At 36.7% G+C, this 72,089-nt stretch overlaps 2 protein-coding genes and 1 pseudogene across 2 annotated transcripts in view; 1 reads left to right on the top strand and 2 right to left on the bottom strand.

Moving 5' to 3' along the window:
• Positions 1-22,724: 22,724 nt before the first annotated feature.
• On the top strand, positions 22,725-40,507 carry KLRF1 (killer cell lectin like receptor F1). The gene is made up of 6 exons (XM_002822889.3): positions 22,725-23,034; positions 27,696-27,794; positions 28,656-28,805; positions 37,052-37,191; positions 37,572-37,684; positions 39,682-40,507. Exons 1-6 carry the CDS (start codon positions 22,950-22,952, stop codon positions 39,788-39,790), a joined length of 696 nt encoding a protein of 231 aa, XP_002822935.1. The 5' UTR covers positions 22,725-22,949; the 3' UTR covers positions 39,791-40,507.
• A 12,447-nt stretch (positions 40,508-52,954) lies between these two features.
• Positions 52,955-53,054, bottom strand: LOC112135925 (U6 spliceosomal RNA; annotated as a pseudogene).
• An 8,699-nt stretch (positions 53,055-61,753) lies between these two features.
• The window catches only part of CLEC2B (C-type lectin domain family 2 member B), a 16,377-nt gene continuing 6,041 nt past the window's right edge, over positions 61,754-72,089 (bottom strand). Inside the window, exons 2-5 of the mRNA XM_002822891.6 lie at positions 71,055-71,129; positions 66,041-66,204; positions 62,931-63,034; positions 61,754-61,954 (exon numbers count right to left, since the gene is read on the bottom strand). Of these exons, the coding sequence (XP_002822937.1) occupies positions 61,846-61,954; positions 62,931-63,034; positions 66,041-66,204; positions 71,055-71,127 (450 nt within the window). The 5' untranslated portion in view covers positions 71,128-71,129 and the 3' untranslated portion in view covers positions 61,754-61,845. The remainder of the gene's footprint in view (positions 61,955-62,930; positions 63,035-66,040; positions 66,205-71,054; positions 71,130-72,089) is intronic.

Genomic DNA, 72,089 nt, shown 5'->3' on the forward strand with positions numbered 1-72,089 from the left:
GTTTTATTGTTTTTTCTGTTACTTTAGGTTGTTGATTTATTTGATTTAATTTGTATATGGTGTAGCAAGAGGTTTAACTTTATGTTTTGTATATGAATATCCAGTTGTTCAAGAATCATTTGTTCAAATACTTCTCTGAGAGTAGATATCCTTGTCTTGTTCCTGATCTTATAGGGAAAGCCTCAAGTCTGTTATACCAAGTATAACACCAAATGTGTTTTTTTGTAGATGTTCTGTATCAGATTGAAAAAGTTCCCTTACGTTAATTATTTGTTGACTGTTTTTAGCATAGAAGAGTGTTTTTTATGTCAGTTGGGAAGATCATATTGTTTTGATGTTTTATTTTATTGAATAAAATAAATATAAATTAATATATTTTTGGACGTTCAACCAATTTTGCATTTCTGAGATACATTCTGAGATACATTTCTGAGATACATTCTATTTGATCATTGTGTAATACTTTTTGTATATTGTTTGATTCAATTTGCTAATATTTTATTGAGAATTTTTATATCTATAGTAATAAGAGCTGTAGTTTTCTTTTCTTGTAATTTTTTAACGTAGTGTTATATTATTATAAGTGTGTTGTTGACTTCAAGAAATGAGTTGGGAAATTGTGATTGTTTATTCCTGCTGCTGTAACAAAATACCTTAGACTGGGAAATTTATAAATAATAGAAATTTATTTCTTACAGTTCTGGAGGCTCAGAAGCCCAAAATCAAGCTGCTAGCAGGCTCAATGTCCAGTAAAGGCCTGGTCTCTGCTTCCAAGATGACATATTGAACACTGTCCTCACGTGACAGAAGGGACAAAAGGGCAAGAGGGATGGAAGGGCCCAAAGGTCCCAAGCTAATTCCCTCCAGCCCTCTTATAAGGTCACCAGTCATGAGAGCAGAGCCCTTTTGGACTAATCACCTCCAAAAGGCCCCACCTTTTAATACTATTGCGTTGATGATTATAGTTCAACATGAATTTTGAAGGGAGCACACACATTCAAACCAAAGCAGAATGTTCTCTCTTGTTATAGTTTTTTGGAAGAGTCTGTGCAAGATTTGTATCAATTTTTTTAATAATTTTTTAAATAATTAATTAATTATTTTTAATAATTGGTAGAATTCACCAGATAAGTAATCTGCATCTGGACTTCTCCTTAGGAAGTTTTAAAACCACTGATTTAACTTCTTTACTTTTATATTTCTGTGTAGTTTTTCTATTTCTTTTTGAAACTTTTCATCAGTTGAATCTCTCAAAAAATTTTTTTGTTTCATTTAAGTAATCTAATTTGTAATACATAATTGTTCATATTACTCCTTTACAATTCTTTTTTTGTCTTTTTAAAGTTGCTGTAAAGTCGGTAGTTATGTTCCCCTCTTTCATTCCTGATTTTGGTGGTATTTTCTGTATTTTCTTGGTCAGTCTACCTAAAGTTTAGTTGAGTTTGTTGATATCTTCAAAGAATTAACTTTTGTTTTGTTTATTTTATCTATTGATTTCTATTCTCTATTTCACGTATTTATACTGTAATCTTTCTTTTTCCCTTCTTTCTGCTTGCTTTAGGCTTATTTCGTTGTACATTTTACTTTAATATTATTATTCCTTAAGGTGGTAGCTTAGGTTATTATTTGAGATTTCTTCTATTTTAACAGTATAGCATTGTAGGTATAAATATTACTATAAGAACTGCTTTGTTTGCATCCTATAATTTTTATATGTTTGCTTTATTTTTCATTTATCTCAAAGTATTTTCTAATTTTCCTTGTGATTTTTGTCTTTGATCCATTGATAAACCTAGCTGTAAGTTGTTTAAGTTCCACATATTTGTAAATGTCAAAAATTTTATCTTTTTTGATATCTAATTTTATTGCATTGTTGTAGGAAGACATAATTTATATGATTTCAATTTTTTAAAATGTGTTGAGGCTAGCCCAGGTCACTTAATACTGGCTCTTCATTTGGTATCATTTTACAGACTTTTACTTTCAACTTATTTTTATCTGAATCTGAAGTTTCTTATGTAGATGGCATATAGTTGGATTGTGTTCATTTAATCCAGTTTGACAATCTGAGCCTTTTGATTGGCTAATCCATTTCCGTTTAATAGAACTATTAACATGGCTGGTTTTATGTCTGCCATTTTCAGTTTTCTCTGTGTCTCAAGTCATTTTTGTTTCATTTTTCTATTTTTTTAGAGACAGGATCTGATTCTGTTGCCCAGACTGGAGTACAGTGGTGTAATCACGGCTCATTGCAACCTTAACCTCTTGGGCTCAAGCAATCCTTCGCTTTAGCCTTCTTAGTAGCTGAGACAACAAGCACATGCCACTATGCCTGGCTAACTTTTAAAAGCATTTTGTAGAGACAGGGCCTTGACCTGTTGCCCAGGCTGGTCTCAAACTCCTGACCTCAAATGACCCTTCTGCCCAGCTTCTCAAAGTGCTCAGATTACAAGTATGAGCTACCATGCCTGGCCTATGTCTTCTGTTTTCTATTTACTTATTTTTTTTTGGCATTAATATAATACCTCCTAGTTTAACTTTAATTTCTTTAAAGATTTTTTTAGTACACTTTTCAGGTTTCCTTTTAATGTTTACTGTAGGGCTTATGATGTACAATTAACATAAGAATCTATTTGAGATGTATACTACCTTAATTTCAGTAGAATCTAGAAAATCCCTCATACAATTTTAATCCTTTTGCCTTTTTTGGTGCTGTTTATACATATTATGTCTTTATGTGTTACAGACCAAAGAATAAATTATTATGTTATTACTTTATATAATTTTATGTCTTTTAAAAAAGAAAAGTAAACACTTTTAGATTTTGCTATATTAACCTTCTTATTTACTATTCTGAGTTTTCCTTATTTCTTCTTTAAGATATTATCTTCATTTTTTTTTTCTCAGGTATCTGATACAATTTACTTACTCCAATATAAGTGTTTCTGTCATCTTCCTCCATTGTGCAGCTACCGTCAAACACATTATATTTCTATTTGTTATACACTCAACATTACAATTGTTTGCACATTGTTTTATACAACTGACTTCTAATAAGTTAAAAGAAGAAAGGAAAGAAATATACAATTATACTACCTTATATACTTAGCTACGTATTTACTAATATTTGTTTATTCCTGTTGATTCAAGTTACTGTTGAGTGTCATTTGCTTTCACTCTTAAGAATATTTTTTAGTATTTCTTACAAAGCAAGTCTGCTATCAATGGCTTTTCTCAGTTTACTTTTTTGGGGGGAGGGGTGTTCATTTCACTATCATGTTTGAAAGATAATATAGATAGTGTAACCAGATATAAGACTCTTAGTTGACAGAGTTTTAAAATTTTTAAAATGTAATTTAACTTTTATTTTTACTCAGCACACTGAATATGTCATTCCTATGTTAACTATTATTAACTAATAAAAACAACCATCAAGCAAAAAAAAGTAAAGGTGGATTGGGACATTTCAACTTACAGTACTAATTTCTTATTAGGAACTGGATTGTATTTATAGGAACTAAAAGGGATAATTATATTTCCCCTCTAATAATGATGCTTCTGTTTTGATATGTTGGTTTATTTTGTATGGGAGTACTTCTTTTTTTTTTAACTAAAGCAAAACTTGCCTACAGCTCAGTGAATAAAATGCACCAATTTAAATTGTGCAGTTTAACACATTTGACATATGTGTGAATCCATGTAATCACCATTCTGATACATTTGTGGGATAGTTCCAGGACCATAGAAAATTCCTTTGTGCTCCTTCCTGATTAATGCTTTTCCCCCAATGTGCTTGTAAAAGTAAGAAGAAATAATTGGTCTAAAATAAATCTTACTCCACTTGCTTCTTTGAGTCAAATTTACTTGCTTTATTGATTTTTTTTCAGAATAACAGTGATTTCAAATAATTAGAACTTATGCCATAGTTGTAATAACAGGTAACTAGGTTCATGGTAATCATCTGTATATCCTAATATGTTAGAAAATATATTCACTTAAAATTAACTAGCTTAAAGATCAATGACAGGATGGTAAGAAAACAGTAGGCTCAAAAAAGACCCGCATCCTCCGCAAAAGCAGGAGTGAATGCTAACAGTAGTTTCTCCATGTACTACAGAATGCTGCAATCATGCAGCCTTGGTTTGGTAGACGTTTGAATCAAAGAGCTTTAGGCAAGAGTTGGCAGAGTGCAATATTAAAAATATAGTTAGCTAAGTCTTAGTAAATAACCGTATGTATAATATGAGTAAGTAGACAAGTCATGCTAGAACGACCTCGTATTCTTGGTGTTAAAAGACTCATCACATTAATGGTTTTGAAAAACAATGAAGATATCATGTATATGATTTTCACTGAGATGTATGCCACAGAATGCTATAATATCTACACGAAAGCAGTGCTACCTCAGGTTAGGTGCCATTAGTTAGGAGAGAGATCATTTTCTATGTGCCAGAATGTTTTGCATTTCATTCCCTCTTACTCCACATTTCATAAATGCTTAGGTTAATATATTCAATGTATAGATGATATACAACTTGGATATCTAATACACTGAGTAATAGAATCATAAACTCCAAACATTCTGCATTTCGGAGAAAATTGAGAGTTTAGCAAGATGAATATTTTAAGTGTATTAAAATCTAAACTGAAGAAGTTAACAGGATGGGGAGAATTGCCTTTATTTGTAGATGTATGTAAGAGTACTAGGGGAAATTCAGTGACCAACAAGCTCAAAATAAGACAAGATTGTGTGAAGTAATGAATCTTAGGTAAAATCAATACAAGTATATCTAAAAAGAAAGGGTGGAATTTTTTTCCTCCATTCCTGGCCCAGTTCTTTGAAATAATCTTTATGTGATTGTTTCAACCCATCTTAACTTTCTCTTTGTTTTCCTCTGCATACGTGCACATATGTAAATGCCTATTTTTAAGAGTCCAGAAGAGAAAAAACAGGAATTTGAATTAGTTGAAACCGTAACTTAAGTATTATTTCCAGGAACTAAAGCTACTTAGCCAGAATCAGGAAAAGGGCTGCTGGGAATAAGTTTGTTAACGTAAATTGTTCCAACATCTGTCATATTGATGTTACACTTGGTTTACTGGCTCCAGAAGGCAGAATTCATACAAATTCTTGAAAGAACCATCCATATACCCCAATTAATCTTGATTATGTCGTGAGATTTTGTGTAGTGTTCAAAGATAAATTGTTATTATTGTTGGAAAAAAACTGGTTACTTGGATTTAAACTTAGGTTAAGAAAATTGATTTAAAAAAATAAGTTCTGCTTTCAAAAGTTGTTATTCTATTGATAAATCTGTTTTTTTAAAATGCTGCTTTATTTGATGTAAAACTACTGTTTTGAAAATATTGACTGTACCTATGGATTAATGTAAGTATCAAACAAAATCGCCCCATGAATAAATCAAATATTTATTTATTTACTTGAAGTATACAAAAGGAGAATGACATAAAGATCAGTTAGCAAGGTTGATAAATCAGCAAGAAACAAGCTTCTCAGTCCTAAATTTCATCATTAAATCATTGAAACTCAGAGTTGTGAATGACAACATCTGAATAGTGAGTGTCAACATAGATTTTCTACAAGCATGAGGGTTTTTATCTAGGAACAATTCTGTTTGTAGGTCATCCTGGATATATTCAAGGGACCATTATTTTTGGAATTATACAATATAACTTGATGTTCTCATAGTCAAATGTGAATGCGTTTCTCATACTTTGTCTGAATCCTCCCAAATTAACAACGTGGTCCAAGTAAGTATATTCCCAAAATCAGAGTTTCTGAGCCTGAACGGAAGTTAAGCTCCCAGAAATCGCAGGTAGCTGTGTTAATAAGTGGTTAGAATAACTAGGGCTTATCTTTTGTGTGTCCTTTGATAAATTTAAACAAATTAAATTCCTCTCCAAAATAGGTCTGATTCACAAACTTAATGACTATATGCTTAAATTTTCACCTATAGTTTAATGAAATGTTTGTTTTTAAAAGATTTTTGAAGTCTAAAATAGACTCCCAAAACAGTGTCTGGCATGTAATAAGTCCTCAGAAGATAATTCACAAATATTGATGACTAGTAGGATATTAAAATGTGGTCATTCCTGCTGTTTACTTTTATCTGAGGGCGCAAATGTCAAGAACAATTCTATAGGTGCTAGATCTCCTATACAGGACATGCTAGCAAGCTTGCAAAAGTGTTTTTTTTTTCAAATTTTGGTCTATCATCTGCTTTCAGAGCACATTAAGAGTTTATGAGTGTTCAGAGATTAGGAAGTGCGAATTTTTTTTATGAAGTGACTTGCCAGTGTATTTCCCATTTCCCAATATCTTTCTGTGTCAATAAGCAGAAGAACTTCTCTTTTACCTTAAGCCAAGTTTGGATTCTGACATATATTGGCAAGTGTCCTCTGGGAGTTGGAGGTTGCAGAGGTGAACACTTTCAGTATGTGAGGTTGTTAGAACTACACATAACCACGGAGTAAAAGTAGATGTGTAGATTAAGCCACACTTCCAGCAATGGTGAGGCTGAAGGTAGTGTTTCCTATGGGCTGGATGTAGATCTCATACAAAGCAGCCATTTGGGAACCATCCTAAAATAAAATTCACCTAAGACTGCTTCCTACCACAGGCAAGTCAACCTCAATGAAAAGAAGCTGGAAGTATAGCGTAGAAAGCAAAAAAAAAAAAAAAGTACCTGGGGAGTTGTGAGGCGTGGGTGAGGTACAGTGATTTGTAAGCGGGATTGCCAAAGGAGACATCACGCATCAGACAACCGCAGAGTACCCCAGGAGCAGAATTTTTGAAAAACCCATAGAAGTAGTCCAAAAAAAAAAAAAAAAGAGAGAAAACATTTGGAGTGTCAGCATACAGATTAAAACTGTCCAGGCTGGTAACATCTTTATTCTGTGTTTATTTCTATTCTCTTTGTTTCACCTTCACTCATTCTGGGGATCAGGGTTGGGGAATGGAAAGAGATACTAGAGAGGGAAGGAGCTCATGCAGAGCCCGTTACACTCACTTGCCTCCTTAATGGTCCCAAACTAAGCAGATCCAATCCAAGCTGAGAGAGAGGAAAAGTGTTAAATTAGATAAAAGTTGGACTTAAGATATTAGGCGGAATTGGATCTTTTATTATCTTCATTATCAAAAGACCATGAGATCCACAAAGGAAGGAAAGGAGAAGACTTTATTTTCAGAGGGAAAAACAACCCTAGAATTAGGGAAATGCAGCTTTGGGGAAAATCCGAAAGTGCACTCTCCAAAGAAGCGAGAGGGGTCTGGCATACATGTCTTATACAGTCAGTTTTACATACATATTGAGCAGGGTTGGGAAAATTCTGTGAATACTTATGAATATTCATGAAGGAAGTCAAGCACCTGTGCATTGGGTAAACAGATGTAACATGCACCCCACAGTCACTTTGGGATAGTGTTTTAACATTAAATCGGGTGGAATTTGGCTCTTTACCTCAAAAGGTGAACTATAGGGTACAAAAATAGTTTGTGCATAATCTCCACAAGCTGTCTGTAACTGGTTTAAGGTCTGTGGCCATTCATCAATAAAGAATGTTTATAAGATTGGGTCCGGCCGGGCGTGGTGGCTCACGCCTGTAATCCCAGCACTTTGGGAGGCCGAGGCGGGCGGATCACAAGGTCAGGAGATCAAGACCATCCTGGCTAACACGGTGAAACCCCGTCTCTACTAAAAATACATAAAATTAGCCAGGCGTGGTGGCAGATGCCTGTAGTCCCAGCTACTCGGGAGGCTGAGGCAGGAGAATGGTGTGAACCCAAGAGGCAGAGCTTGCAGTGAGCCCAGATTGCGCCACTGCACTGCAGCCTGGGCGGCAGAGCGAGACTCTGTCTCAAAAAAAAAAAAAAAAAGATTGGGTCCTTTTTCCAATCTGAGTTATGGTAGGACAGTCTGACTTATGGCAGGACAGCAAGGCTGGTGAGAAGGTTGTCCGCTGGCATCAGGCAATCTATCAAGATATTTTGGAAATTTCCCAGCTATGGTTGTTTTGGCAATGCTTTTCAGCATTTCCTTCATGTTTAATTATGGGAAGGAAACCTTATGGCAATTAATAACCCTGGGATACCTGACTAATCCCTCATCCGGCTAGCTATCAGATTCTGGTTTCTCATTTGTTTGTCTGTTTCTGTTATTTTACCCACAGGGAGTCTGTTTCATGTTCATTGGGGTATATTTTATCGCCTGAAATAGAGAGGATAATATTTATTACCTTAGAGAGAATGGAAAACTTATGGGAATTGCCTATGATGTGGGAAGAAATCAGTCTGACTTCCTAATAAGCAGGGGCAGTTTTGAGAAAGAATATTGTTGCTGCTTTCTCTTTTAATGCAGTTTGACCGTATTCGTCCAATCAGTTACCTATTCATTTAATTTTGTAGTGTTGTTTAAGCATTTCAAATGCTTGTACACTTGGAGGCTATGAGAGCATCCACCATCAAGATGTAAAACTTCCATGGGGGATGGGCTGATCACAGAGTGGTTGGTCAGCCACCCGGTTGCCCACAAGGCTTGAGGGAATATCCTTGCAGCAAAGTGCACTGTGGAAACCTGCTGCCAGTCTCATGGCATTCTCTCTTTTACGTCTTAACTGACATATAAATCTAACCAAAAATTCCTTCCTAAAAACTTTGTAGGATTTTAAAATTAATTAATTATTTTAGAGACAGAGACTCTTTCTGTAGCCAAGCTGGAGTGCGGTGGTGTGATCAGGGCTCACTGCAACTTCTAACTCCTGCGCATGTGATCCTCCCACCTCAGCCTCCCCAGTAGCTGGGACTACAAGCGCAGGTCCCCACGCTAAGCTGGAATTTTTAAAAATAGAATAACAAATTTACAAGGTCGCAATTTTGACGCTTTTTACACATTTCATGGTACCGAGGAAGAAAACATTTTTCCCCCGAGAGGGGCTTCAGGATGGCTGACTAGAGGCCCTCAGTACTTCCCTCCACAAAGAAGAACCAAAACACCCAGTAGAAAATCAGACTTGGAATACAGCATCTAAAAGAACACATTCGAATTAAGCAGAGAAGCGACAGGAAGGCTTTGAGGCAGGAAAGATACAGAAGGGAGGCAAGTAGCCCAGCTGAAACTGTCTGGGAGCCCAGAGACTTCCTAGTGCAGGGAAAGTGTGTCCACATTCTCACCGCAGACTCCTGCAGTCCTAGCCATGGGACAGCCCTGGGGGCTCCGAGACTAGGATGGGGAGCTGCCTGGAGCCTGCACAACAGCACTGTTCCAGGACAGAGCTCAGGCGAGTTCCCACACACCTCCTGGATCAGGCCATTTGGAGCCCAGCCCCCACAAGACTTCATCCTGCCTTGGGTCTCAACAGCTTCCGCATCTCCACATCCCCGGAGCCCCGCAGACATCCTTCACTTCCCCCACAACGCCCCATACACCGGGAGGGCTATAGTGGCACAAGGCTGATTGGTGCCAGCCGTGTGGCTGGGTCCCTGGCACTCTAGCCCCAAAGGTGTTCTACATCCCAGAGAACTGGCAGTGCAGTGCACTGGGGAGGCTGCCTCCAGTCAAAGGGAGCCAAAACACAAGCTCCCCAGAGCCTGACAGCCACTTGAATGAGGTCGCTGCCACTGACAGCCACCCCGACTCCCAATAGCGAAGCAGCTGCGCCCTGACAGGCTTTCTCCACCCACTGCCATCTCCACAGCCGGGGCTGCCACCACTCAAGCACGCTGCTGGGGGGGCGCCTGGGGATTGTCCACTCCGCCAACCACAGCCTGAGCCCTGCGCACAACATAGGGGATTGCGTTGTCTGAGGATAGGACCACACCACCAAGCAAAGCCTCTGCCAGTGCCTGAGCACACTGCCCAGGGGCCTGGGGATCCATGGCCCTGTCCCACCCGTAGCTCCGCTTATGCTCCTGCACCATCAGGAGGCCTGACTGAAGACTCAGCCTGGCTGCCGGCAAGCCCCACCGAGGCCTGGGGATATCTCCGCCCCACCTACCACAGCCTGTGTGCGCCAGCAGGAGGCCTGAGGTTGGACCCGCGAAGCCTGGCACCGCCCACAAGTGCCCAAGTGCATCATTCAGTGGCCTGGGGACCGCCTTTCCGCCACCGCTGACATTTGCACTCCTTTGGGGGCCCAAGGGCTGCCCGCCCAGCCCACCCTTTGCTGCCACCATAAAAGGTTATTCTAATGGAGGTAAAGAGTAGAATGATAGTTACTAGCAGCTGTGAAGGATGTGTGTGTGTGGGAGGGGGGAGGTATACAAACATACAATTAGAAGGAATAAGTTCTAGTGTTCAACAGGACAGTAGAGTGACTACAGTTAACAACGATGTATTTTATATTTCAAAATAGCTATAAGAGAAGATTTGAAATGTTCCCAACACAAAGAGATAATAAATGCTTGAGGTGATGGATATCCTAAACGCCCTGACTTGATAATTACACAACCGATGCAGGTATCAAAATATCACATGTACCTTAGAGATACATGAAAATATTATGTACCAATAAGAATATAAAAAAGAAATAAAATAAAACAAGAATACTTTTCTTATAAATCATGATGATAACAAGAACTATAGAAATTGCACTTTCAAATTAACTTGACAAGGCAAATCCTACCCATTTTCTAATATACTAGTTTCTAGCTTAAATGTAAAAAGCCAGTTATTTCAATGAATTCAAAATTTATTTGTGGAAGTAACAGAAATGTCTCTACATGCTATGGTTTGATTTATCATTTCTACACTAACTTCTGAGAGAAGATTTGACAAGAGGACTCTGGGATAGGAGCTATCTATATCCAGGATGATTCTATCTGAGCCGCAGATGGACTTCTGTGGATTTTTTTGTGTGGTTGAGGTCTATTTCTCTGTCAGCAGATACCACTTGAGTAGCAGGAGACAAGATATAGCTTGCTATGCACTCCATCTTTCTTTTCTTTGACTCTGTCCAGCTAATTGTACAGTGTTTGGATCAAGCAATAACCTAGATTATCATTATATTGGATCCAAGTTATTGGTGTGTTTATTGGGTTCGCCTAGCATTGTATTTACCAAGACTATGAGGAAAGTGGTGCTAAAATACACTCCTGTAAATCTCCTGGCTTCCAGGCATAGTCCTTACCACACTGTGTAAGAACAACCCAATTTCTGCCTGTATGGCTGCTGTGGCTGCTTTTGCTTCTTATTCCTCTTCTTCTTCTTTTGAGATGGAGTTTCACTCTTGTTGCTCAGGCTGGAGTGCAATGGCATGATCTCAGCTCACTGAAACCTCTGCCTCCCGGATTCAAGCGATTCTTCTGCCTCAGCCTCCTGAATAGCTGGGATTACAGGCACATGCCACCACGCCCAGCTGATTTTGTATTTTTAGTAGAGATGCGGTTTCTCCATGTTGGTCAGGCTGGTCTCGAACTCGTGATCTCAGGTGATCTGCCCACCTCGGCCTCCCAAAGTGCTGAGATTAAAGTGTGAGCCACTGCGCCTGGCCACAGCAATCTTCTCTGCCAGCTGCTTCAATGACTGAGGAGCCCAACATGCAACAAGGAAGTCTCATCTTCCTGTTCATCAGGATAATGGTCGTATTCCTTATTAGAATAATCTTGCCATAGGCATTAGAACCTCTAAACCCAGCACAAACAAGATCTTGGGAAAAGGAGACAATTTTCAAGTGAATTATTAGGTGTACTAGTACAAGGCTACTCCAAATCTGAATCCTAACCCTATGCTTTGGTTCCCAAACCTGTACATTCTGGCTATGGCAGAGACAGCAACATACATTGGTAAGGCAAATACCCCCTCTTACAAAACTGAATCCCACACTTGCAAGCTGTTTTATTCCAACTGGTGTCATTAGTGTGCTTTCAGGAAGTCATTTCAACACCCTGGTTAGCCAGTTACTTAGGGGCAAGTAACTTCTTTTTTTTTTTTGAGATGCAGAAAACATTTTATTTTTTGATTACATGGCCAGACAGTTTCATTCAATGTCATCAGCAATGAATTTCATGAAACACGTTCGTCTTTCCTGTCTAGGTAGATGTCACAGTAGCCCTAGTTTTTAACTGTTGCCTCTAAAACTTGTCCTCTTTCCAGCGTTCTCTTCTTTTTTTTTTTGAGACGGAGTCTCGCTCTGTCTCCCAGGCTGGAGTGCAGTGGTGCAATCTTGGCTCACTTCAAGCTCCACCTCTCAGGTTCACGCCATTCTCCTGCCTCAGCCTCCCAAGTAGCTGAGACTACAGGCACCCAACATCATACCCGGCTAATTTTTTTTTTTTTTTTAATTAGAGACGGGGTTTCACCATGTTAGCCAGGTTGGTCTCAATCTCCTGACCTCATGACCTGCCCGCCTCATGCTCCCATCCAGCATTCTCTTCTTTCTCTCAACCTGCCACTCTTGAAAACTCACTTTTCTTTTGCATTTTGTCCTACATGTGAAAACTATTGAGCTGAAGTAAGACCCAAGGTAGATCCCAAGGGCTTCAGATCTACCCTGTCAAGGGCACAGAATGGTTAGCAATAGAGCCCCTTGTTAAGGTCAATCATGGGTAATAACATGAATCTTAAATTCTAATATTACTGAACAGTACCTAAATTCTAATATCTTTAATTTCACAAAAACAAACTTTTCTAACACTTCTTATCAGTAAAGGATTTAGCTCACATGAATATACTCTCAGATAACCTTAAGAATTCTGCCTTGCTTTGTAATTCCTGCCAGTGCTGCACAAGCCAGCAGTTCTCAGCATCTTTTTATTCTAGCTGATCTCTAATTTCTCTGGTAGCTTTTTATCACAGATGGAGCTGTTAAACAGGTCGTAGATTCCCTGAACCAGTTCATCCTTATTTCGCTTGAGATTTTTTCCAGAGTACTGTTTTGACTTTTCAAGGTCAAGCAAGAAACATCTGGGGACTTTGCACTTATGAGTCCTAGTCTTGCATTTTTCAACTTTGGCCACACTGGGTTTCTTCTTTGAAGGTCCACACTTTTTCTGTCCTTTACCAGCAGGTGTTACAGATACATTTTTGGTCTTTGCCTTCCTCTTCCTCAGTGGCTTCACTATATTTTTGGTCTTTGCCTGCCTTTTCCTCAGTGGCCCCATGATATTTTTTGGTCTTTGCCTTCCTTTTCCTTGATTGTTCCACCACAGGTGCAGGCACTTCCTCAGTTGGCAGCTTCCTCTCTGAAACCTCAAGGTTAGCCTCAGGATCACCTGGTGGTTCACTGAGATTCTCACCAAGATCATGCTCAACCAGCATCATCAGATGAATCATGCTGGCAGACAGCAGCCTCATCCAGCTCTTCTTCATCTGAGGCAGTTTGGTCCTCATCATACGAATCTTCTGCTGGCACAGGAACTTCCAAATCATTACTGTCATCATTGTCATCATCACCATCACTAATAACTATTGGAGGTTCCTGGATGGTAGGCTGCACATAACAACACTCCAGACTCTCATCGTCACTGCTTATTTCAAATATCTTAGCTTTCTTCTCCTCATAGGAGTAGCATTCATCATCAGAATCAGAGTTGATCACTACCACAGAGCTGGACTGTCTCTTCTGAGCTCTTCTGGCCATAGAAGACCCGTGGTTCTCATCACTGCTTGAATCGACATTAAGGATGTCTCAATTCTCCTCTGGGTTGTGCAAGTGGTGCAGCTCTTCTTTGTACCTGTCCATGTCTGGTCTTGCAGCCTCTGGTGTGGCCAGCAGCAGCTCACCTCCAACTGCCCATGGAGTGTGTGTGAGATCCCGAGCAACTGGGCAAGTAACTTCTGTAGGCATGAACTGATTGTCAATCTTTCTTTGTTGTAAAATGTCAAATACAATATTGTGTGAGGAACCATGACAAAGGATAAGACATTCTGTAACTCTAAGTATTGATGTTAGTAGAAACACTGTAGGCAGAGAAGGCAAATCTGTTCCTAAAATATGTGATTATTCCTGTGGAGACCAAGCAGCATGTAGTCCAAGATGAAAGAGACTGAAGTAATAAATCTGCCATCAGGTGACTGGCTGGTAAATCTCCTGGTTCCAGGGATAGACCATGCCAAAATGAAAATGTTTTCCCCCTAAATTTTGCTTTTATTTATTTATTTATTTTTGTATTTAGAATTAGTCTTAGAATGCCAAAAAAATTGTCAGTATTTTTTTATCTTCTTCAAGTTATAATATTGAGAAAGTGCAGGTAGCCGACTAGAAGCAGCTAGTGTGTGCTGTTCTCACAGGAGAAATAGAAGTGGCTAGTAAATACAGCACCTTCAACTGAAGCATCCAGGTACACACATTGGGATTCATCAAGAAAACAACTCAATCTGTGGAGGATGAAGTAAAGCAAGGCAGGACGACTGCCCACCCGGGAGCAACGTGGAGCCAGAGGAGCCTTCCCCACCCAGGGAAGCAGTGAGTGAGTGAGCACCCGGGGAGGCACAATTCTCCCATGGATCTTTGCAACCCTTGGGTCAGGAGATCCACTTGTGACCCCATCCCACCAAGGCCTGCAGTCTGACTCACAGAGCTACAGGGAGTCCTGGAAGAGTAGCCTCTCAGGCACACGCAGAGCCCTGGGAGCCTTAGATACCAGGCTTCCCAGCAAAAGTGGCCAGGAAGTTAGACATCTCTACAACCCTAGGAAAGGGGCTGAATCCAAGGGGCTGAGCAGGGATTGTCCGCAGGCCCTGCTTCCATGGCACCTCACAGGATAAGACCCACTGGCTTGGAACTCCAGCCTGCCACTGGTAGCAGGGTTATACCTCCCCTGAGATGAATCTCTCAGAAGGAGGGGCTGGACATCATTTTTGCTGTTTTGCAGCCATAGCCATTGTTGCCAAAATCCAAGGTGACTAAGGACTGGAGAATCCCCCAAAATAGCATAGCTGCTCTACAGAGAGGCTGCCAGACTGTTTTTTTCACGTGAGTCTTGGATCCCATTTCTCTTCACTGAGCAGAATCTCCTGGCTGAGGTCCACAACCACCTCCACAAGTGTTTTTGAGCTGGCAATAGGTCTGTACCCCTCTGGGATGGGGTTTCCAGAGGCAAGAATAGGCCACCATCCTTGCTGTCTTACAGCCTTAGCCATTGTTGCCTTCAGGGAGTCTGAGGTGACTAGGGACTGGAGTGGTCCCCTGGCAGAGCATGGCAGCTCTACAGAAAAGTGGCCAGATTGCCTTTCCATGTGAATCCCAGACCCTGTTTCTCTTTACTGGTTGTAATCTCACAACCGAGATTTACAACCAGCGAGTGTTTCCAGTTGACAACAGGACTGTACCTCCCTAGGATGGAGCTCCCAGAGGGAAAGGCAGGCTGCCATTTGTGCTGTTTCACAGCCTTCACTGTTGTCACCTTTGGGCGTTGGGGAGTCTGAGGTTATGAGGGGGCTGATTGGACCCTCAACACAGCACAGCTGCTTTACAAGAAAGTGGCCAGAGTGCTTTTTTATAGCAGTCACTGATCCCGTTTCTCCTCACTGGGTATGACCACCCAATTGGGATCACCAGCCACCTTCACCAGTGTGTTTGGGCCAGCAACAGGTCGGAACCTCCCTGGGATGGAGCTCCCAGTGGAAGAGACAGGCTTCCATCTTTGCTGTTTCACAGCCTTCACTGTTGATACTTTCAGGTACTGGAAAATCCGAGGTAACTAGGGACTGGAGTGGACTCCCAGAATACTGCAACAGCCCTACAAGAATGGTGACCAGATTGCTACATGACCAGATTGTTACCTTGATCCCATATCTCCTCACTGGGCGGGTCGTCTCAGCCTGGGCATCCAGCCACCCCCTGCTGTGGCTATCGAGCCAGTAGCAGCTCTGCAACTTCCTGGACAGAGTTCCCAGTGGGAGGGGCAGGTTGCCGTCTTTGCTGTCTTGCATCCCTCGCTCTGTCTCCAGGTTCTGGAGAGTCTCTGGGGACTAGGGGCTGATCTGGCCCTCAGCACAGAGCACCCACCTCATGAATAAGTGGCTGGACTGTTCTCCACACACATGCTGGACCTCACTTCTCCTCCCTGGGCACAGGCGCTGGACCTGGTACTGCAGCACAACCACCCTGCCCCCAACTTACCACTTCAATCAAAGGCAGCCCAGCATTTCTCTGAGGAGGAAATCACAGAGTCAACCCACAACACCTCCACCACTGCAGTTGCAGCGATGCTGCCTAACGGCCGTTGGGCTAAAAAAAGAACAAAGGGCCTAGTGACCACACTGGCCCCTCCAGCACACCACAGTCACCATACAGAGAAGAGTCCAGCCCCTTTTCCCTGGGAATGTCCACCCCCCAACTCTTCACCAGGCAGGGCCCCTGGCTCATGACCACAGAATGGTTGCCCCATACATGGCTGACCATACCCGCTGGTAGTGGCCCAGACTTCCCCTGGGGAGAGGCTTCCAGAGGCATCCAACAGCTTCTCTGCCACAGGGATAGAAACAGTTCTATCCCTGCTACCCTCAGTCTGGGGAAGAAACAAAGATCCCGAGGGCTACACTCAAGCTTACAGCATGCCACAGACACCATAGGGAGAGGAGACCATTGTCTCTTCCTGGTGACTCTTAATCCTGTGCTCCCCAAAAAGTGGAATACCAAGCTCATGCCAGCAATGCAGCTGCCCCACTCTCCTGGCTGAACACTCCCAGTAACAGCAGCTCTGCATTCCTCAGACGTGAGACCCCCAGGGGCAACCAAAAGCCCATCTGCCACTGCCTCTGCAGCGGTACTACTCCTGCTACCCTCAGACTAATGAAGGAGCAAAGACCCTAAGTACCTTATCCATACCCCCAACAAGCAACAGTCAACCCAAGGAGAGGAGCAAAGTTCATCTCCCACAGGTCCTGCACACTCCCCCTGCTCATCACCAAGCAGGGAAACCCTGGCTTGGGCCCATAGCACAGATACCCCCATCCTGGGCAGACTGCACGGAACAATTGCTGACCCACACCTCTCTGGGGTAGAGCCCCTAGGACGTAAATAAAAGACCTTCAGCCACAACCACTTCTAAGGTCCCTTCTGCAGCTGCCTCCAAGTTGGAGAGGAAACATAAACACTGAGATCACCCCAGAGCTGTGGGGGAAAGCCCAGGAATGACAAGCCATAATCTACAGCCAACACTCAAGTGGGAGAGGATCCCAAACTTTCAGAGCATTGAGAGGCAGCACGGCTGCAACTGTGAAGAAATATAAGGGAGCCACACAACTGATCAAGAGCCAACCAACTGAACACTGCCTAAGCACAACCTACTGGATCACATCCCAAAGCTTTAATACCAAACTACTTCACTAACATACCCCCCCACTCCACCATGAGACCAAAGACAAGTCAGTTGCAAGTAAAGACCCTGCACAAAGCCTCAACCCTGTGAATACCTCCAAAAAAGAAGTCTACTGACTATATGCAATCTACGTCATGGCTAAAGAAACACTCACATGCAGAGAAGAGAAAGAAGCAACACAAGAACTCCAGCAACTCAAATGGCCAGAGTTTCTTATGTCCTCCAAATGACTGCACTAGTTATCCAACAAGGGTTTTTAACCAGCAGAGCTGACTGAAATGACAGAAATAGAATTCCGAATATGGATAGAAATGAAGATCATCGGGGTTCAGGAAAACGGTAAAATCCAATCCAAGAAAACTAAGAATCACACTAAAACAATACAAAAGCTGACAGACGGAATAACCACTATAGAAAAGAACCTAACTGATATGCTAGAGCTGGAAAACATGCTACAAGAATTTCACAATGCAATTCCAAGTATTAACAGCAGAATTGACCAAGCTGAAGAACTTGAAGACTAGCCCTCTAAAATAAGACAGTCAGGCAAAAACAAAGGAAAAAGAATGAAAAGGAATGAACAAAATCTTTGAGAAATATAGGATTATGTAAAGGGGCCAAATCTACAAATCATCGACATCCCTGAAAGGGATGGGGAGACACAAGCTGGCATAATAACCAACTAACAATACAATGACAGGATCAAATCCACACATATCAGTACTAACCTTGAATGTAGACAGACTAGATGCCACATTTAAAAGGTGCAGAGTGGCAAGCTGGATAAAAAATCAAAGCCCAATGGTATGCTATCTTCAGTAGAACCATCTCACACACAATGACACACAGGCTTAAAATAAAGGGATGGAGGAAAATCTAACAAGCAAATGAAAATCAGTAAAAAAAAAACAGGGTTTGCAATCCTAATTTCAGACAAAACAGACTTTAAACCAATAAAGATGAAAAAAGACAAAGAAGGACATTACATAATAGTAAATTCAATTCAACGAGAAGACTTAACTATCCTAAATATATATGTACCTAGCACAGGAGCACCCAAATTCATAAAGCAAGTTCTTAGCTACAAAGAGCCTTAAATGTTTACAAAATAATAGTGGGAGACTTTAACACTCCAGACAGATCATCAAGGGAGGAAATTAACAAAGATATTCAGAACCTGAACTTGACATTGGACCAAATGGATTTGATAGACCTTTACAGAACTCCGAACCCAGAAAACCAGTATATACATTCTTCTCATTGCCACATGGCACATAATCTAAAATTGACCACACAATCAAATATAAAACAATTCTTAGCAAATGCAAAAAAAAAAAAACCAAAAAACAAAAAACAAAAAAAGCAAAATCATGCCAAACACACTCTTGGACCACAATGCAATAAAAATAGAAATCAAGACAAAACAAATCACTAAAAACCATGCAATTACATGGGAATTAAACAACATGCTCCTGAATGACTTTGGGGATAAATAATGAAATTAAGGCAGACATCGAGACATTCTTTGAAACTCATGAGAACGAAGATATGACATACCAGAATCTCTGAGACATAGCTAAGGCAGTATTAAGAGAAAAACTTATAGCATTAAACGTCTACACAAAAAAGTTAGAAAGATCTCAATTTTAACACTCTAACATCATAACTAAAAGAACTGGAGGAGTAAGAGCCAACCAACCTCAAAGGTAGCAGAAGACAAAATATAACCAAAATCAGAGCTGAATGGAAAGAGATTGAGATACAAAAGAAACATCAAAAAGATCAACAAATCCAGAGGTTGGTTTTTTGAAAAAAAAAAAAAAAAAGAAAGAAAAAAAAAAGGTCTCTTGTTGGACTAATAATGAAGACAAGAGAGAAGACTCAAATAAACACAATTAGAAACAACAATGGGGATGGTACCACTGACTCCCACGAAATATAAATAACCATCAGAGACTACTACAAACACCTCTATGTATACCAAACTAGAAAACTTCAAAGATATAGATAAATTCCTGGATACATACAGCTTCCCAACACTGAACCAGGGGGAAATTGATTTCCTTAACAGACCAATAATGAGCTCTGATATTGAATTAGTAATAAATAGCCTACCAACCAAAAAAAAGCTCAGATGGATTCACAGCCAAATTCTGCCAGATATACAGAGCTGGTACCATTCCCACGGAAACTATTCCAAAAATTTGAGTTGAAAGGACTCCTCCCTAACTCATTCTATGAGGCCAACATCATCCTGATACCAAAACTGGCAGAAGCACAACAAAAAAAGAAAACTCGAGGCTGGCATCCTTGAAAAACATAGATGCAAAAATTCTCAACAAAATACTGACAAACTGAATCCAGCACCACTCAAAGAGCTAATTCACCATGATCAAGTGGACATTATCTCTGGGATGCAAGGTTGGTTCAACATACACAAATCAATAAATATGACTTATTTCATAAACAGAACTAAACACAAATATCACACAATTATCTCAATAGAAACAGTAAAAGCTTTCAATAAAACAACACCCTTTCATGTTAAAATCACTCAATAAACTATGTATTGCAGAAACATCTCAAAATAATAAGAGCCAGCTATAATAAACTCACAGCCAACATTATCCTGAACAGGCAAAAGCTGGAAGCATTCCCCTTGAAAAATAGCACAAGACACGAATGCCCACTCTCAACATTCCTATTCAACATAGTATTGGAAATCCTTGCCAGAGCAATCAGGTAAGAGAAAGAAAAGAAGCACATCCAAATAGGAAGAGAGGAAGTAAAACTATTCCTGTTTTCAGACAACATGATTCTATACCTAGAAAACCCCATACTCTTGGCCAAAAAGCTCCTTCAACTGATAAACAACATCAGCGAAGTTTCAGGATACAAAATCAACATAGAAAAATCACCAACATTCCTGTACACCTATACACAACACCCAAGCTGACAGCCAAATCAGGAATGCAATTCCATTTATGATAGCCACAAAAACAATAAGATACATAGGAATACAGTCAACCAGGGAGGTGAAAGATCTCTACAAAGATAATTACAAAACATTGCTTAAAGAAATCAGAAATCACACAAACAAATGAAAAACGTTCCATGCTCATGGATCAGAATAATAAATATCATTAAAATGGTCATATTGCCCAAAGCAATTTACAGATTTAATACTATTCCTATCATACTACCAATGACATTCTTCATAGAACTAAAAGAAAACTATTTTAAAATTCATCTGGAACAGAAAAATTAGCCCAAATAACCAAGGCACTCCTAAGCAAAAAGAACAACACTGGAGGCATCACATGACCCAACTTCAAATTATACTACAGTACTACAATATCCAAAATAACAAGGTACTGGTAAAAAAAAAATGCAGACACATAGACCATTGGAAGAGAATGGTCCAATGCAGACACGTAGACCACTGGACAGAAAGCCCAGAAATAGTGCTGCACAACTACACCCATCTGATCTTCAGCAAAGCTGACAAAAACAACCCATGGGAAAAGGATTCCCTTTTTAATAAATGGTGCTGAGATAACTGGCTAGCCACATGCTGAAGATTGAAAGTGGATCCCTTCCTTATACCATATACAAAGCTCAACTCAAGATGGATAAAATACTTATGTTTAAAACCCCAAAATATAAAAAACCCTGGAAGATAACCTAGGAATTATCGTCCTGGACACAGGAATGGGCAAATATTTCATGACAAAGATGCCAAAAGCAATTGCAACAAAAGTGAAACAAAACAAAACAAACAAAAAAACTAATTAACTGTAAGAGCTTCTGCACAGCAAGAGAAACTATCAACAGAGTAAACAGATAATCTACAGAATGGGAGAAAATTTTTGCAGACTATGCATTTGACAAAGGTCTAATATCCAGCATCTGTAAGAAACTTAAACCAATTAACAAGCAAAAAACAAACAACCCCATTAAAAAGTGGACTAAGGACATGAACAGACACTTTTCTTGTTTTATTTATCAGTCTTAATTTACTTCTTATCCATTTGGATTGTCAAATAACGGCCAAAGAAATTGTAATTATAAATTAAAGAACAAAATTTAGCAAGTAAAAATAAACAAAAATAACACAAAAATGTATTATTCTTTTACTTTTGTCATTAAGCAACAAATAGATTTCTGATAATTTGTCAAATATTTTCTCCTTGAATTAATAGTTTTTCTTATTTAAAAGGGTATATTGTGTTTTTAAAATTTTATTTTAAATTTGGGAGTACATGTGCAGGTTTGTTACATAGGTAAACTTGTGTAATGGGGGTTTGCTGTAAAGATTATTTCTTCACTCAGGTATTAACCCTAGTACCCATTAGTTATTTTTCCTGATCCTTTCCCCCTTCCCACCCTCCATCCTCCAATAGGCACTAATCATTAGGGAAATGCAAATTACAACCACAATAAGATACCATCTCATACCAGTCAGAATGGCTATTATTAAAAAGTCAAAAAATAACAGATGCTGATGAGGTAGTGGAGAAAAGGGATCACTTACACACTGTTGATGGGAGTGTAAATTAGTTCAACCATTATGAAAGATAGCATGGTGATTCCTCAAAGACCTAAAACCAGAAATACCATTTGACCCAGCAATCCCATTACTGGTATATACCCAAAGGAATATAAATCTTTCTATCATAAAGACACATGCATGCATCTGTTCATGGCAGCACTGTTCACAATAGCAAAGACATGCAATCAACCTAAATGTCCATCAATGGCAGACTGGATAAAGAAAATGTGATACACATACACCATGGAATACTATGCAGCTATAAAAAAAGAATGAGATGATGTCCATTGCAGGAACATAGATGAAGCTAGAGGCCATTATCCTTAACAAACTAATGGAGGAACAGAAAACCAAATACCACATGTTCTCACTAATAATTGGAATCTAAATCATGAGAACACATGTACACATAGAGGAGAATGACAGACACTGGGGCCTACTTGAGGGTGGAGGGTGAGAGGAGGGGCAGTATCAGAAAAACATAATTATGTATACTAGTCTGAATACCTCGGTGATGAAATAATATGTACAATAAACCCCTGTGACATGATTTTACCTATATAACAAACCTACACATGTAGCCCTGAACCTAAAAGTTAAAAAAAATCAAATTATATTGTTAAATTATTAGCAAGATTTATAAACAATGTTGTTTTAGGATAAAGAACTTAATTGTTTGGCAATTGCAAATTATTAAATTAAATATCACTATGTTATGGAGGCTAATTCAAATGATATAAATATTTAGGCTATAACAAAAGGCAGCTATATATTATTTACCTCACCTCAAAAAAGGGCATAATTTCCGTTCCCTTGACTTTAAGGGTAAATTAAGAGAAATTTGTAAAGCACTCAAAAGAATATTCAATTCAATATGTGGTGGACAGTTGAGAAATTATGTGTTATCTATGTCATGGGAAAGCAACTTTTAAAAAGAAAACATTTCCTCTGAGGTTTTCACAAATAAGTGAAACTGTGAACCCTCGTATGTACTGTGAAAGGACAATTTGAGGAGCATCTCTGATTAGCAGCAGATTTATTATTCTTTCCTCATTTCATGTTATACTTAATAAAACAAAACATACCTGTATACACACACATTCACTCACATTGAAGATGCAAGATGAAGAAAGATACATGACATTGAATGTACAGTCAAAGAAAAGGAGTTCTGCCCAAACATCTCAACTTACATTTAAAGGTATGGAATTTAATTTCGTTTTTCAATTGGTGTGAATTAACATGGTAGTTTCCCATATCCTGTTCCATTGTGTTATTGGACTGTTTCAGTATTTGGGTGCTTTTCTTTCTCTGTCTCTGTATCTCTCTCTCCTTCCCTCTCTTTCAATATTAATAATGATTTAAAAATAACAACCTCTCTTACCATTTAAGAAACACCAGTTGCAGGCACTACACAGAATGTTTTATCTATGTTCCTTCATTTAATCTTACAAATTTACTGTGAGATACTCTCTCTCTCTCTCTCCCATTTATCAATGTGGAACTAACACTTACTTGTAATATTTTGTCTGATATAATTTCTTAAGGCCATTCTCTGAGGAAATATGCACACTCAATTAAAATTAATAATTTCAAATTAGTGAATATTTGGTGCCATTCACCTCCTTATCATTCATAGAATATAGTGTTTTAATGCTTTTTTTTTTTTTTTGAGATGGAATTTCACTATTGTTGCCCAGGGTGGAGTGCAATGGCACAATCTCGGCTCACTGCAACCTCTGCCTCCCAGGTTCAAGCGATTCTCCTGCTCCAGCCTCCTGAGTAGCTGAGATTATAGGTGCCCGCCACCACACCCGGCTAATTTTTTGTATTTTTAGTAGAGATGGGGTTTTACCATGTTGACCAGGCTGGTCTTGAACTCCTGACCTCAGGTGATCCACCCACCTTAGTCTTCCAAAGTGTTGGGATTACAGGCATGAGCCACCGCGCCCAGCCTTTAATACTAATTTTTAATTCAACTTCTCAAAAACTTTAAAATATGCTTTTCATCAAGTTGACTCAAAATAAAGTTTATTCACCAGCAATCAACATTTTAATTTGCTACTTCAAGCATACCCTCCATACATAGTGCAATTCCATCATGCCACCTTAATGTGATTTGGCAAAAGAGATAAGCAGAAATTAAAGACACAAATAATCACAGTTATAGAGACTGTCTGTTCTGTTCTGTTGCTTTCTAAATATTTCTCTTTTAATAACTTCACACATGAAAATTTTACTTATCTCTTGAGTCCTTCCGCAAGTATCATCCATCACTGATTCATCTTAGAGTTACATACGTGCTATGTATAAGAAATTTATTGCCTCTTTCATGTGAATTTTTAGATTCCCATATTTTCAAGTCTTTACTTCCTATACTTAATTTTTATTTCATTTTTGGAAACTAGAGATATTAAACCTGAAAGACTACAACATGTAATGACTTCTCTGCAGACTTTTTTCCACACTCTGTTCATAAATGTGTCTCTGAAGCAAAAATGTGCAGATTTTCAGCTCCCAGATATTTAAGTGACACATACTAATATTTATGTCTTGTACCTTTAGCTAATATTTATTAAAGCTTGAGGTAAGACATATTTTATGTGAATTAGATTGACAATGTGAGCCTTGGGGTTATGATGTTCATTCATTTAACTTAATTTTGTGATGACATATTTGTAAATCTTTTCTCATATATTGAAAAACCTTTGTTGCTAGTGATAGTAAGAAATTACATAACTGCTCTATCCCACTATACCTATGTAGTAGTTTCAGAATCACTATAGAAATAATATTATAATAATATAGTTACTTAAAACAGATCAAAATGTTTTGCAGTTTTAAAAAATCCTTAAGATATATTCCATTGAGCACGCACAGTTAAATGTTTTAAAATCACTTTAAGTAATTCCTCTCTCTATAGTGAAGACACTAACAGTACCTAGTTAGATTGCTTTTCTTCATTTTTTATGGATTTTTTTCATTTTGTTTAACTTATTTTATAGTAGCATAAAACATTTACATATTTTCAGTCAAACTTACATAATGAGGGGCCAACTGTGGTGGCTCATGCCATTAATCCCAGCAATTTGGAAGGCCGAGGCAGGATGATCGCTTGAGGCCAGGAGTTCAAGTCCTGCCTGGGCAACAAATCAAGACCCCCATCTCTACAAACTATAGAGATAAAAAAATTAGTCAGTCATGGTGGCACATGCCTGTAGTCCTAGCTACACAGGGTGCTCAGGCGGGAGGATCTCTGAGCCCAGGAGCTCAAGGTTACAATGAGCTATAATGGTGCCACTGCACTCCAACCTGAGCAACAGAGCGAGACCCTGTCTCAAATAAATAAATAAAAATTTAAAAAGTTTAAAAAATTACTTTCAGAGAAATCCACCTTGCATAAAATTTACCATTTTGTATTTCTATATTTTCTGTTTTTACTTAGCTATTCTCACTCTTTTGTTCTTTCAAATAACTTTATAAAAAATTATTCAGGCTCACTCACCACAAACAACAAAAAATAAAACAACCCGATGTAGCTTTTACGTCTAAATTACTTCCTAGTCTGTCATTAAGCTTAGGGAGAATTTATATTTTTGACACACAGTTTTCTTATCCAGGAACATGATCAAATTAATGTTATTCAGTTTTCAGTTTTGTTTTGTTTGTATTGGGTTGGGACACTTGTCGAGTTTCTGTCTAGTTTTCTTTTTGTTTGTTTTTTTTTGTTAACTATCTGTGAGTAATGAATTTCTTTCATCTATGTTTTCACAGTGGTTACTGGATTACACAGGGCACTGATTTTAGTATGTTACTTTTATAAATGCAGCTACTATTTTTTGTTTCTGGAATTACGGTATTTTTTCAATTGATTCTTTTATTTTACCAAATCTGTACTCACATTACCTTCAAATAGTTTTACCTTCTTTTTCTAATATTTCTACCTGTAATTGGAATATTTTTTCTTCATTGAATTATATATTACCTCTTTGTATTAAAAAGTAGTGGAGATTTGAGCTATCTTTCTTTTTCTGGACTTAAGCAGAAAAGCTTCTTTCAGTTTTCTCAATTGAATAAGATGCTAGCTTCATTAGACATAAAACTATTATGTTGAACAAGTATCTATTAATTTCTGTTTTTTAACATAAAGATATAAGATTTTATCAATTTCATTTTTTACATCTATTGAGATGATAGATTTTTTCCCTAACTTAATTAATGTAATATTAATATGGATTTTCTACTATTGAATGATCTTTATATTCCTAGAATAAACCAATCATGGTTATAATATATTTTGGTTGCTGATAATGTATTTGCCATTTTTATATAGACATTCATAAGACTGATTTTGGTTTTTTATTTTATTATTTCTGGTTTTGGGTGGTTAAAAGCCTTGCGTTTTAACCATTATAAGTTAAATTAAACCATTTCCTTATAGGAGAAAACACAGGATAATGCAAGTGTTACTTTCTCCATTATTCAGCATCTTTTAAAATTTTTTTTTACTTTTATTTTTATTTTATAATTTTTTTTTGAGATGGAGTCTCACTCTGTCACCCAGGCTGGAGTGCAGTGGCACGATCTTGGCTCACTGCAACCTGTAGTGCTTAGGAGAAATAACTGAGTCTGAGCTGAATTTCAACTGCCTTCCACAACTTTTTTTTCCTAATGTTTTCTGATAATTATTTTTTAAGTTTTAAAATAAATATATGACTTTTTTAAGACACATGCTTGATTTCTTGGAATTTATTATCAATATTAATATATCAAAAATTCAAAAATAATCTCAGAAATGTGGAGTATTCATTAAATGAATTCTGATAAAATTATTTTAATATCTTTGACAATGTTATGATAAGAGAAAACCTGCAAACTGTTTATCTAAAATATCATTCTATAGGGTTCATCATGTGCTTTCTTGACAGGGCTTGACAGCGTCAAATGTAGTTTCTCTATTTTCTCAGGTTTAAAGAGTATTTAGAATATAAATTTCAGCATTAGTAATTCAATTTATTGACTGAACAATAAGAATAATTTTGGTTACAATAGAGGATTCTTATCAATTATTATGATAGATTTACATAAATTATCTTTGATAAGGACAAAATGTTTCACAAAGTATAGATATTCACTTATTCAGTATAACATAATTATTCATGTAATTTCATAAGTCAGTGCCCAGCAGACCTAAATCCTCTGGATGAGACTCTCTGCTGTCCGTCCAATGGTAGCAGTTTCTTGAATAATAGTCATTGAACAAGCACTCTTATCTTAAACCTGACAGTGTAAGTTTATGAAAAATAAAACAGTTCTTAAAAGTTTAGCATGTAATAAGAAGAAGTAATATTATTCATGACTTACAAAAGATTTTAGGTTTTTTTTGATTAAAATAGCAGGATACCTAAAGCCATATTTAGTTCTGATTCATCCTTAGTAAATAAAAAAGGCTCAAAGGACTTGTAAATGTTATATTAATGATTAATTAGAAAGTGTTTATGTGGATACACATGTATTATCTGCAAATGCATATGCATGTGCATGAGTGCATGTGTCTCTGTAATGGTTGGAAAATTATTCAGTGTATAGAGTAAAATTCTTTCTACAAGTTAATAATGTTAAATATTAACAATTTCTTAGGATTTGATATGACACGTATCATAGCTTCTGACCATCCGGAGTGTTATCATTATTAAATAAATGTATATATTTTTCTATTTACTTAGCCTTCATGATTTTGATTGCCTAATATCTTTTGAAACCCAAAACTAGTATTTTATACAATCCTATTATTACAATTGCTATTATATTACTTCCTGGAAACATACTTTTCTAAACTAATTCATGTGATTAATGTCTCAGATTATTCAGTGATGTTGCACCGGTATAAAATCTTACTGGGAATATCTGGAACCGTGAATGGTATTCTCGCTTTGACTTTGATCTCCTTGATCCTGTTGGGTAAGTTTAGAAGATCTTAATTAAATAAAAATATGAAAGATGTTTACTTGTCTCTTATAAATCTTTTTATAATTATTCATTCATTCTTCACTACATTAACCAAGATTGAATTAGAAGCTACTACATGTAAAGCTCTATTAGTACACTCCACAGTGCTATATTTAATATGCAGTCAAATCAGGTAAGTATCTTGTCCTCAAGTGGCATACAGTCTAATACAGAGAAAGGAGTGTATGTGTAGAGTGTGTGTGTGTGTGTATGTGTGGTATTTGAAACCATTTTCTGTGTTTCTTAGATACTTTAATAGATAAAATTTTACTGTTTTGCTTAAATATTTTAATACATTTTATCTAAGGTTGCATTTAGTTTGCTTTTCCTTTTGTCCAACAAATATTCACTGAGCAACTACAATACTCCAAATATTACAAATTCCCCAACATTTTTAAGAAAAGAATAGTCAGGGTGAGGAATGTGATATTCTAGTGGGAGAAGCACGTATTAAGTAATTATGGTACAATGTGCTAAATACAGTATTGGAGGCTGCAGCAAAACATTGAGAAAGGATGAAAAGAGCCTATATACTTCCCAGAGCAGAAACTTGGCTTTATTTACTATTGTATTACCAGTTCGTAGGAATGCCTGGCATAGAATAGATTCTCACCAAATATGTGTTGTATAAATGAATTGATTGTATAATATTTTGAATTCTTTCCATCAGTAGACATGAAAATTTAAAAAAGATCCTAGTGACTGCTTCAATTATTTCTTGTTCCAATCATCAGAATCATTCCGTTGAATGTGTCTCTGAGACATTCTATAGAGAAGATATTTACCTAACCTTAAAATAGTCCTGTATTCAAGTTTCTCAGGGAGTATTGCTAAAATGCCAAAAAGGAAGTTATTCAAATACCACTGAGTATGAGGATATTGGAGACCTAAAAGTGAATAATGGCACAAGAAGAAATATAAGTAATAAGGACCTTTGTGTTTCCAGATCTGCAGACCAGACAGGTATGTCTCAAGGCTTTGGCTTATCCTAGTTTTAATCTTTTGGACTCTCTAAATGTGAAGTATTTTTGAACAGGTATGCAATAGATTAAACTAACAAGTAAAGGTTTGGTATAAGTCTACTTTTCATTCAAAACTCTATTTAGATATCTTTAAACTTGTTGCAGTGAGAGAAAATTGTAAAACAACACCAGAAATAGGCTTTGCCCTCTAGGAATTTAAAATCCAGTTGATACATATAAATATGGAAAGTTAGTTGTTATTAAAAAGCAGTATGCAAATAGCCATTCTTGTTTGTCACTTATTTATTCTTCTTTTTCTGAAATACAGACTGGATAAAAGTTAATATTTTAAAAATTATTCATTATGATTTTAAGCTTATATTTTTAAGCTTAGAAATTCCAGTCATACAGAATTTTGAAAACATTACCTTCTATTTTTAAATGTTTAACTTTTTTTTTTTTTTTTTTTTTGAGCAGCAAGGCTGTTTATTTCACCTGGGTGCAGATGGGCTGAGTCTGAAAAGAGAGTCAGCGAAGGGGAGATAGGGATGGGGCCGTTTTATAGGATTTGGGTAGGTAAAGGAAAATTACAGTCAAAGTGGGTAGTTCTCTGGTGGGCAGGAGTGGAGGTCACAAGGTGCTCAGTGGGGGAGCTTTTTGAGCCACTATGAGCCAGGAGAAGGAATTTCACAAGGTAATGTCATCAGTTAAGGCAGGAACAGGCCATTTTCACTTCTTTTGTGATTCTTCAGTTACTTCAGGACATCTAGGCGTATACGTTCAGGTCACAGGCGATGCGATGGCTTAGCTTGGGCTCAGAGGCCTGACATTCCTGCCTTCTTATAGTAACAAGAAAAATAACATAAAATAGTATTGAAGTGTTGGGGCAGCAAAAAATAAATTTGGGGGTGGGGGGGGTAGCATGGAGAGATAATGGGCGATGTTTCTCAGGGCTTCTTCGAGCTGGATTAGGTGTGGTGTGGGAACCTAGAGTGGGAGAAGTCAAGTTGAAGGAGGATTTTATGGTTAGGGTTGATATTGTGGGGTTGTTGGAAGGAGCATTTGTTGTATGGAATGATTGGTGATGGCCTGGATACAGTTTTGGATGAATTGAGAAACTAAACAGCAGATACGAGGTCCGAATAAAAGAAGGAGAAAAATAGGTATTAAAGGACTAAGAATTGGGAGGACCCAGTACATCCAATTAGAGAGTGTCCAAGGGCGTTCAGCATAATTACTTGCTTGACTGGCAAGTTTTTGGACCCTATCCTTGAGTTTTTTTATGCTGTCATACACCAGGCCAGATTGATTTAGGTAAAAACAACAGTCCTCATTTAAGAATATACAGAGTCCTCCTTTTTCAGCAGTGAGTAAGTCAAGGCCTCGGTGGTTTTGGAGGATAACTGCAGCTAAAGAGTCAACTTGGGCCTGGAGTACTGATAAAGTTTGTGATATGTCTGTGATGCTAGCAGAGAAGACATTAGAGAGGCTATGGAAGGTCGCGACAGAGGTTGAAATGCCTGCTATTCCAGTACCGAGAGCAATAGGGGAGGCAGAAAGTCCTAAACCAACCAGCAAGGGAATGAGTGGAATAACACTTTTTTTGTTGTGTCGGTGTCATGAGGGGAACAGGGAGCTCTTCGGTCCCATTTGCAAATTGAATTTTGGGAGTAAGGAAAACTAGTGTGCATGTGCCTGTCCAATTAGCAGGTAGACACATGTAGGTAGAGGATCCACAGAGGAAGAAGAGACCTTGTGCGAGGCAAAACTGGAGATGCAAAGTAAAAAGATGAGAAGGAGTGCTGAAAGGGGTGTCTTGTACCCAGACTCCTAGGGATCCAGCTAGGGTGGCAGCCATCAGAGGTTGTAATGGGGACTGATGGGGTAACTGCGTAGAGGGGGAGGTTCGATTTTCATGGTATATGAGAAAACGTTGAGTGTCTATGAACAACCTTTCACTGTTATTTTTGGGGCTGGGTATAAGTAAACAGGAAGAGGGCCTGGGAGGAGAGTCTAATGAGCAAGGGGAAGGTAGCCGAGGATGGAGTGAAATACAGGGTAAGTGTCTTCCTAAGCAATAATTACTGCTAATGTTTTTAAGTTTGCCAGTATTGATAGAGGGCTTGTCTGTAATATGGAGCTGGAAGGCTCCAATTGTTTCAGTGATGTGTGTGTAGTTTGGAGATGAAGAGTAAAGGAACATCAAGAAGGTGAAAGTTACCTAGGGGAATTCCAATGGGTCTTCACCAAGAGATACATAAAGGAGCGGCCACAAGAATAATAGTTTGTGTTGTGAGAGGTCTAAATATGGGGGGAGTAGAGTTGATATAAGGAAAAATGTTTTTTAAGTAAGTGTGGAGGAGGGCAGCAGCTTGCTGATGTGAAATGTCTGGGGAGGTCTAGCTGGACCTGTCTAGAAAGTAAATGAGTTCATCAGGAGGGTAAAGGTGAGGGCTGTTAAAGGAAGTTCAGAGGTGTAGGGAGACAGGAGATGTTGCCCAGTCTACATGTAAGGCGGGGACAGTTGTGTAGGTGCTGGAAGAAAGGGAAATGCAAAGCCAGCAGTTGTTCACTAAGGAGAGATTAGAAACGGCTAGGAGAGAATGTGTAAGATTGATAGTGTGGTGGAGATAGCTGGGGAGCGGTAGAGAGTGACATAAGAATGGGAATGATCCCTTCATTCTGTTAGGTCTGTTTGTCCTTACCCTACTTTTCGCAACAGGGCTTTACAAAGTCACCCTCACTACTTGGACTGAGCCCTAAAAACTAGTCATCCCTACTATCTTCTGTCTAATCATACTCCTATTCACTGTTCTCAACTACTTATAAATGCCCTACTCTTGTTTACACTGCTGGTTTACACTGTTTCTCCAAGTCATCACAGCTGATATCTCTTGGCACTATCCACAAACCGCCAGTCTTAACTCCCTCTTAGAGTGGATAGGTGATCTTTGCTGGCAGGGCACCCTCCAGTACTTCCACCCTGATGAAGTTCTATTCTTTACTTTTAAGTTTAACTTTTTAATACTTAACTGATAATTCTGACATTTATTTTATTGTATGAGATGATATATTATGACTTTCCAGATAAATGTATAATTATTATAAAAGGATTTTTTTCTAATCGACTAGTCCGTATTGCCTCCTTTGTCATACGTGAAAATTTTATGTATTTTATGTTCTACTTATTGACACTCTCTTCATTTGGCTTATCTGTCTGTTTTACAGGTATATGTCCCAAACCAATAGATATTGTAGCTTTACCTCATATTTTATTGTCTCCCTATCTGTAATGTCTGTCATTGTGTTGGGCATCATTGCAATGACACCTTAGAAAAGTTAAGGCGGCTTTGGTAGGTAAACAGGGAATCATATACATGTCATTAAACATTAATTAAAGTAGGTATAAATACTGTATATTGAGCTACAATATATTTATTTCCTATTCCTTTTTTTAGCTGAGATACAATTCAAAAAGTTGAACCTTTAAAAGTAAACAATTTCATGATGTTTAGAACCTTCAAACATTGTGCAACTACCACGTTTATCTAGTTGAAAAACTTTTCCCAAAAATAAATCCCTTACATACCCAATAAGCAAATCACTCTCCATTCTCTCTCCCCTTAGCCTCTGACAACTACAAATCTTCTTTCAGTCTATATGAATTTACCTATTCTGGATTTTCATGGAATAGAATCACACAATATTTGGCCTTGGGCTTCTTTCACTTAACATAATGTTTTTAAAGTTCATCCACATTTTGTTCCTTTTTATGGGTGAATAATAGTCCATTGTGTGTGTATATCTATAAATATAGATACATATATATTTATATGTATCTCTATATCTATAAATATTTATAGTTATATGTATATCTGTAAATACAGATATGCACAATGTTTGTGTGTGCAGAGCTTAAAGGTCAGCCAAAGGTGAGATCTTAGGACCTTTTCAGGTAATTTCTGAGCATACACCCAGCCCAGGGCTTGTGCCTGGCCTTCCAGATTTTCAGGATTATGTGGGAGCTTTTCAAAGTCCTTATTCCTGAAACAGCTCATTCCCCAGCTTTTCCTCTCAAGCTTTTCAGTCAGTCCTATTATTTGTTCCAACTGTTATACCTTGCCTCATGTGACAAAAGCTAACACATTCAACTTAATTTTTACAAACACCCTTTGGTAGCCTCATGGCAGATATCTAAGTCTTCTTTACTGGCAGTGATATCTACTGCTAAAACAATTCAAGAGTTCATAGATGCTCTGGATTTCATAGAAACTCATGAAAAACAAACTCAGTTACATGTTGTCTGCTAATTCTACAAATAACACCTCACCTGACTTGAATCAAAATTACTACTGATAGCAAGGCCACCTCTTTGCTAGGCCAAACAAACCACCTACAGCCAGGCCCCTGCTTCAGGGTGAGCCCTGAGAACAAGAGTTTGTATTGGACTCCAAAAGACAAGTGGGTCCCAGGTTGGATAATCTCTGGTAAATTGGTGAAACAATTACAATACTTACTAGGGTTAGATGGCAACAGTGCCAGTCTACTCCTTAGCTTCTGGAGGCAATCTTTCCTTCTGCACCTCCCTCTGTATCCATGAATGGCAGGATCCTGCTCCCTCATAGGGATATGGTGGGCATGAAAGCAGGCCTCTTCTAGTAGACATTCACTCTTTTACCATATTAATTGAGGTTGAGTCTTCAAAAAATAAACAACTTTGACTGGCTCTGACTGACTCTTAGACATGAATGCCCAAATTCCTCTTATTCCAGGAAGCACTCATAAGTTAAAGTGATTTTGCTGGGGGGGTGAATAGCTTTGAGGAAGGCTAAATTAAAGAAGCAATTCCCTGCTCAAATATTAAAATTGGCCCCATTTTGCTAAAAGATGCTTTCATCCTGGTTGTCCCCCAAGACTATTCCTTTGCTCATCCTTGAAATGAACCTTCTCAGTCAGCACGTGATCTCATGGAAAGCTTTTACACTATTGGCAGGGACCAAGTAATGGAAAACAGTTAATCTTCCCCACCAGTGTGAGTGGTAAATACTCCAAGATACCAAGCAAGGCAAAGAAGTGCAGGATTGTGGTCTGTTATATCTGACTTTGTCAAAGGAATTCTGTTCTTTACCATGTTGCCTTTTAACTTCCTGGTGTGGCCTATGTTTAAAGCCACTACTAGAGAGTGAAGGCTAACTATAGATAAAAGGAAGTTAAGAAAAATTATTCCTTTTATTAGAGCACCTCTATTGGATAATTGCTTTAATGAATGACCTTCAAAACATGGGTAAATGGTTTGGGTACAGACTTAGCTAACATGTTTTATTTAGTAAAAGTTTTTCAGGAGAATCAATCACAATTTGCCTTCACATTTACTTGGTTGCTGCTATGAACTGAATTGTGCCTTTCCCCTAATTTATATATTAAAACTTTAATCCCCGATGTGATGGAATTTGGAGACGGGGTCTTTAGAAAGTAATTAGATTTAGATGAGGCCATGTGGATGTGCCTTACTCAGTTTGGGGTGCCGCAGCAAATTACCATAAACTAGGTTGCTTATAAACAACAGATATTTATTCCTCACAGTTCTAAAGACTGGAAGTCTGAGATCATGGTGCCAGCTTGGTTGGGTTCTGGTAAGGGCCCTCTTTTCTGTTGCAGACTGCCAGCTTCCCATTGTAATCTCTCATGGCAGATAGCAGAATGACTCAAGTTATCTCAGGACTCTTAGGATTACTAGTCCCATTCTGATCACCTGTTCTTAGCTCCCAAATGCCCACCTCCTAATACCATCACATTGGGAGGCAGGATTTCAGCATATGAATTTTGGGGTATGCAAACATTCTGTTCACAAAGTTTTACCTCTGAATTCCCAAAATTCATGTCCTTATAACATGTCAAATGGAAAAGACAACACACCAAAAGAGAAAGATATCAGATAGGAGTATTATATTCAGAACATAGAAAGAACACTTATAACTCAAAAACACAACCCAATTTAAAAATGAGCAAAGGACATGAATAGACATTTCTCCAAAAAACACTATACAAAAGGCCAATAAGCACTTGAAAAGATGTTTAATATGATTATTCATCAGGGAAATGTGAAATCAAAACCAGGGTGGAAAGCCACTGCACACCCTCCAGGATGGCTATAATCACACAAAAAGAGCAAGTGTTGGTGAGGATGTGGAGAAATTGCTCACGTATTGCTGGTAGAAATGTAAAATTTTATAGTACTGTGGAAAAGAGTTTGACAGTTCCTCAAATTATCACATGACCCAACATTCAACTTTTAGGCATATATTTAATCAAATGGAGGACATATGTCCTTACAAAAATTTGTACATGAATGTTCATAATAACAATATTCATAATAGCCAAAGAATGGAAGCAGCTCAGATGTCCATCAGCTGACAAAGAGGTAAACAAAATGCACTACATACATGTTATGAAATATTCTTACAACCGTAAAATAGAATGTAGTACTGACACATGCTACAGCTTTTATGAACCTTGAAAACATTGTGCTGAATGAATGAAAAAGCCAGATACAAAAGGCCACATATTGTATGATTCCATTTATATGAAAGGTCCATCATAGTTAAATCCATAGTGACATAAAGCCAGCTAGTGGTTGCCATGGCTGGGGGAGTAGAAGATGAATAGTGACTACTTAGTGTTTATATGTAATGAAAATGCTCTAGAATGAGATAGTAGTGATAGCTGTACAACATTGTGGGTGTATTAAAAGCCACTGCACTTGCACTTTAAAATGGCTAAAATGGTGAATTTTATGTTACATGAAGAAGAATAATCATGATAAAAAATAAATTAAAAGAGACAGATTGTAATGGGCCATAAGTTAAAATAGTTATATTGGCCTTTACGTATATTTTTATATATATATCTCACTTTTTCTCAATACTATGCCAAAAATCTCAATATTTTCCATTTAACTTAATTTACCTTATATTAAGTTAGGAAAATCAAAGAACTTCATAATATTGCAGTTATTAAGAGGTTGAAAATAAAGAAGTTGAAAATAAATTGTTATTCTTGACATAATTTAATCATTTAATTATTAATTAATATTAAGAGGGAGAAGGGGATACACATACAAAACTACAAGGAGAGTGATTTTAAAATGTGGTGTGGTTTTTACTTGCATTTCCTGTAATGATCAGTGATGTTAACCACGATGAGGTACTAACTCACGCCAGTCAGAATGGCTATTATTAAAAAGTCAAAAAATAACATGCTAGTGAGGATGTGGAGAAAAAGGAATGCTTATACACTGGTGGTGGAAGCGTAAATTTGTTCAGCCATTGTGGGAGACTGTGTGGCAATTCCTCAAAGACCTAAAGACAGAAATACCCTTCAATCCCGCAATCCCATTACTGGGTATATACACAAAAGAATGTAAATCATTGTATTATAAAGACATGCATGTGTATGCTCTTTGCAGCACTATTCACTATAGAAAAACATGGAATCAACCTAAATGGACATCAATAGTAGACTGGATAAAGAAAATGTGGTACATATACACCGTGGAATACTATGAAGCCATAAAAATGAATGAGATCATGTTCTTTGCAGCAACATGGATGGAGCTGGAGGCTATTATCCTTAGCAAACTAATGCAGGAACAGAAAGCCAAACATTGCATGTTCTCACTTATAAGTGGGAGCTAAATGATGAGAACACATGGACACATATAGGGAAAAAACACACACTGGGGCCTACTTGAGGGTGGAGGGTAGGAGAAGGGAGAGGATCAGAACAAATAACTAATGGGTACTGGGTGCTACTTGGATGTTGAAATAATCTGTACACCAAACCCCCATGACACAAATTTACCTATGTAACAAACCTATGTACACCCCTGAACTTAAAAGTTAAAAAAAACCTTTGTGTGGATAAATTCTAAGTGATACAAATTATATTTTATCTAATCTCTCAAATAGCTATTTTATTTTGTTCATGCTATTTTAGTCAATATAATAGATCTTGCATCAAAAATCCCATTATGTCTAGGTTTTGCTTCATCTCATTAAATTAATTGTCTTAATTCCCAAGGACCATCATTTGTGTTTTGGCCATCTTTTGTGTCCAGACAATTTGCTATGAGTGACTTTATTGTAGCTCAACTCTTATTTATACAACATATAAGAATTGTTCTAATGGCCAATTTTCAGAGATGCATATGTAATTTAATTTCATTTTGTTTTCTACATTTCTCTGTAGTACTATGCCAATCAGAATGGCTCAAATACCAAGGGAAGTGTTATTGGTTCTCTAATGAGATGAAAAGTTGGAGTGACAGTTATGTGTACTGTTTGGAAAGAAAATCTCATCTACTAATCATACATGACCAACTTGAAATGGTAATTGGTCTAGTATCAGAGTTATGGCATCTTTGCAGTAAAAAATGGCTTTCCTCAAATATCTTTCCATCTTTGCATTAAATCATCATTTACCTTGATTATGGAGTTTTGGGCACCCTCTTAAATTTTGTATTCCAAGCGAGTGCCTCACTTCTCATGCTAGGTCTGGCCCAAATTCATATATTCAACTTGCAATTGTGTGTGTGTGTGTGTGTGTGTAACATATATATGATATAATGTGTGTATATAAGTAAGATATGAATTGATTACCTTAAGAATCCCCATGCAGAGTGCTTTTTTGCAATAACATTTCAAATATTCAGTGTGTCTGAATTGCTAAAATATTTTGTTCATTTAGTCCCTCATTGTCCACATTTTAGGCTTTTATAGAAAAAAATGTAAGACAATCAAACTACGTGTGGATTGGGCTTAACTTTACCTCCTTGAAAATGACATGGACTTGGGTGGATGGTTCTCCAGTAGATTCAAAGATGTAAGTCTTTCTTAAAAGGCAATCTGATTTATTGTTTATTGTAGAATATGTCTCCTCCAGGTTCACCAAATTCAACTCTGAAATAGTTACTGGTACTACAGAATTCAAAAGAATGAAAATTAATTTAGTATTTACAGGAGTAATGATGGATATTTTGATTTGATTTTTAAAGAAAAAGGATTTGAAAATGGTGGTTTATGATTTTAAAATTTCTCACACTTTACATAGAAAAGTAGATTGAATCAATGCAGTCTCCTATTTTTAAAGGTCTCAATGTTTTCTTTAGTCATCTTCAGTAATAAAATAAAACCAACGTGCATTTTTTGTGTTATGTGATTATCATAGTGTCAAAATACAAATGATATATACAACATAGAACAAGATTATCCAAAAGTCTCTGAACAAATGCGTGGAATTATTGATTTTAAAAGTTCTGTCAACATTTTTGTGTGCATTATTTTATAATAAAATATTTAATTAAAAATATAAACAGTAAAACAGGTAAATTCAAAATCCTATTCCTATGTTAGTAGGCAAGATAATGGTCCCCAAAGATGTCCACATTCTAATTCCAAAATGCTGTGAATGTGTTATTTTATATGGCAAAAGAGCCTTTACAGGTATGATTAAATGAGGAATCTTGAGATAGGGATATTATGCTGGATTATCTGGGTGGTCCCAATTAAATCACAAGAAAATCCCAATTAAATCCTTAGAAGAGGGAGGAAGCAGAATTAGAGCCATATTGGGAGATATGAAGTGGAACACAGAGACTCATATGATGTGAAATCATGTCTGTGAGCCAAGGCAGGCAGGTGGCCTCGGATTCCTCGCTAGTACATCCAGAAGGTGACTCTGCAGACGTTTTTATCTTAGCACTGTAGGGCAGTCTTGGGCTTCTGATACTCATAAGTGTAAGATAATAAATTAACCTTGTTTTAGGCCACTAAGTTTGTGATAATTTGTCATAGTAGTGATAGAAAAATAGTACATTATAGTAACCAACTTAATGGTGTTATTGTATTATTTTCCCCTTATTTCTATTCATCATTAAATATTACATATTTTCTATCTGACTGCACTAAATCAATATAAAAAGTGAATAAAAAACATTATTTGGAATGCAGTATAAAATCATGGATGTGTGTCATCTGAGAGCAGAGTTGTGTCACTGAACGTCATGAAGTTGCCAAAGTTGGTTATGTCTTCATTCCAAATCCATTCATCACTACCCTTTAGGGTTGAGTTTTAACTCTAGATCATGCTTGGAGATTTTTGTCCACAATATGTTCAATACAAAATTTGAATCTAAACTTGGACAAAGTGTATTTTCTAATATGAAAATTCAGTACTTACTTGCCCTTATCAATTTGAAAGCTTTGAAAATCACGTGCACCTTTTCCAAGATTCTTTCTTGAACTTTTTCCACAGGTCAAACAAATTTATCAGAATATATCACTAACACTACATTATTTTATATATAAATGTGTTAATATTTTTAATATGTTACATTATAAGTAAATAATGCAATAAATATGAAATTTATTATTTAGGTCATGCACAGGTCGCTTTGTGTATTGAGTTCTTTACAAACATCAATTCATATAACTGCTAAACAATATCATGAAGTATTATTATCATTCTTATACAATTAGATATAAGAAGGCAAGAGAGGTTGTTAAGTGAGGTGTCCAAATGGAGTTGATTTTATTTTTAATCTAACTGAACTACATGGGGCAAGAGAAGGAATACTAGAATGGGAATGTGGAGGGAAATTTATTCTTACCTCTGTTCGTTGCAGACTCTCTGGCAACTCTTGACCAACCACAGCTAACAAGGCTAAGTTACAGTTATTGTAATCGTTAGTGAATCCAAGTATGTAAAAATGCTTTGAAATTTTGAATTACTTTTTTATTTAAAAGATGATATCAGCAGAAGACACAGATGGATGTCTTCAGCAACAATGATTAACAAAGTATTTATTCTCTCTTCCCTAGATTCTTCATAAAGGGACCAGCTAAAGAAAACAGCTGTGCTGCCATTAAGGAAAGCAAAATTTACTCTGAAACCTGCAGCAGTGTTTTCAAATGGATTTGTCAGTATTAGAGTTTGACAAAATTCACAGTGAAATAATTAATGATCACTATTTTTGGCCTATTAGTTTCTAATATTAATCTCCAGGTGTAAGATTTTAAAGTGCAATTAAATGCCAAAATCTCTTCTCTCTTCTCCCTCCATCATCGACACTGGTCTAGCCTCAGAGTAATCCCTGTTAACAAACTAAAATGTACCCTTCAAAATTTTTACATGATAGTATAAACCAATGTGACTTCATGTGATCATATCCAGGATTTTTATTCATTGCTTATTTTATGCCAAATGTGATCAAATTATCCCTGTTTTTCTGTACCTTGCCTTTTAAATTCTTAATAATGTCCTAAACAAAATTTCTTATATTTCTAATGGTTGAATTATAATGTGGGTTTATACATTTTTTACCCTTTTGTCAAAGAGAATTAACTTTGTTTCCAGGCTTTTGCTACTCTTCACTCGGCTACAATAAACACCCTGAATGTTTTCTTAAATAGTAGCACCTTTATTTCTATGATAGAAGCCCTAAAATTAGAATTTCTAGGTGAAAGTGTTAAATGTGTTATTTTATATTTTGTACAGTTTTTATATGTTGCACTTTTCTTTCCAAATTTAGAAGCTTTCAAACTTATAAGAAGATATTAGATGCAGAAAAAGAATATACTTATTTCCTTGAGCAGTGGTTTGTAATTCTCCTTGAAGAGGTCCTTCACATCCCTTGTACGTTGGATTCCTGGGTATTTTATTCTCTTTGTAGCAATTGTGAATGGGAGTTCACTCATGATTTGGCTCTCTGTTTGTCTGTTATTGGTGTATAGGAATGCTTGTGATTTTTGCACCCTGATTTTTTACCCTGAGACTTTGCTGAAGTTGCTTATCAGCTTAAGGAGATTTTGGGCTGAGATGATAGTGTTTTCTAAATATACAATCATGTCATCTGCAAACAGGGACAATTTGACTTACTGTCTTACTATTTGAATATCCTTTATTGCTTTCTCTTGCCTGATTGCCCTGGCCAGAACTTCCAATACTTAGTTGAATAGGAGTGGTGAGAGAAGGCATCCTTGTCTTGTGCCAGTTTTCAAATGGAATGCTTCCAGTTTCTGGCCATTCAGTATGATATTGGCTGTGGGTTTGTCATACACAGCTCTTATTATTTTGAGATACGTTCCATCAATACCTAGTTTATTGAGAGTTTTTAGCATGAAGTGGTGTTGAATTTTGTTGAGGGCCTTCTCTGCATCTATTGAGATAATCATGTGGTTTTTGGTCATTGGTTCTGTTTATGTGATGGATTACATTTATTGACTTGCATATGTTGAACCAACCTTGCATCCCAGGGATGGAGCTGTCTTGATTGTGATGGATAAGCTTTTTGATGTGCTGCTGGATTCTGTTTGACAGTATTTTATTGAAGATTTTCACTTTGATGTTCTTCAGGGATATTGGCCTGAAATTTCCTTTTTTGTTGTGTCTCTGCCAGGTCTTGGTATCAGGATGATGCTGGCCTCATAAAATGAGTTAGGGAGGATTCCCTCTTTTTCTATTGTTTGGAATAGTTTCAGAAGCAATAGTACCAGCTCCTCTTTGTACCTCTGGTAGAATTCAGCTGTGAATCCATCTGGTCCTGGGCTTTTTTCGGTTGTTAGGCTATTAATTACTGCCTCAATTTCAGAACCTGTTATTGGTTTATTCAGGGATTCGACTTCTTCCTAGTTTAGTCTTGGGAGGGTGTATGTGTCTAGGAATTTATCCATTTCTTCTAGATTTTCTAGTTTATTTGCATAGAGGTGTTTATAGCATTCTCTGATCATAGTTTGTATTACTGTGGGATCAGTGGTGGTATCCCCTTTATCATTTTTTATTGCATCTATTTGATTCTTCTCTCTTTTCTTCTTTATTAGTCTTGTTAGCAGTCTATTTTGTTGATCTTTTCAAAAACCAGCTGCTGGATTCATTGATTTTTTGAAGGGTTTTTCGTGTCTCCATCTCCTTCAGTTCTGTTCTAATCTTAGTTATTTCTTGTCTTCTGCTAGCTTTTGAATTTGTTTGCTCTTGCTTCTCTAGTTCTTTTAATTGTGATGTTAGGGTGTCAATTTTAGATCTTTCCTGCTTTCTCTTGTGGGCATTTAGTGCTGTAAATTTCCCTCTACACACTGCTTTAAATGTGTCCCAGACATTCTGGTATATTGTATCTTTGTTCTCATTGGTTTCAAAGAACATCTTTATTTCTGCCTTCATTTTGTTATGTACCCAGTAGTCATTCAGGAGCAGGTTGGTCAGTTTCCATGTAGTTGTGCAGTTTTGAGTGGGTTTTTTGTTCCTGAGTTCTAATTTGATTGCACTGTGGTCTGAGTGACTGTTTGTTATGATTTCAGTTCTTTTGCATTGGTTGAGGAGTGTTTTACTTCCAATTATGTTGTCAGTTTTAGAATAAGTGCCATGTGGAGCTGAGAAGAATGTATATTCTGTTGATTTGGGGTGGAGAGTTCTGTAGATGTCTGTTAGGTTTGCTTGGTCTAGAGCTTAGTTCAAGTCCTGGATATCCTTGTTAATTTTCTGTCTTGTTGATCTTTCTAATATTGACAGTGGGGTGTTAAAGTCTCCCGCTATTATTGTGTGGGAGTCTAAGTCTCTTTCTAGGTCTCTAAGGACTTGCTTTATGAATCTGGGTGCTCCTGTATTGGGTGCATGTATATTTAGGATAGTTAGCTCTTCTTGTTGAATTGATCCCTTTATCATTATGTAATGCCCTTCTTTGTCTCTTTCTATCTTTGTTGGTTTAAAGTCTGTTTCATCAGAGACTAGGTTTGCAACCCCTGCTTTTTTAAATTTTATTTCATTATTTATTTATTTATTTATTTATTTTTTGCTTTCCATTTGCTTGGGAAATATTCCTCCATCACTTTATTTTGAGCCTATGTATGTCTTTGCACATTCAATAGGTCTCCTGAATACAGCACACTGATGGGTCTTGACTCTTTATCCAATTTGCCAGTCTGTGTCTTTTAATCGGGGCATTTTGGCCATTTACATATAAGATTAATATCATTATATGTGAATTTGATCCAGCCATTATGATGCTAACTGGTTGTTTTGCCCATTAGTTGATGCAATATCTTCATAGTGATGATGGTTTTTGCAATTTGGCATGTTTTTTGCAGTGGTTGGTATTGGTTGTTCCTTTTCATGTTTAGTGTGCTTCCCTCAGGAGCTCTTGTAAGGCAGGCCTGGTGGTGACAAAATCTCTCAGCATTTGCTTGTCTGTAAAGGATTTTATTTCTCTTTCACTTATGAAGCTTAGTTTGGCTGGCTATGAAATTCTGGATTGAAAATTCTTTTCTTTAAAAATGTTGCATATTGGCCCCCACTACTCTTCTGGTTTGTAGGGTTTCTGCTGAAGGATCCACTGTTAGTCTGATGAGCTTTTCTTTGTGGGTAACCTGACCTTCCTCTCTGGCTTCCTGTAACATTTTTTCCTTCATTTCAACCTTGGTGAATCTTATGATTATGTGTCTTGGGGTTGCTCTTCTCGAGGAGTATCTTTGTGGTGTTCTCTGTATTTCCTGAATTTGAATGTTGGCCTGCCTTGATAGGTTGGGAAAATTCTCCTGGACAATATCCTGAAGAGTGTTTTCCAACTAGGCTCCATTCTCCTCATCACTTTCAGGTACATAAATCAAACATAGGTTTGGTCTTTTCATGTAGTCCCATATTTCTTGGATGCTTTGTTAGTTTCTTTTCACTCTTTTTTCTCTAATCTTGTCTTCTCACTTTATTTCATTGAGCTGATCTTCAATGTCCGATATCCTTTCTTCCACTTGATTGATCTGGCTATTGATACTTGTGCATGCTTCACGAAGTTCTCACGCTGTGTTTTTCAGCTCCATCAGTCATTTATGTTCTTCTCTAAACTGGTTATTCTAGTTAGCAATTCACTTAACCTTTTTTCAAGATTCTTAGCTTCCTTGCATTGGGTTAGAACATGCTCCTTTAGCTCAGAGGAATTTGTTATTACCCACCTTCTGAAGCCTACTTCTGTCTCCTTTAGCTCGGAGGAGTTTGTTATTACCCACCTTCTGAAGCCTACTTCTGTCAATTCATCAAACTCATTCTCCATCCAGTTTTGTTCCCTTGCTGGTGAGGAGTTGTGATCCTTTGGAGGAGGAGAGGCATTCTGGTTTTTGGAATTTTCAGCCTTTTTGCAGTGGTTTCTCCCTATCTTTGTGGATTTATCTACCTTTGGTCTTTGAAGTTGGTGACCTTCAGAGGGGTTCTCTGAGTGGACGTCCTTTTGTTGATGTTGATGCTATTCCTTTCTGTTTGTTAGTTTTCCTTCTAACAGTCAGGCCCTCTGCTGCAGGTTTGCTAGAGGTTACTGGAGATCCACTCCAGATCCTGTTTGCCTGGGTATCACTGGCAGAGGCTGCAGAACAGCAAAGATTGCTGCCTCTTTTTCCTCTGGAAGCTTTGTCCCAGAGGAGCACCTGCCATATGCCAGCCAGAGCTCTCCTGTATGAGGTGTCTGTCGGCCCCTACTGGGAGGTATCTCCCAGTCAGGATACATGGGGGTCAGGGACCATAAGGAGGCATTCTGTCCCTTATCAGAGCTTGAACGCTGTGCTGGGAGATCTGCTGCCCTCTTCAGAGGGCCTCAGCTTCCCAAGTAGCTGGGCCCACAACCGCCCCATCCCCCAGGTGCTCTGTCCCGGGGAGCTGGGAGTTTTAACTATAAGTTCCTGACTGGGGCTGCTGCCATTTTTTCAGAGATGCCCTGCCCAGAGAAGAGGGAATCTAGAGAGGCAGTCTGGCTTCAGAGGCCTTGCTGAACTGCAGTAGGATCCACCCAGTTTGAACTTCCTGGTAGCATTGTTTACACTGTGAAGGTAAAACCACCTACCCAAGCCTCAGCAATGGCAGACGCTCCTTCCCCCACCAAGCTCGAGCATCCCAGGTCGATCTTAGACTACTGTGCTGGCCGTGGAGAATTTCAAGCCAGTGGATCTTAGTTTGCTGTGCTCTGTGGTAGTGGGACCCACCGAGCCAGTCCACTTGGCTCCCTTGCTTCAGTCCACTTTCCAGGGGAGTGAATAGTTCTGTTTCACTGGCGTTCCAGGCACCACTGGGGTATGAAAGAAAAAACTCCTGCAGCTATCTTGGTGTCTGCCCAAATGGCCGCTCAGTTTTGTGCTGGAAACCCAGGGCCCTGGTGGGTGTAGGCACTGGAGGGAATCTCCTGGTCTGCGGGTTGCAAAGACCATGGGAAAAGCTCAGTATCTGGGCCAGAGTGCATGGTACAGTCCCTAATGGCTTCCCTTGGCTAGGAGAGGGAGTTCCCTGACCCCTTGCACTTCCTGGTTGAGGTGACTCACCACCCTGCTTCAGCTCAGCCTCCTTGGGCTGCACCCACTGTCCAACCAGTCCCAGTGAGATGAACTGGGTACCTCAGTTGGAAATGCAGAAATCACCCACCTTCTGCGTCGATCTTGCTGGGAGGTGCAGACTGGACCTGTTCCTATTTGGCCATCTTGCCAGTGTTCTAATTCTTTTTTTTTTTTTGAGACAGGGTCTCACTCTGTCGCCTAGGCTGGAGTGCAATGGCATGATCTCAGCTCATTGCAACCTCTGCATCCTGGGCTCAAATGATCCTCCTGCCTCAGCTTCCCAAGTAGCTGGAATTGCAGGCATGCACCAGTATGCCTGTCTAAGTTTTGTATTTTTTGTAGAGACGGAGTTTTGCCATGTTGCCCAAACTGGTCTTGAACTCCTGGACTCAAGCAATCTGGATGCCTCAGCCTCCCAAAGTGCTGGGATTACAAGCGTGAGCCACTGTGCCTGGCCTTGAGGTTACATTCTAAACAGGTTTCTTCTCAATTCTAGGTCCCTAACCTCCCTTTTCTTAGAGCATCTACTTTAGCAAACTTATAATTGTAAATTCTTACTCTGCCCTTTTGACATATCAATCTTTTAAAAATCCTCTGACAGATTTTATAACCTGGGAATGTCTTCCTAAAGGACCTGGGACCATCTCTTTGAAATGTAATCCTCAAGCATGATAGAGCCCATATTTCCCAGTCTCTGTGGGAGGGTAGGAGCCTAACTTCAGTGTGATACCTTGCTTCACTTTATAAAACTATCACCTGTCACGGGATTTGTCAAAGTCAAATAAAATATAGAGATGAATCTCTAAGTTTAAAATGTTTTGATTAGAAAGTAAGAATTGTAAATTGGGGCATATATACCAACTGGGTAGTCTTAGGTATATCCAAAGAACAAACAGAAGGTTGGAGGTTTTATTGAAAGGAGAAATGTTATGTGAAGAAGGTGCATTGGCACTAGTAAAATTTTGGGCAGCTGGCAAGTTCTGATTGGTGAATGACAGTCGTAGGTGAAACTAGTCTTAGAATCACAGTAGGTTATTTTAGTAGCTATTGGAAAAACTGGTTTTAGGTTACAACAAGCAGTTTTGGCAGCCAGGCTTGTAGAAAATTACATTTTTGGAGCAATGGTATTGTGCCCTGAGTGTCTTTTTTTTTTTTTCTGGCCTGTTTACTCTGCTTTGCTTGAGTATGACAAAATGACCTAATTTGTATGATCAACTTTTGCATTTTTCTCTTTTGATCAAGATCTCTTTCTGAAAGCATTGTTAGTCAACCATTTTGAAGTTAGGCTTAATTCCCTCTGGTACCAGGATAGGCCTGTCTTGGTTGTCTCTGTCTCACATGAGAGGAAGATATGGAAGCCTCTATCAGGGATCTGGCCCATATTTGCTTAACAAAAAGATCAAAAGAAAAAAAAGTTTGTTTGGAGTCTAGCATCAAGTTTTATAGACTATTTTAATACTTTCATTGGCATCAGTAATCATCTCAAAGCATCGGGCCAATGTTTCATTGGGGAAGATGGCTTCATAACAATTAAATAGGAGATAAGAATAAAGCTTAAAAATCATAATATAAAAATAATTAACCACAATATAACACATTTAGTTTGTACAATGATTTTGAATTAAGACCCCAAGCCTAAGGGGCAACAAACTAGACAAATCCAAAGATCTGAAACCTGTTTGTAGTCACTGAGTAGCATTTTATGACTGGGTTGAATTAAACCAGAGAATATCGCCTTTATAAAAGAGACTGCTAATACAATCTGAAGAAAAAGTTGTGTTAGGAATATTGTCAAAGATATTCACTGGGTTTACTAAAAGGATTTCTTAGGTCAAGTTTTGTCAACTTATCTAAAACAGTTACTAATTGTGAAATTTTAATTACCCTGTTATCTTGCCAAATGAAAAACCTTAAGGAGGAAAAGGGTAGTAGCCTCATGATGCGGGGTTTTGTTCCAATGTCTTAGGAAAAGCTGATGACAGCACGAAAAAAAATCAACTTTTCATCCTGGTTTGTAGTTTGAATGTCTCTGATTATGGCATCAGGTGGTTTGGTAAACTTTTTGTGTGATCCACACATTAGGCATAAGATGTGTTTTTTAAAACTTATCTAGTTTCATCTTATTGGGCTTTGGGAACAGAGAAGTTCTCATTTTAGTACTTTGATGCAATAAAGTTGAATTGGAGGAATGTAGAATAATATATGGCCTTGTCTAGTCTGGAGATGAATAACAAGAACTCAGAAATAATGTACAGAGTTATGATCTAATAACAGGTGTATTCTAGCTTTTTTCCCAGAAACTTAACTTCTTTTCTACATCAATTATACAGAAATATCAGATTTTAAAGCCTCTTGAGGCTGGAAAGCCAAACCAAGGCAAACTTTAGATTTTATCTATAGTATTAAGGTCTTTGGGGCTTTTAGGAAGTAACAGTTTTTATTTACTCATTGTAAGGCTGTGAACCTTCAAAGTTAAGCATGTTATGTATATTGTTAAATATGAAATTTTAGTCAAAACCTTAGTAATGTAACCAATGTTTTTAATTGTATTCTGCTATTAGGAGAGAGCAGAATTTTATTGGACTTATGGAAATAACTTTACATAAATAACCATATTGCCATAAGAATACTAAAAAGTACATTTTAAATTTTGAAGGAATCAAGTAAGGAGGAAAAATGCCAAATGGTTTTATCCTTTTTCACAAAAGTATATTTTATCAAATTACCATAAATTATAGATAGCTCAAGAGAGAAAATTTCTTTACACCTGAAAGACAAAACATTTGAGTAAAGGACCAACAACCTTTTAAATAAATGTCATAAAAACATTATCAGTTATTTAATTTTATGTAATCAACTTTATTTCTGCTTGATCTTCATTAGTAATTTCATAAATTTACTATTTAATTTATTAGAGTTTTGGAAATTTTTATTTAGTCTATTAATCTTAAATGTATCAGAAACCTGTATCTATGAGTACTTGTTGGGGTCTTTTATGAATCTGATTATGAATGTTTTTAGAGAAGAATTTAAAACTGTAGAAGAAAACAATTAGAATCGTCATGGTTAAAAACCTGAGGAAAGTTTATAATTGACAAGAAAATTAAGTTACTTGTATTATAGATGGCATTTAAAAATAACAGCCAGAATTATGACGGCTAGAATATTAGGTATTTATGAATTTATACAATTTTTGAAAAATATTTATAACAATAATATATTTATAAATGTAACTAAAAGATGATCTAGTATCACTTATTGTTTGACAGTGTTTTCTATATGATTTATCTAATAAGCATAATTATTTAACATTTCTACAAGATGAGAGTTATATCTTTTAAGGCTTTTCAGGGACCCACCTGGAGAATCCCAAAAGTGATTGTAGGTCAAAAAGATTTAATTTATGATTTCATTTTGAGGAAGTTTGTTAAAGATGTTAAAAGGCTCAAAACAGTTGATCAGATAGTGGGGCTTCAAGATGGCTGAGTACAGGCATCTGGCACCCACCAGCTCCACAAAGAAGCAAAATATCAAATAGATAATCACACTTTGAAGGGAGCACCTAAGAGAGAACACCGTAGTTCAACAGCAAATTGATGGGAAACACCTAAGGCAAGGAAGAAGAGGGAGTCTTCCCCGCCAAGATTGGCTAGGAAGCCAGAGAGGCTCTCCAGAGCAGAGAAAGAGTAAGTGACAGATTCCCAGTGATCCACATTCCCAATGTAGACTCCTGGAATCCTTGCCATGGGAGAACTCAGTGATGGTTGCCAGCCCTGAGACTAACACAGAGAGCTTTCTGGAGCTTCAGACATTGCTCCAGAGACAGACCCCAGTCTAGGTCCCCCATACTAACAGAGACCTAAGCAGCTGCAGTATAGCATAATTATGAGAGCTCAACTCCACCAGACTGCATCTCACCCATGGGCCTAACAGCCCCTCAATCTCCACATCCCTGAAACCCCACTGACACTCCCTCCCCACATCCAGCTGAAGGGCTGCAGTGGCACAACACTGGTGTGCTCTGCAGCACAGCAAGGTCCTCAACACTCTTGCACACAGTGTCCTACACACCAAGGAACTGGTGGCACAATGCACTGGGGTGGCTGCTCTAAGACAAAGGGAACCAAAATACATCTCACCAGAGCCTGATTCTCTCCTGGCTAGGGTTACTGTCATAACAATAACCCTGTCCTCCTAAGTAGAAGAGCTGCTGCACATTCGCATTTGCCCCGAAGACTGGATCCCCCCATTCCTGCTGTTGTTGCTTCCACTACGAGGGGTCGGAAGCATACACTACCCAGCCTCTTGTCTCCAGCTGCTACCGGTGACAGCAACCCTGAGCCCCCCAGCAATAGGGCTGAAATGCACTTATATGTGCCCTGAGGGCAAAGTTCCTCCTCCAACCTCTGCCACTGTTGCCATCAACCAAGTACTTAGCTAGGGACCTGGGAATAACCTTGTCCCTATTCACAATAGCCTGTACCCACGCACAGCAATAGGAGTCCTGAGGAACGGCCTGCCTGGCCTGGCATTGTCATGGTCAGTGCCTGAGCATAGCATTCAGGGGCCCGTGAATCGTTACAACCTGGCCATCATTCTTGGCTCCTGTACACTCCCCTGGCAGCCCAGGGATGGAACTGCCCAGCCTGCCACTACCACCATAGCTGGCACCCGCTCACATGTACTTCTTGGGGCCCTGGGGAATAGTCCACCAGCTTATTGCAGCCACTTATTTTTTTTAATTAATTTTTTTTTTTTTGAGATGGAGTTTCGCACTTGTTGCCCAGGCTGGAGGACAATGACTTGATCTCGGGTCACTGCAACCTCTGCCTCCCGGGTTCAAGCAATTCTCCTGCCTCAGCTTCCTGAGTAGCTGGGATTACAGGCATGTGCCACCACGCCTGGCTAATTTTGTATTTTTAGTAGAGACTGGGTTCTCCATGTTGGTCAGGCTGGTCTCAAACGCCCGACATCAGGTGATCTGCCTGCCTCGGCCTCCCAAAATGCTGGGATAGCAGGTGTGAGTCACCGCACCCGGCCTTTTGCAGCCATTTATAACCCAACGAAGGCCGCTTGGAGGCCAGAGGATTATTCCACCACTGCTACTGCCATTGCCCAGGCCATGCGCACTGCTTAAGGGTCAAAGGCTTGCCCACCCACCTGGCCCACAGCTGCCACTTCAGGAATTCAACAAAACCAGCTGGAGGACCAAAAATTGGCCCAATTCATCTGGCTAACACCAGATGCTGACCCGGGACACAAAGACAGGCATGATAGGCCCACTGCTGCCACCCCTGAGGTCTGAGGACTGGCCCACCTGGCATCCTTGTCCCTAGAAAAACCTCACCACAGCCTCCACTAACAATCACACCCTAAATCAGTGAGGAAACCACAGACACTTTAGATGCTGCTTACAACAAAGAAATCATGCGGAGACTACAGTATTGCATGCACTCAGAATCAAAGCCAAAGTGCCCTACCTAGCCGACACCATAAATACACCTTCAAAAAAATCTCCCCCTACAAAAGCCAGACTGAAATATTGGAAGGAACTATTGTTACATCAGATACACATATATTAATGTAAGGGCACAAGAAACATGAACAAACAAGGGCATGTGAAACCTCCAAAAAAACACAATAATTCTCCAGCAACAGATACAACTGAAAAAGAAATTTATGAATGCCAGAAAAAGAATTCACAATAATGATATTAAAGTAGTGCAGTTAGACACAAGGTAATATAGATTTTAAAATACAAACAAATAAAAACAAATTCAGGATATAAATGAGAAATTCACCAAAGAGAATTTCATAAAAAGGAATGAAGCGTAAATCCTGGAACTGAAGAATTCACTGAATGACATGAAAAAAAAATTCAAGAATTCAATGATAAACTAGATAAAGCAGAACAAAGAATTTGACAACTTTAAAATAAGTCTTTTGAAATAACCCAGTTAGGACATAGAACAAGGAAAAAAAATTAAAAATAATGAACAAAGCCTATATGACATATGGGGCACCATTAAGTGACTGAATATTCAAATTTTTGGTGTTCCAGAAGGTGAAGAGAATACCAAATGAATAGAAAACTTATTTAACAAAATAATAGCTTAAATTTTACTTAGTCTAGCAAGAGATTTAGACATTGAGGTATAGGAAGTTCATAGATGCCCCCAAAGATACTACTTGAAAATATTTTCCCCATGGCATATTATAGTCAACTCTGAAAAAAGGGAATTCTAAAAACAGCAACAGAAAAGCAGCTAGTTACTTATAAGGGAACCCCCATTGGACTACAGCAGAATTCTTAGCAGAAGCAAAACCTTACTGATCAAGAGAGAATGGAATGATATATCCAAAGTGCTAAGAGAAAGAAAACCGCCAGTGAAGAATATTTTATTGAACAAAGTTCTTTGTAAATGAAGTAGAAATAACATTTTTTTTTCCAGACAAGCAAAAATGTTGGAAAATCATCATCATTAGACTAGCACTACAAAATATGCTTAAGGAGGTCTTACGACTGGAAGCAAAAGGATGATAGTTACCACCAAGAAAACACACAAAATTATAAAATTCACTGGCATTGCAAAGACACAATGAGAAAGAAAAGAAAGAATAATCACTACGGAAAACCACCAATCCACAATGATAAATAAGCAGACAGAATAAAAGAAACAATGACATACAAAATAACCGGAAAATAATTAACAAAATGAAAGGAATAACTCCTCACATATCAATAATAACCTTGAATGTAAATAGACAAATCTTTCCACTTAGAATATATGGACTGGCTGTATGGATTTTTAAAATGACCTAACTGTATACTGCTTATAAGAAATTTACCTCATTTGTAAAGACACATAGACTGACAGTAAAAGGATGGGAAAAAAAGACTATGCGAATGAAAACCAAAAGTGAGCAGGGATTGCTTTATTTACATCAGATAAACACACACTTTAAGTCAAAAAAAGTAAAAAGAGACAAATAAGATTCCTATATAATAATAAAGGGATCAAAATAAGCATAAATATAAGGCCAAGTGCATTGGCTCACTCCTGTAATCCCAGCACTTTGGGAGGCTGAGGCGGGTGGATCACTTGAGGTCAGTAGTTTGAGACCAGCCTGGTCAACATGGTGAAACCTTGTCTCTACCAAAAATACAAAAAAAAAAAATAAAAAGAAAGAAAAAGAAAAAAAAAATAGCCAGGATTACAGCATGCCTGTAATTTCAGTTATTTAGGAGACTGAGGCAGGAGAATCACTTGAACCTGGGAGATGGAGGTTGCAGTGAGCCAAGATCGCGTTACTGCACAACAGCCTGGGCAACAGATGGAGACTTCATCTCACAAAAAATATATATATATATGTATATATATATATATACACACACATATATATGCACCGAACATGGAGTCCCCACACATATAAAGCAAATATTATTAGATCTAATGGGAGAGATAGACACTAACACAGAAATAGTTGGGCTTCAACACCCTATTCTCAGCATTGGACTGATTATCTAGTCAAAAAATAAGCAAAGAAACATTGGATTTAAACTATACTTTAGACCAAATGGACCTAACAGATATTTACAGAACATTTTACCCAACAGCTGCAAAAGACATATTCTTCTCATCAGCACATAAAGCATTCTCCAGGATGGAACATATGTTAGGCCACAAAACAAATCTCAAAAAATATTTAAAAATCAAAATTTTATGAAGTGTTTTCTGAGCTCACATGAAATAAAACTATAAATTATTAATAAAAAAACTTTATTTTTTAATTGAAGAAAAGGAAACCACTAATTTGTAGGTCATCCTTGCTCAGGGCTCTTGCTAATCTCTGTATTGTTCCAATTTTAGTATATATGCTGCTGAGGCAAGCACAAGAAGAACTTTAAAAACTGTACAAACGCCGGACACGGTGGCCCATCCCAGCACTTTGGGAGGCTGAGGCGGGCGGATCTCTAGGTCAGGAGATTGGGACCATCCTGGCCAAGATGGTGAAACCCTGTCTCTACTAAAAATACAAAATACAAAAATTAGCTGGGCATGGTGGCACGCACCTGTAGTCCCAGCTACTCAGGAGGCTGAGGCAAGAGAATCACTTGAACCTGTGAGGCAGAGGTTGCTGTGAGCTGAGATTGTGCCACCTCACTCCAGCCTGGTGACAGAGTGAGACACTGTCTAAAAAAAAAAAAAATGCACAAACACATGGACATTAAAGAACGTGCTCCTGAATGATCACTGGGCCAATGAAGAAATTTAGAAGAAAACTTTTTTAAAAATTCTTGAAAATAACAAAAATGAAAACACAACATACCAGAACCTATGGGTGCAGGAAAAGCAGTAGTAAGAGGGAAGTTTGTTTCAATAAGTGCCTACATCAAAAAGTAGAAAGATTTCAAACAAACAATCTAACAATGCACCTTAAGAAATTAGAAAAGAACCAAACCCAAATATAGTAAAAGGAACGAGATAATAAAGATCAAAACAGAAATAAATAAAAAAGAGACTAGAAAAACAACAATACAGAGAAACAACAAAATGAAAAGTTAATTTCTGGAGAAGATAAACAAAACTGATAAACTGCTAGCTAGAATAACCAAGAAAAAAGAGAAAAGATCTAAATAAACAAAAATCAGACACAAAAATAGGAAACATTACAACTTATATCACAGAAATACAAACTATCACTAGAGAGTATTGTGAACAACTATATGTTAACAAACTGGAAAGCCTAGAAGAAAATGGATAAATTCCTGGACTCAAACAACCTACCAAGGTAGAATCAGGAAGAACTAGAAAACCTAATTAAAGAAATAACAAGTAAGAAGATTGAATCAGTAATAAAAAGTCTTCCAACAAAGAAAAACCCAGGACTGGATGGCTTCACTGCTGAATTATACCAAATATTTAAAGAAGAACTAACACTAGTCCTTCTCAAACTATTCCAAAAAAATTGAAAGGGAAGGAATTATTTCTGACTCATTCTATGAGGTGTTTCTGTGACTCTGAATCCAGACAAGTCCAAAAATAAGGAAGAGAGAGAAAAGTACAAGTCAGTATCCCTGATGAACCATAGACAAAAATATCCCAAACAAACTACTAGCCAATCAAATTCAAGAGCATATCAAAACAATAATGCAATATGATCAAATGAAATTTATCCCAGGATGCAAGGATGGTTTGACATACACAAATCAATAAACGTGATACTTCACTTTAACAGAATGAAGAATGAAACCCATATTATTATCTCAATAGACATACAAAAAAAGCATTTGATAAAATTCAACATCCCTTCATGATAAAAACTCTCATCAAACTAGATACAGAAAGAATATACTTCAACACAATAAAGGCCATGTATAACTAATTCACAGCTGACATCATAATGAATCAGGAAAAGCTGAGAACATTTCCTCTAAGAACTAAAACAAGGATGTCCACTTTAGCCACTCATATTCAACACAGCACTGGAAGTCCTAACTAGAGCATTTAAGTAAGAGACAAAAACAAAAAGGCATCCAAACTGGAAAAGAGAAAGTCAAATTGTCCCTCTTTACAGATGATACAATATTATAAAGAAAAACCTATACAACTCAATAAAAAAAACCTCTTCAATCTGATAAATTCAGTAAAATTCCAGAATACGAAACCAACATACCATTATCAGTAGCATTTGTATACAACAAAAATGAACTATCTGAAAAGCAATTTAAAAAGCCACCCCATTTACAATAGCTGCAAAAAAATAAAATAACTGGGAGTAAATTTAACCAAGGAGGTTAAGGAGTTCTATAAGGAAAACTACAAAACACTGATGAAAGAATTTGAAGATTACCCAAACAAATGAAAATACATCTCATGCTTATGGACTAGAGGAACTCATATTGTTAAAATGACCCTGCAAATCACAGATTCAATACAATCACTATCAAAATATCAATGTAATTTTTCAAGGAAATAGAAAAAGCAGTCCCAGAATTTGTATGGAACCAAAAAGGAGTCTGAATAGCAAAAGGAATCTTAAGCAAGAAGAACAAAGCTGGAGACACTGCACTACCTAACTTCAAAATACATTACAAGGATGTAGTAACAAAAATCGCATGGTATTGATATAAAAACAGGCACATAGACCAATGGAACAGAATAAAGAATCCAGAAATAAATTCATTTTTTATACAGTCAACTGATTTTTGACAAAGATGCCAAAAACATATATTGGGGAATAAACAGCCTATTCAATAAATAGTGCTGGGAAAACTAGATATCTCTCACAGAAAAACTAGATCATTTCACGCAGAAAAATGAAACTACACCTATAACTCATCATAGTGAAAATAAGCTTAAAATAGATGTGAAAATAAGCTCAAAATAGATTAAAGACTTAAACATAAGACCTACAACTTTAAAATGGCTACAAGAAAACATTGCAGAAACACTCGAGGGCATTGGTTTAGGCAAAGATTTTTCTGGCTAAGACCTGGAAAGCAAAGGCAACAAAACCAAATATGTTTAAATGGGACTATATTAAACTAATTTTTTTTTCACAGCAAAGGAATCAGTCAGTAAAGAGACAACCTGTAGAATGGGAGAAAATGTTTGCAGACTATTCATCTCACACGGGACTAATAGAATATACAAGAAACTCAACAGCAAAAAACATGTAATCACATTACGAAACAGCAAATGACATGAATAGACATTTCTGAAAAGAAGACAAACAAATGGCCAATAGGTATGTAAAAAAATGTTCAACATCACTAATCATCAGAGAAATGCAAATTAAAACCACAGTGAGATATCATCTTGCCCCATTTAGAAAGTCTTTTATTAAAAAGCCAAAAAAATAACACCAGCTGGTGAGGATATGGAGAAAAAGGATCTCTTATAAACTGTTGGTGGGAATGTAAATTATTGCAGCCATTATGGAAAATAGTATGGAGATTTCTCAAAAAATTAAAAAATAGGACTGCCTTACAATCCAGCAATCCCACTATTTGGTATTTATCCAAACGGAAGAATCAGTATATTAAAGGGATACATGCACCTCCTTGTTCATTTTGACACTATTCATAATAGCCAGGATAGAGGATTAACCTAAGTTTCCACCAGTGGATGAATGGATAAAGAAAATTTGCTGTATATACACAATTAAGTAATATTCAGCCATGAAAAAGAATAAAATTATGTCTTTTGCAGGGACATAAATGGAACTAGAGGTCATTATGGTAAAATAAGCCAGGCACAGAAAAACAAATATTTTATGTTCTCACTCATATGTGGAATCTAAAAAGTTGATCCAAAGGAAGTGGAGAGTAGAATGATTGTTACCAGAGGCTTGGAATCATGTGTTGGGCATAGGGGATGAAGAGACACCGTTTAATGAGTATAGCTATATAATCAGATGAAGAAATAAGTTCTAATGTTCTGTAGCAGAGTAGGTTGGCTATAGTTAACAACAGTGTATTGTATATTTCAATGTATCTAGAAAAGAGGACTTGACATGTTCTCAACCCATAGGAATAATGAACATTGAAGGGGATGGATACCCTGAATACCCTAACTTAATCATATATTCTATTCATCTAACAAAATATCACATGCATCGCATAAATGTGTATAAATATTATGTATCAATTTAAAAACCACTTGATCAAAACAGAAGCACAGGTCACTGTAAAATAATAATTTATTTAACCAGAGTGATAATCAAAAGACTTCAACAGCAATATAGAAAGTTACATGGATGTAAAAATCTTAATCATTTTAAAGCTCAGTTTTTTAAGCAATTACAAACCTAATAAAGACAACACAAAATTTATTTTGATGAAATGTAAAATCTTTTTATTTTAAGCCAGCTACCAAAAGGGTAAAGTAATATCTTTTGCAGTGTAATTGTTTCTCCTTACAGAATGTTCATTTAGATAATCTGGAAGTTGAACCTGATGAAAAGGACTTGAATTTAATCAGACACAGGAACAATGTGTCTAACATTGTAAGTGCAACAATCAGATATGTCAAGAAAAGCAAAGAGTACAAAATCAAATTATATTGAAGGAAAACACTGCTTTTCTAGGCCTTCATGGTAAGTATTTTACTGTCAGGACATAACAGCAGAGTTAGAACCAGAGGAAAAGAGTTACTGGAGTGGACAACAAAACAAAAAGGCCTTCTCAAGGTTCTCGATGTTATTAAAACCTAAGGTAGTGATGTATGCCTGCAAATCACGTGCAGTAAGGTACAGCAAAAGTTGAACCACTGGGATATAAATCTGAGAAATTTGGAAAGGAAAATTTTATTTCAAGAAGTGAAATTATTATGTAAATGAATAGGAGAGCATGTTTAACCTGTAACTAGGGAAATTAAATAGATCTCCAGGAAAAAAATGGCTGAAACAGACACTGTGGTTTAGAATAAGGCTGTTAAAGACACAGATTTTGTGACTATAAATCAAACCTCTTGCAATTTTATGAAAAGCATATACATATTTTTTTCTTTTTTTATTATTATACTTTAAGTTTTAGGGTACATGTGCACAATGTGCAGGTTAGTTACATATGTATACATGTGCCATACTGGTGTGCTGCACCCATTAACTCGCCATTTAGCATTAGGTATATCTCCTAATGCTATCCCTCCCCCCTCCCCCCACCCCACAACAGTCCCCAGAGTGTGATGTTCCCCTTCCTGTGTCCATGTGTTCTCATTGTTCAATTCCCATCTATGAGTGAGAACAGAAAAGCATATACATATTTTAAGAAAACCTTGTAGTTTCAAATATTGAGGATCAGATTCTGGTCAAGTATCAGCGCACCCTTGATATCAATATTTACTTTTTAGAAAAATGCATAAGTATATTTTTCTCATCTCACCCAACTCAATCACACATAAAACCTCTTTTATAAGACCTGTCTTCCATAACTCTTCTTTAACTTGCTTAGATCTTTTATAATTTTTTAAAACTTCCGGTCTTAGTCTTATAATTTTTGGTTTTACTTTTTCTTTTGGGACAACCAATCGTTTTATCTTACAACAGAAAATTATTATGTAAGTTTTTTTCATACAAAATTACCTTCTAAAATTTATATTTTGATTGAAAACCTAGATACTATTAGTCTTTTGATAAAATTTAAGATGCTAGAAGGAACTTATTTAACAATTTGTTTAAATTTTTTAACTTATTTGAGTATTACCCAGACATTTAATGAATACCTAATATTTAACTTAACTTAAGGTAATGTTAAGATTTTCAGTTATATGAAAACTTCATTTATAAACATTTATTTTATCAATAATTATCTAATTTATTAACAATTATATCTGAATTACTTATGAAAATTCAGATATTAGAGCTACTCATTTTATTTTTTATTAACCAATTTGTAGCTAGTTAATATCAGATGTTTAAGTAAGACGCTTGAAGTTAAATGCATGTACATCTCGTCGTTAACTCAGAAGATATATTTGTATTAAATCACAATTAACTTTTAATTACATATATTAATTTAATAGACATTAAATCATTATTTAATAATTCAATTAAAATGATATAAATTAATAATCTAATAATTAAATTACTGTTAATAATTTATTGATTAAATTATTAATTTGATATAGATTGTTAAATTAATCTTATTTATTAAAATTATTTATCAAAATAATGTATCATATATTATTTTGTGTTAAGTTGGGTTTATAGGTTTATGACTTTAAAATATCTAGTAGGGGCAAATATAAAACTGACCAGTTAACTCAGGCAAAAATGTATGTTGACAATTTTGAAACCATTTCTAATTTTATTTTATTAACAAATTAAAAACAATCATTTATTTGAGATTTATTTAAGTCATGTGAACTAAAGAAAACATTTGTGTAATTAAAATGTATTTTATATGAGTGCCCATTTATCTAAAAAAAAATTTAAAGAAATTTCTGTCCAATAACAGCATATTTTATCATTTAGACTTAATATATAATCTAACATATGTAAATATGTAGAAATACTTCTAAACATATATAAATAGAGAGAGAACTTATAGCTCAGATTTTCGATTTTAGTCATAAAATAGTAACATATTAACTCATCAGCTGATTAAAAACAGTTGTATCTAAATCTTATTTTTTTTTGACAAAATGGGATAAGGCTAAACTTTTAAGTTTTGTTTTCTTTGACTTTGCCAATAGGCAATTTTACAAAGGCTGTGAACAAAATTTTGGGAAAGACAGGTGAGTCAGCTACCAACATACTGGATCGGGCAAGGAATAGTTAACTTTGAGAATGTGACTCAATTATGTGAGGAGGCCCCCAAAAGATTTTAACAAGGTTCATACAGTATTTTCTTGGTCTCAAATACTTGTCTTTGGTCATAATATTGTTGCTATTCCTTTTGGTGTAGGAAAAGGTGTCTTTTACGTGGGAATTTCACCTTTTGCTTTTAAGAAACAACATAAAAGTAAAAATGATTTTCTTTTATATTTTCTGACTTTCAAGTGTTTTTACTTAAATAACCAGTATGCCAGAATATCTGAGGAGTTTGGAAAGAGTTTAGCTTGCAGAAAGATAAAGAGGAAGAATTAGAAGAGGAAAGCCCTGGAGAGGAAAGAGTCTCAGCTAGCTTCGAGATACTATTTTGTAGCGACGCAATCGAGATAGGAGGCTTATTTGGAGTGCATAATTTTATAGCTGTGGTCTTTTAGTTTAGATTTAAGAATAGAGGTTTTTTTTTTTTTTTTTGAGACAGAGTCTCTGTCGCCCAGGCTGGAGTGCAGCGGCGCGATCTCGGCTCACTGCAAGCTCCGCCTCCCGGGTTCACGCCACTCTCCTGTCTCAGCCTTTCCGAGTAGCTGGGACTACAGGTGCCTGCCACCACGCCCAGCTAATTTTTTTTTTTTTGTATTTTTAGTAGAGACAGGGTTTCATCGTGGTCTCGATCTCCTGACCTCATGATCCGTCCCCCTCGGCCTCCCAAAGTGCTGGGATTATAAGCATGAGCCACCGCGCCCGGCCTAAGAATAGAGTGTTGAATGATCTCTATAATATTTGAACATGTTACCAGCTAGAGTCACAAAAAATATCTTGGCATGCCTTTAAACTTTGAGAATCCATTTGTAACTACATTTATCTAGGTGATTTTGTTTAATGCCAAATACACACAAGCCAATTAAATGCAAGCACTGATTATGAAAAAGCCAAATAAACCCAAGAAGGAAGATCAGCTGCCTTCTCCAACTGAAGGAAAAAATAAAAATGCTTTTGGTGAGGCTTCAGCCTGAAAAGAGAAATCCCATCACCCAGACCTCACAGCAGAGCTCTGCCAGGAGGAAAAAGTCCTCCCTAACAGAAGATCTTCCAAGCAGAGGGAGAAAGAGGTCTCTGAAACAAGAAGAGGAAAGATCCCTCCTCATCCAAAATCCAGATAACACAGAAGCAAACTAAAATTGGGAGTTCAGTCCAAGAGACTCACCAGGGAGAAATGAGGCAACCTGCAGAAACAGTGACCCCGCTGTGTGAGTCAGTGAGCCCCAGTGTGAGGACATCATGCGTTAGCTCTGTGGGCCAGTGATTCTCCCCAAGCTGAGTCAGCTTTGGAACCCAGCTTGACACCAAGTAGGTCAAAATCAAAATAAAATATAGGGACTGATCTGTACACTTAAAATATTTTATTAGAGAGGTGAGAATTGTAATTTGGCATAAATGCGAGGACCAGGGGGTCTTTGGTTTGTCTAAAGAACAAAACGAAGTTTGGAGGTGTTATTTAAAAAAAAAGAAAGTTACGTATTGTTTTAAAAGAAAGTTTATTGGCCCTAGTAAAGTTTTGAGGAGCTGGCAAGTTCTGATTGGTGTGTGACAGTGTTGGGTAAAACCAGTTTTGCAGTCACAGTAGGTTGTTTTAATAGCTGTTAGATAAAACTGGTTTTAGGTTACAACAGGTAGTTTTAGCAACTAGGTTTGTAGAGAATTATATTTTGAAGCAATGCTGTGTGCCCTGAGTGCCTTTTTCCCCTGGCTTATCTACCCTGTTTTAGTTGCGTATGACACGAATGACCCCATTTGTTTGATCAACTTGTACAGATCAAAGAAAGTTTAATTTTCTTTTGGGTATGTGTTTAGCAAACACATACGGTGTATGATCTCCTCCTCACCTTCACTCTTAAAGCCCCACCCCCCTTTGTTTTGACGGATTTCAGTTCAGACTGAGTCCTAGTCTCTTTTCCCTATTGTAATAGTCTTGAATAAAATAGCCATTTTCCATATAACATTGTTCAGTGCCATTCTTGCTCTGTCAGGAGGTACTTCATCTTTCCATTTATATCTTTGTGGTCTCCCAGTTCCACATTTTGTTGAATAGGCCATAATCTCCTATTCTGGTACTCAAATTGTTCCATATTGGGTCATGAAAGTCCTGTCTAAGTGCTATGCCTGTCCTTGATCCCCACAATTGTTTTCTGGTTTACAGTTAAAAAGAAAGAAAGAAAGAAAGAAACTCAGCAGAATACCTGTAACCATTTTTTGCCAATCTTTGAAGTGGCTTTTATGTGTAGCCTGATGCATAAGCAGAATTAACCAGACAGGTACAAAACTTGAACTTTGTTTAATTTAAAAAGTACTTTGCTGGTTTTACACTTAATAATGTTATTTTCTGTTTTCCCCATTATCCAAGACATTAACTTAGTGTATTTTTTTCCTGCAAATCCATTTTCTTTCCGTGTAACATCTAGCTGTTGCTGCACCATCATCACTGAGGTAGGCACATCCTTCACTCCCTCTCATACCAAACCTGCAACAAAGGGATTAACCGTTATGTAGTCATGTGATTTCTCCTTACCCACTGACACCTTTCAACAAAAATTCTACTTGTCTAAAGTGCTGAAAGGTGTACTATGGCACAGTTCTCTCTTGCTAGTGTTGAGATACCTATACCAATTTGGATCAAAAGAGTTTCTTTTCCAAGAATTTGTACACGTTAAACTGGCATTAGGTTGGTTACATGTAATCAGTGGAGCTACCAGTTCATATAAACCAATGGTTTTCAATCAGGGATGATTTTGGTTCCAAACCAAGGGACACTTGACAATATTTGGAGATGTTTTTTATTGTCACAAGCGGAGGCAGAGGTTGAGTAGGGTGGATAGTTTATCCAGGGATGCTGCCAATGCCCTACAATGCGCAAAGAAAAATGCCCCTTTTCCACGACAGAGAAATATTCAGTACAAAATAACAGTAGTGTTTCTGTTGAGAAACTCTAACATAAACTAAGTGGCTAAGTGACTGAGAGTCACCATTTGGGATGTGTACACACATTTTCCAAATTATAGTGCTAAAGATATGAAGTCCAGGACAAATTGCATAATAGTGAAATTGTGAATAAAATCAGATTAAAATGAACGTCAAATTGAAATTGAACTGTAAAAGACATCAGAAAATAGGCAACAAAAAGTTTAAAGAAGAGTCGTATAATTGGACAAGATAGTTTATAATCAGACAAAAGTTTAAATTGGGGTGGGGGGAGTTGTGTATATGAATCTTAGGTCTTTATTTTCAAAATAGCCAACTAGGAGATCTGTTCCCTTATATCTTAATTTCCAACCTTCATGGTTGCCTCCTTGAATGAATCTCAATATATATTCAATCTCCCCTCCATCTTTCTAACATGTGCAAAAATCTTGGGCTCTAGAGAAATTCAGCTAAAGCATAAGTCCTAGAGAAGGCTGCACTATCTAAATTTAAGTGATCCCAGAAAAAAATAAACTCACGATTTGGTAAATGTAGCTCCATCTACCCATTGTCCTGTTCGATTTTTTGCCATCTTCAGTCCAATCCAGTGATCAGAACTGCATTTGTATCGCCTAAGAAAATTCTTTAGAGACAAAGTTAATTTCAAAATCATACATGCCAATTTTTACAACAACCTACTGTGTACCTCTTGTTTTGTAGGTTGTGAAGTGCAAGGCAACAATTGTTCAACTTCTGGCTTCACTAGAAAATAGCTATGGAGTTTTTAAAAAGTACTTTATTTTTCCTCTGACCTTCAGTTTTTTTTGTGAAACAAATATGTTAGATACATTTTCTTTAGATATGATTCCAAATTGATAAATGTTCAATTTGAATATCTATTCCTTCACAGTTTTCAAACTGTAAGCTCCTAGAAAGACAAGTTTGAAATTGAGCTCTTGCACAGCATTTCCAATTACCAGATAGTTATTATACTATTTGTCCACTTCCCAGTAAATAGTAGTAGTTTCATTTTAGTGTTATGTTTTACTTCAGTTTATCTTCCCAAACTACATAGGTAAATACACACACATACACATCCTCATATATCCAGTTTCTTTAGAACCTAATTATCAAATTTTATTTTTCTGCTGAACATTTAAATTTCCAAATACATCATTCAGAAATAAATACAATGCTTTTTTTCCTGACATTTCTTCTTCTGGTGCATTGTTTAACTTACCTCGACCTTGCTTAACCCTCAACCTTTTTCTTTAATTATAGAATTATATGAGAAAGTCCTTGAGGCTACTCTGCTACTAAATAGCTTGGAAACTATAAGCTTCACACTGTATCACTCTACTTTTCAATTTAAGAGAAATATAAAGGAGTTAGGCCAGATCACAACACTATGGTCAAATCCTATCTACCCCAGCAGTGACACCTGTAACTTTTGACATTTTAATACACTATCTTCACAGCATTGCATAAACTAATTTGAAAAAAATAATTAGTTGGGCTAAGTTTTGGCTTTACAAATAAGCAGATTAATAAAAACATTGTCCTGCATTCAAAGGCCTTCATTTACAGTGAGGAAAATAACGTAAACATAATGTTAGAAAATATTCTACTAGATATGGAGAAGTTATGAGTGCGATCAATACAATGTGAAATTGGAATTTACGGAAAAAAAATATGAGTTTTTAAGGGAAACTTTGACACAGGATGTGCCCTAAGGGAAGAGTAGAATATTCCGTGTAAATGCAGATGGCCAAGGAGAAGAGGGTAATTCATAGTCTAGACTCAGGAAAGAACTTTAGGAAAGGCTTCAGGAGAGAGCTTGACTGGTCTTGGTGACAGAGAACTGGGAGATCTGTTTCCTAGTCCTGCTCTATGAAAAATGTTAACATTATTTGCTCAATAAAAGCTTGCCCCATTTTAGCCCCTTGTTAGAAGTGCAATAATTCTAAATAGGTGGAAACAGATATAAAAATATTTTGTAAGACAAACTTTATCTCATATTATTTTGTAATTAAAATGCGCATTTAAATTAAACTATTTTAAATAATCTGTTACAATTCTTATGTAAATTTCTTCTCCACTCCACAGACAGCTTTACTTAATTCTGTTTGTCACTTAAATTTTGCCAGTGTATGTAGTACATAATAGTCATCCATGATCTTCAAAATATATCAGGATATTTTATGATCAGTGTTTTTTCTTCATCCAAACAGTACAAGCATTCTTCCCTGACACAGTTGAAGATTTCTCTTAAGTTCAAGACTAATTATTTTTATGTACTTCTGGTCTTCACATTCCATGATCCTCACTATTTATTTAGTCAATCTTTGCTGACAATATTCCTATAGTGGACATATTTATTTTAATATTGATTGTCTTTACATTTCTTCATCTTTCATTTTATTAACACTCATTATTTTTCCATCTCACTGCTAGTTTAGCTTTCTTTCCCCCAAGAGGAACTGTAAGGAACAGTCAGAGTATTTCTCAGAATGTTCATTTTCAAAAGTCTTGCAAAATTCAGCAGCGACATTACTGACTACAGAAGCCCTTCCTATGATATTAAGCTTGCACCTTAATTATTGATTTGCAATATCTACTCCTAATCCATCTAGCTTTCAACATTTTACTACCTTTTTTTCTTGCAAAATAGTTTTGTTTCCTTTCACTGACCTATAAATTGACTCTGCCCGATTCACATACATTTAAATTTGAACCAGTCTTCAGGCGGAGTGAGTAAATAAACTTTGTTCACTACAGAGGTAACACACAATTGTCTTTTAACAATGTTGACTCTTGTGCTATTCTGCTTTTCACTGAAACACTTCTCAACAGCAAATTATTTGCAAAAAATATTTTTAATCAAGTTATATTACCTCTTATATTTTCTTTTCATTCTTAAAGAGACCAAACAAAGGTAAGTATGTTTACAATATAAATGACTAGGGGAAAGAACAAATTTCACGAATGCAGAGGTGCAGTTTTTCAATCCCTTGTTAAAGTTCTTGGAGGGCCTCTTTACTCATAGAGATTTTGTCATGTAAATCAAAATTTATTCAACAAGGATCCATTAGACTTTTCATTTGTACCTGCTTTGTGCATAATGCTAAGGATAAAATTTCACAGAAGACATGGTATCTGCTCGCTGAAAACTTATACTCTGGTCTAGAAGGAAATTTTGATTTTCCTCTCTATTGCATTACTGGTAGAGAGTGTTCTAATGGAAGCTGCCACGGGACCTCAGAGACAGACAGCAAAACAAAATGGAGAAGTCAGAGCAAAGTTTCTCTCAGGAAGTAGAATGCAGAATCCCCTCCTTCCTCAGACAATTCTCCTTTCTTGGTGGAGTACTGGCTCTTAAAACGTTTTCAAACATTATCAAGCTCTTCTGTGTACACTCTTTAAAATATAAAGATAGGTATTAAGTCTACTACTTGATGTTAGTCTTACATTCTTCAAACAAAGCATCACTAGGTGTTTCACCTTTATGTCACATGGCATATTCTGAACATCTTCAATTTTCTGCATAGATAGGCATGAGTGAAAAGACTTCAAGATTATAATGGTATTTGAATATTTCTAATGCTCCGACTCAAGAAAATTCACAAAGAATGTATATTAAATTACTTACCATTTCTTCTATGTTGTCAATTATAGTTAGGTCAGCATGTTGAGTGGAACAGTTGTATTTACTTGAATTCCAATCTCCTTCTTCTTTAGAGAAATAATAGCATTTGTTTTGGAAACCAATCCAATCATATGGGCATAAACTCTGAGAATCTCGAGGTAGCTTAACTGGAAATGAGACAAATATATATCTTTAGTACCATATAGAATAATATGCTACTGTGTTTTGAGATCACTGGACACAGGTTTTTGATGTAAAAGATTATGGTCACTATGAAAGTTGTATATCTATTATATGATAAGTTGAAAAAATTTTATGTCTTTGTCATGTTAGGTCAAATGACAGTAGTTTAAGATTTATCAGGGCATTTCTTTCAACTTCAACTTCAGTGATATATAGGCCTTCCAGGAGCCACCAGAATTATTCTACTTGTGTAGGTTACTGTTACCATTTCTGGGTAAATGAAACAAAAGGAAATCCTAGCATTATCTAAGAGTAATACAAGTAATAATTTGTATTAGTCACTAATAATCTAAATACATGATTTAATCTACAAAGAAGCAACAAAAATAATAAAACAAAATACAAAATAAGTTGGATTGCTTATTGTCAGCTAGGAATCACCATCACTGTATAGCTCTGGTTTAGCCAATGAATGGAACTCACATGAGATTTGGAAGGTGGAAGTAAAGCAGAAGATATAATTCCTGGAGACCACGAGCATAGGAACTTCACAGGTCTTTCCATGTGTTCCCCTGTTGCAGTCTTGGCAGCTAGATATCTTAGCTTCTTAGACTTTCCTCCAAATGCATTAGTGCATTATGCCAATATTATTAGTGACCATTTCTCCTCCAGCTTGTAGCACAGCCCCAGACTTGAGCTATGCATCACTTCCAGATCTTCCCACATTCACGTTATCCCTAATTTCTACATAAAAGCCTTATTCTCATAATATGTGTTTGTATTTTGGAACACACCCAGACTGAATCAGTTTTTAGCACCAAACATGATTCTAAGGAAACAGAACCTTGAGGATGAGATATGGTGTTAGTTTTTCAATATCATTCAATTTAAAGGCATTGATCCAACTACCAGTTATAAATAGAATGCTGATGGCAGTGGAGCACAGTGGAAAAATAATCAGTTAAATTATCACCTATAGTCATCTGGTGCCAAGAGTCTATAGAAGATAAAATTTTATATATATACACAGTGTGTATATATGTATATAGGTATGTGTACATATAAGGGTGTATATATACATACACACACATATGTGTATATATCTCTCTCATATACTGTCTAATATAAATTAGTGTTTGTGTTACTCTTAGATAATGCTAGGATTTGATTATATTTCATTTACCCAGAAATGGTAAGGATGACCTTTACAAATAGAATAATTCTGGTGCCTTCAGGAAGATATATCACTGAAGTTGAAGTTGAAAGGAATATAAATGCCTTAATAAATCCTAAACTACTGTCATCTGACCTAACATGACAAGACATAAAATTTTTTCAACCTGTTATATGATAGAGATACAAATTTTGCTGTGACCATAATCTTTTACATCAAAATCCTGTTTGTCTTCAATGTTTTCAAAACACAGTACCATCCAAACTTATGGAATTCAACTAAACTTGTGGGACACAGCAACTCCCTTAAAGCTTACAGGAAAATTTATTGGCTTAAGATTATGTTTTAGAAATGAGAAAGACTTTTTGAAAAGATAATTATCTTACCTTACAAAGTTAATAATAGTGATAAATTAAAACCAAAGTAGAAAGACACAATTTAGAAAACAAAAAGAACAGAAATCAATTGAATAAAAAATTAATGCCAAATAGAAGAAAAGTTTAAAGTCATAAGAGGACTTTTGTTGAATACTCTAAAACAAGATTGACTACTAGGAAAACTGATTTTAAAAAATGTAACAGTGAGAGATAAAAACACAAATTAGCAACACAAAGAATGAAAAAATAGAGAAATTTCTAGAAGAACACAATTTAACACAACTGACAAGATAAAAGCAGTATATCTAAATAATACTATATCTAGTTAAAAAATTAAATCTTTAATTTAAAAAATTGCACAAAAAGAAATCTCCCTGTCCAGATGGCTTCAGTTAGAAATACTTCTAATCGTTTAGGAAAGGCATAACACCAATGTTATATACACTCTTTCAGAAAATAGGATAGGAGGGAATACTTTCCAACCAAATTTTAGAAGCCATCATAATCACATCAATACCTGACAATAGTATTGAAAGAAAGAGAAATTATAGGTAGATCTTTTATGAAGATGTAAGATATATGTGCATATGTCTTAAAATACTATTCAGTTTAATTGAAGAATGTTAAAAAGTTAATAGGTTATGATCAAGTTGAATCTATCACAGAAACTGAAGATTATCTTATCTTAATATTACAAAATCTGTGTAGTTCTACATATTAGCAGAGAAAAGAAAGTATCTCAATAGATCAAGATAAAGCATTTGATATTTTAAATTAAAGTAAAGGGAAGTAAATAAAACACCTTTAATCTGATTAAGAATATCTGCAAATACTACTACTAAATTGGGAAATATTAAAAACTCTTTTATTGATTTAAGAATGAGACAAACATGTAAGCTGTCACTACTTATACTCAACCTTGTACTGGAAGTTACAGCCAGTAAAATAAGAGAATACAATGAATAAAAAAGGCATAAGGTTTCCAACAGAATAGGTAAAACAATTATTATTTTCAGATAATGTAAATTTTTACATAGAACCTGCAAAAGAAACTGAAGAAAATTTATGAAAATAAGTAGTTAACTATAGCAAATTTGCTATATAAGGCTTATATAGGTATATATTAAATATATATAGATAATTTTTATAGGCCAGCAACAGACTAAATAGGAAATATGTTAATGAAAATACTTCTATGCTACTTACAATTGCATTATAGAGCAATTGAGTCTTTAAAAAATAAATTCTTAAAAGGATGTCTGTGAAATCTATTCTGAAAACTATAAAAAATGCTGGCAGAAATTATGGAACACCAAATCAATATTTTAAATGTATGATTCAATATTAAGATAATGATTCCATGAAAATTGACTATGGTTTAATGCAATCTCAATCAAAATTACAGATAATTTATATGGCAGCTTAAAGGATCTAAAATGCTCCAGGTAAACTTGAAGAATAAAAATAAAACTTTTAAAACATTTAAACAACCAGACATCAAGACTTATTATAAACCAACAGTATTGAGACAGAATGATATAGATACAAAGATAGATAAAATAGAGTAAGTTAATGTAATAAAATTTTAGCAAAAATGACCTTCACCTACGCAGTTGATTGATGACAAAGACCAACTGCAGTTAAGTAGGGAAAGTATAGTCTTTTTAATAAGTTGTTTCAGGTTGAAAGATTAACTAAATGGGAAATAATGCATCCTAATATCTATCTCCTAATATTTATAAAAATCAACTTCAAGAGGACTATATTTTGGAAAATGAAAGGAAAATAGAAACCCTACAAAAATATTTTTATGTATTTGAAGTAAAGTGAATTTCTTAGAATGAAAAATATAGTGACAATAGAGAAAGACACAATTACACTACTTTAAAATTCAGAAGCTCTGTTGATTGAAAGACATAACACAGAGGGTAAACTTCAGCTTCATAGTTAAAGAAGACATTTGCAATACCTATAAACTACAAAGAGTCTCACCTAGAATATTAAACAACTCTTACGAACCAAGCAGAAAAAGAGAGCTAACTTACTAAAATATGGGGAAAGTATTGAAACATTCCCATCACAAAATATTACACCTAAATAAACAGCATTTATGAAGGTACTGAACAGTATTGATCATCAGAAAAATGTCAATTAAAGCCCAAATCGGGTAACAACAATTCACTCACTGGAATGCAAAAATTGATAAAACCAGCAATAAAGTATTGACATGGCATGGAGCAATTGGAATTCTCATACACTTCTGCTGAGATTATCTACATTTTTGGTAAAATACACTTAAGTTAATCTATGCATATTCTGTGCTTAATAAATCTTCTTATAAGTATATCTCAAGTTATTTCCACTATTCATTAAAAGACAAAAATATAAAATTATACAGTTGTTCACAACCACCCAATTTGCAATAGTCAAAATGTAACACAATCCAAATGTTCATCAAAAGTGATACATAGCAGTGAATGCACTATACTAAACATCTGCTAATACAGCCTGAGGCCAACTCAGCTCACCTTCTGTTTTCATACTACCACAAGGTAAAAATAATTTTTACATTTTAAAAAGAAAGAAAGTAATCAAAATAATTAAAAATGAACAATATTTTGTGACATATAAAATTTTATAATATTTACATTTCCATGTTCAATTTTATTGACACACAGCCATGGTCAATGTCTATGTGTTTCTATGAAAAATTAAGTAGTTGCAGCAGAGACTGTATGGCTAACAAAGCATAACATATTTACTATCTGCATCTTTTTATAAAAAAAATTTCAACCTTTTTCCATAATAGTGAGTTAATGAACTTCTGCTACCTATGATGACATTGAAAAATCACACAAGCATAATGTTGAATAAAAGGAAAAAGATACAAAGATACATGCAAATTGCATGATTGTATTTATGGTACATGCAAATTGCATATTGTATTTTATATGTATTTAAATTTGATTATATTTATATAAAATTTTTTAGTAGGCAAAACTAAGCTATAGCAATAGAAGTCAACATAGCGATTAACATAGGCAAGAAAGTGTTGAACAGAAGTGAGATTATCAGGGTGAATAATTTTACCACAATAATTTTGGTATCTCTGATGCCTTACATAGGTCATGTAATTAATAAAATTTATTCATTTGTACCAATTAAATGTTATAATGTATAATGGGAAGATAATGAGATACTGAGAAAAGATCATGACTGAGACAGAAGGGAATAGGATCATACATAGAAAGCCATGAAAAATAAAATAAAGGATGTAACTTACCTATTACAGTAATAATATTAGTTATTATTAAAATACCACAAATTATAAAACACTTTTTATGTTTGGTCATCATACCTGAAAAATAAAAATAAAGACATTTAGGAGACTTCTGGCTCCAAAATGATGGCATAAAAGTATATTGGCTTTAATGTCCCCCACAGAAAACAATAACAAAACATTAGTGCTGTGATTATCACCAGCAATATCCTAGAATTCAAATATGAGAAGAAGACAATTCCTGGAGCCACAGAAAAGTGAAAAACCAACAAAAAACTCCATACAGATAGTAAGAGAATTAGACTTCCATATCCATGAGGCCTCTCCCTGCAATCTTTCCAGTACCCAAGGGCATGGAAACATCATTTCTGTACTGGAAAAAGTGAGATCAAGATGGATAACCAGCTTCCCCACTAGCTTGAGTTTCCTGGCAGGAAACTTGCCCCTGCCTTAACACTTGGGAAGCATCGGGGTGCCTGAACGAGGACAGGCAGAGACAAAGTGGGGAGGCAGGACTACCATCCCCAGTACCAGAAACTCTGCTCTGTTACTTGGCCAAAGGAGATGTCAACTTAGAGTGGCTGTCGAGCAGCATCATGGTATAGGAGGTTTGTTGCACAGGTCCCCTGGGCTGGAACACCTCGTCAGTCTTCCCACACTACTGGGATATCCCCTTTGGAACCACCCTCATTTGGTATGAGTGGCACTCTAATTGTTTACTAGAACCAAGGCAAACCTGGGTTAAGGCACCACGTAGTCATAACAAGGAGGCCGAAACCTAGCCACTGCCCCCCACCCCCAAAAAAATCAACAGGTAAATTACAAGGAATATTTAAACAAACATATTCAATATAAACCAAAACAAGCCATATAAAATCCTTCAACACAAAGACATAGATGCATATCCATAAGAAACAACAGCAAACAGGGAACTGCGATACTCCCAAATGGACAAAGTGGGAATCAGACAGATCTTAATGAAATGGCAATATGTGAGCACTTGTACCAAGCATTCAAAATAGTAGTTTTAAGAAAACT

Source organism: Pongo abelii, chromosome 10 (genome assembly GCF_028885655.2).
Source record: "Pongo abelii isolate AG06213 chromosome 10, NHGRI_mPonAbe1-v2.0_pri, whole genome shotgun sequence".
Taxonomy (NCBI): domain Eukaryota; kingdom Metazoa; phylum Chordata; class Mammalia; order Primates; family Hominidae; genus Pongo; species Pongo abelii.

Excerpts from the sequence above, each read along its gene's own strand:
- KLRF1 (XM_002822889.3), top strand. The coding sequence starts at position 22,950 with ATGCAAGATGAAGAAAGATACATGACATTGAATGTACAGTCAAAGAAA. Across the intron at positions 28,806-37,051 it reads CAGATCTGCAGACCAGACAG|TACTATGCCAATCAGAATGG; the intron begins GTATGTCTCAAG and ends ATTTCTCTGTAG. Across the intron at positions 37,192-37,571 it reads TACATGACCAACTTGAAATG|GCTTTTATAGAAAAAAATGT; the intron begins GTAATTGGTCTA and ends TCCACATTTTAG.